The 65,118-nt window shown below is 46.9% G+C and overlaps 1 protein-coding gene across 1 annotated transcript; it reads left to right on the top strand.

Annotated features, from left to right (window-relative positions):
• Positions 1-20,557: 20,557 nt before the first annotated feature.
• On the top strand, positions 20,558-45,160 carry LOC149428379 (rab proteins geranylgeranyltransferase component A 2-like; the record flags this gene model as incomplete). Its single annotated transcript, XM_089667484.1, has 4 exons — positions 20,558-20,678; positions 21,894-21,957; positions 29,273-29,369; positions 44,949-45,160. Coding segments are annotated over 4 exons (494 nt in total), but the record flags the coding sequence as incomplete, so codon positions are not given.
• Positions 45,161-65,118: the final 19,958 nt, after the last annotated feature.

Below are 65,118 nucleotides of genomic sequence, written 5' to 3' on the forward strand. Positions count from 1 at the left end.
TTTAGAAGTGATGGGTTTTTTTCGTGGCTCGTTTTCATGTCCTTTTGGTGGCCGGTGCGTTTCGGGTGAGTTATGGCCGTAATGTTCGCCCAGAAGATAAAGAACAAAAACACACATTGTTCCCGTTTTTTGTTTTTTTTTTTCAAAAGGTATGTAATTTCTTCCAGGGTGTAAATCACCGGCCTCTTCCGGAGCGCGGGGCGGATAATCGGTGGGCGCCGGCTGACACAACTTTGTGATACATTGTCCCAATTCCAAACGGTTCTTTTTTTTTTTTTTTTTCCCTCAACAACTTATTAAGTCGGTTCTGAAAGCGCGAGAAAGGATATGAAAAGTTCTATCTGAGGCGATCGCTCTGAGACTTTGTGTCCCCGATAATGACACATCGTGCCGGAGAACGGTGCTGTGGATTCATTTCTTGGTTATTACCTCGTGTACAATACTGTAGAGTGTATCTGGAGCTCCTCTGGGGAGATTTATTCTGTCAGTTTGCTCTCTGGGGAGTCCAGTGCCAAGTCTCCGGTGCCAATCAGGAGACAGCTCTCCTGATTGGTGCTGCCTGAAATTGTGAGGTGGGCCGCCTGACTTCTCATGCCTTCTCACTTCTTCATTCCAGCCACTGGGCACCCCGTGGCTCCTAGTGTGCTCAGTGCTGCCTTGCACTCCGAAGCATCTAGAGTCGTCTAGTGACTTCCTTTGTACGCTTGTGTGCCCTGCGACTCCCTTGCAACCCTAGGCATCCAGTGTCCTTTAGAGTCTCTTATTCGTCTGTTTGCTCCAGTACTGAGCATCTAAAGGCTCCTATACACCCCATGGCTCCAGTGCACCCCATAGCTTCCAGTGCTCCCGGAACTTCCAGTGCCATCTAGTGACTGCAGTGCTCCCATAGCTTCCAGTGCCATCTAGTGACTCCAGTGCTCCCAGAGATCCAATGCCATCTAGTGACTCCAGTGACCAGAGCTTCCAGTGCCATCTAGTGGCTCCAGTGCTCCCAGAGATCCAATGCCATCTAGTGACTCCAGTGCTCCCAGAGCTTCCAGTGCCATCTAGTGGCTCCAGTGCTCCCAGAGATCCAATGCCATCTAGTGACTCCAGTGCTCCCAGAGCTTCCAGTGCCATCTAGTGGCTCCAGTGCTCCCAGAGATCCAATGCCATCTAGTGACTCCAGTGCTCCCATAGCTTCCAATGCCATCTAGTAAATCCAGTGCTCCCATAGCTTCCAGTGCCATCTAGTGACTCCAGTGCTCCCATAGCTTCCAGTGCCATCTAGTGACTCCAGTGCTCCCATAGCTTCCAGTGCCATCTAGTGACTCCAGTGCTCCCAGAGATCCAGTGCCATCTAGTGACTCCAGTGCTCCCAGAGCTTCCAGTGCCATCTAGTGACTCCAGTGCTCCCATAGCTTCCAATGCCATCTAGTGACTCCAGTGCTCCCTTAGCTTCCAATGCCATCTAGTGACTCCAGTGCTCCCAGAGATCCAATGCCATCTAGTGACTCCAGTGCTCCCGGAGCTTCCAGTGCCATCTAGTGACTCCAGTGCTCCCAGAGCTTCCAGTGCCATCTAGTGACTCCAGTGCTCCCGGAGCTTCCAGTGCCATCTAGTGACTCCAGTGCTCCCAGAGCTTCCAGTGCCATCTAGTGACTCCAGTGCTTCCATAGCTTCCAATGCCATCTAGTGACTCCAGTGCTTCCATAGCTTCCAGTGCCATCTAGTGACTCCAGTGCACCCCAGAGCTTCTAGGGTCATCTAGTGACTCCAGTGCCCCCCCCCAAGAGTATTCTGTCTCATCAAATGGCACCTATGTGCCCCAGACAATGGTGTATTGAGTTTCTGTGCTGCCCTAGGCAACACGAAAATCAAGACACCCCTGCACCAGCCCCCCAGAGCCCATCACCGGAATACCCCCCATTGAGAGATAAGTCCGTCTGCCACAGTGGCAAATGGGACTTGTAGTTCAGTCATTTACAGATTTATGAGTGAATGACATGGCTGTGTGTGTGTGGCGGGGGGAGGGGGGTAGGCTTACAATCATGTAAATTTGTATGTAACATGATGTGCTAGGTATAGTTGGCCTTTAAGACTATGGAGCAGGCTAGAACAGTACTGTACAGGAGGAAACTGGACCAAACCAGGCATACTACATCAAGGGAGACTAGAACACGGAACAACCCTACAGAAGGACCAGACCATGCAGACCTCATCAGAGGAGACTAGAACATGGAACAGGATGCTACAGAAGGACCATACCAGGCAGCCCTCATCAAAGGTGACTAGAACATGGAACAGGACCCTGCAGAGGGACCAGACCAGGCAGACCTCAGAGGAGACCAGAACATAGAACAGGACCCTACAGAAGGACAGGACCATACCAGGTAGCCCTCATCAGAGGAGACTAGAACATAAAACAGAACCCTACAGAAAGACCAGACCAGGTAGCCCTCATCAGAGGAGACTAGAACATGCAACAGGACCCAACAGAAGGACCAGACCAGGCAGACCTCATCAGAGGAGACTAGAACATGGAACAGGACCCTACAAAAGGGCAAGACTAGGCAGCCCTCAGAGGAGACTAGAACATGGAACAGGACCCTACAGAAGCACCAGACCAGGCAGCAGCACTGCATACCTCCTCAGAGGAGACTAGAACATGGAACAGGAGCATTCAGGATGACACAGTGGAACAGACCAGGCAGCAGGACTACAGACTTCATTGGAGCAGACTAGAACATGGAACAGAAGCGTATAGAAGGGCATAACCAACCAGACCAAGGAGAAGAACTGTAGACCTTACCGGAGTGGACTGCAGAATGGATCAGTAGCGTATAGAAAGGCACAGGGGACCAGACCAGGCAGCAGGACTGTAGACTTCATTGGTGCTGACAAACTCCTGATAAAAGACGCCTGTAATATGCTTGGAAAACAATTTCCAAACCACCAGGAATACTCTGCTCAGTGTGAATGCTAAAACATGAGTGTAAGTAATAAATTACGAGGGTTCTACTGAGAGTTACGCAGAATTGGGAATACGTTTTTTATCAAAGCGAAACTTCACCCAAAAGGGGAAGTTCTGCTTTTCTGCCCCCCTTCTTTACCACTTTTGGACACGTTTATTAGTTTTTGAGAGCAGGTATATGGTTCTGATCTGGTTTCGCTCGGATCGCCTAGGTGAAGTTGCTCCCCACCTTTTGCCCACAGCATTCTGTGATACGTCAGAAGGCTGCAGGACCATCCACATAGCTCGGCTCGCACACGAGCAGTGGGAAGCCAGCTATGAAGAGCCACATCCGGCTTCCCTTAGTAAATATATGGGCGCCAGGGGCACAGGCTGTCCGACTTCCACAAACGGCTACAGAATGTTTAAGCGGATGATACCATTGACAAGAGCAATGTGCCCAGATGGATGAAGAAGTTGGAAGAAGGGAAACCCAACATTGAAGACAAACCACGTGGTGGGAGACCATCAAGGTCGGACAGCCTGCATTCCTCCTTTGCTAGTAACTTACTGATGGAACGTTGCTTCTGCTTGGAATCCATTATTCACCTGAAATGAAAGAGAAGAAGGTGGCGGCAACTCCACTCACATCTAAGCGTCCTGCAAACGCACCCATTGCCAAAGCTTAATTGAACAAGTTAAAGTTAGAAGCTGATTGGCTACCATGCATAGCTGCACCAGATTCTGAGTACTCCCGTTTTAGTAGATCTCCCCCATGTCTTTTTGATGCTGATCCAGTACGTAGTCTGTCAGAGGCAGGTGGAGGTACCCATCACGATCAAGGATGTGGGCACGTGGCAAGCCAGGGTCAGCACGGATGGACAGCAAGGACGTAGTCGGTAGGCAAACCGGGGTCATACACGAGGAGAAAGATTAATGTTGTCTAGCAGCAGGCTAAGGTAGATACCAGAAAGATGGTAGACCGTAGTCAGAGGCAAGTCATGGTTGGTATCCAGAATCCCCAAAACAAGGTCAGGAGCAATCCGGATCACCAATGACAGTCAAATAACAAGAGCAAGAACACAGGTCATATGGGCACCGGGGCACAGACTGTCCAACTTCCACAAAAGGCTACAGAATGTTTAAGCGGATGACACCATTGACAAGAGCAATGTGCCCAGATGGGTGAAGAAGGGAAAACACAACATTGAAGAACAACCACGTAGTGGGAGACCATCAATGTCGGACAGCCTACATTCCTCCTTTTCTGGTAACTCAATGGTGGAACGTTGCTTCTGCTTGGAATCCATTATTCACCTGAAATGAAAGAGAAGAAGGTGGCAGCAGCTCCACTCAAATCTAAGCGTCCTGCAAACGCACCCATTGCCAAAGCTTAATTGAACAAGATGAAGTTAGAAGCTGATTGGCTACCATGCATAGCTGCACCAGATTCTGAGTACTCCCGTTTTAGTAGATCTCCCCCATGTCTTTTTGGTGCTGATCCAGTACGTAGTCTGTCAGAGGCAGGTGGAGGTACCCATCACGATCAAGGATGTGGGCACGTGGCAAGCCAGGGTCAGCACGGATGGACAGCAAGGATGTAGTCAGTAGGCAAGCCGGGGTCATACACGAGGAGAAAGATTAATGTTGTCTAGCAGCAGGCTAAGGTAGATACCAGAAAGATGGTAGACCGTAGTCAGAGGCAAGTCATGGTTGGTGTCCAGAATCCCCAAAACAAGGTCAGGAGCAATCCGGATCACTAACGGCAGGTCATATAACAAGAGCAAGAACACAGGTCATATGGGCACTGGGGGCACAGGCTGTCCGACTTCCACTAAAGGCTATAGAATGTTTAAGTGGATGACACCATTGACAAGAGCAATGTGCCCAGATGGATGAAAAAGTTTGAAGAAGAGAAAACCCAACATTGAAGACAAACCACATAGTGGGAGATCATCAATGTCTGGCAGCCAAGCCAGGGTCAGCACGGATAGACAGCAAGGACGTAGTCAGGAACCACGCCAGGGTCAGCACAGATGGACAGCAAGGACGTAGTCAGGAGCCAAGCCGGGGTCATACACGAGGAGAAAGATTAATGTAGTCTAGCAGCAGGCTAAGGTAGATACCAGGAAGACAGCAGACCATAGTCAGAGTCAAGCCATGGTTGGTGTCCAGAATCCTCAAAACAAGGAGCAAGCCGGATCACCAACAGCAGGTCAAATAACAAGAGAAAGAACTCAAGTCATGTGGAGCTGAAGAGCATTCAGAGATTCCCAACCATCAGAGCCTTCTTTAAATAGGCAGCTTGGCGCCATTCCTGGGATTGGGCGTACACAAGAACACAGATCATATGGGCACCGGGGGCACAGACTGTCCAACTTCCACAAAAAGCTGAAGAATGTTTAAGCAGATGACACCATTGACGAGCAATGTGCCCAGATGGATGAAGTTTGAAGAAGGGAAAAGCAATATTGAAGACAAACCACGTAGTGGGAGACCATCAATGTAAGACAACCTGCATTCCTCCTTTGCTGGTAACTCACTGATGGAACGTTGCTTCTGCTTGGAATCCATTATTTACCTTGATCTGATTAGATGTAGTCTAGCAGCCGGCTAAGGTAGATACCAGGAAGACAGCAGACCGTAGTCATGGTTGGTGTCCAGAATCCCCAAAACAAGGTCAGGAGCAAGCCGGATCACCAATGGCAGGTCAAATAACAAGCAAGAACACAAGTCATGGGGAGCTGAAGAACATCCAGAGATTCTCATCCATCAGAGCCTCCTTTATATACAGCTTGGCACCATTCTTGGGATTGGACGTGCATGGACATGTGCGGAGATGCACCAACGTGTCAGTGCACGCCGGTTACTAGCTGGAGTCCGTTCATTTGTTGGCACATGAGCATGGGCATTAGCTTCATGACACCTAAACTCCATCATTTCAAGGGAGGTCCACATACCTGGGCAATACCTAGGCGTGATGGTCAGATGTTGACTAACTTTTGGTCATGTTTATTTCTTGGAGAACCTGATGGTTAGCCCTCCAGCTTCCAGCTTTGCCTACTGACCAAGGAGGCCCCACCTCGTTGGATTTTTTTTTTCATTCGTGGTGCTATTAGAAGGTCTTGCAGAAGAAACAACTTTCCTCCTATAACAAGCGATTCGTCCCACCAAACTTCATCCATAAAAAGGTTTCGGATGGATTGCTCCTTGATATTCGTCTACGGCTGCCTAGACTCCCATGTTTCTCCAACGTACAATGCTCACCGTTCGTGTTCAACCTAAATTCAGATTTTAGATCTTAAAAGAAATTCTGCCTTGGCAGTCCTCGACACGGAAGGGCATCCAAGTTATAAAACCTTCAGTGCCCCATTTGCCCATAATTGCTTACACATTTAATAGTAATAAAAACTTCGGCAACACTTTTAAGCTGCTTAACTTTGCAGCCTAAATCACGGCGTAAAATATATCGATTTAATCAATTCGGACATCATTTTTCCTCTGCGCAAAAAAACAACTCCTCCTCCTCCTCATTTCTCACCCCTGAAAATTGTGTCCCTCAAACCGGGGGGTGGAAAAAAACGCAATAAATATCTATTTCCTTAATAAAAAAGAAGATGCGGACTCCGGGACATTTACATATTTACTTTGAAATATTGCCGCCAGGCTTTGTCAGTGTCGGGTAAGTCCATTTCAAGGATGTTGCCCTTAGCCCATTAGTTTGGGTAATGAGACCTATAAAGTAGGTTTATAACGGATGGCGCTCCTCGCAGATGGATTCTGCTTTTCATCCTTCTGTCTTCGACACATTGAAAGAAGGTCAATGGAGGTCTGCGCATGATTCATTGTCCCAACGCAGGATCAGATCACAACGACCTGCAAAAGTCAAGATGCCGCACTCTCCGCTGTTTTTTTTTTTCCCTTTTTAAATTCAAAGACAAAATAAAGCGCATGTTGTATATTAACACTATTTTAAAAATTAAATAGAATTGTAAATAATTTCAGATTTTATTTTTATGTCAAATACATTGAAAAATGAAATAAAATAATAAATAATATAACATTTAAGAAATACATATAAAATAATTTTAATATAATTTCATTTAAAAGTTAAAAAAAATTAAAATGGTAAATAATCTTTCCAAATATTCAGCTTATTTTTTTTTTGTCAAATCGAAAATGTATCATAAAACAATAATCCACGCTAACAGAAATAGTCTAAAATAAACAAAAAATATATAAATAATGAAATTTAATTTAAAAGTTAAAAAATTTAAATAAAATGGTCAATAATTTCAGTTTTAGTTTTTTGTCAAATAAATTGGTAATGAATGATAAAATAGCAAATAATAATAATAATAAAAAAGTGTGTGTGTGTGTATATATATATATATATATATATATATATTACACAGTTAGGTCCATATATATATATATATATATATATATATATATATATATATATATGGACACATTTTAGTTTTTTTTTTTCACGTATTTACCAAAATATATATATAATACACAGGTCCATATATATATATATATATATATATATATATATATATATATATATATATATATATATATATATATGGACACAATTTTAGGGGAAAAACTAAAGGCAGAAAGACCCACAAAAGAACAACTGAAGACGGCTGCAGTTAGAGCCTGGCAAAGGATCAGAAAGGAGGAAACCCAGTCTTTGGTCATGTCCATGGGTTCCAGACTTCAGGCAAAGGATCAGCAAGGAGGAAACCTAGTCTTTGGTCATGTCCATGGGTTCCAGACTTCAGGCAAAGCATCAGAAAGGAGGAAACCCAGTCTTTGGTCATGTCCATGGGTTCCAGACTTCAGGCAAAGGATCAGCAAGGAGGAAACCCAGTCTTTGGTCGTGTCCATGGGTTCCAGACTTCAGGCAAAGGATCAGCAAGGAGGAAACCCAGTCTTTGGTCGTGTCCATGGGTTCCAGACTTCAGGCAAAGCATCAGAAAGGAGGAAACCCAGTCTTTGGTCATGTCCATGGGTTCCAGACTTCAGGCAAAGGATCAGCAAGGAGGAAACCCAGTCTTTGGTCGTGTCTATGGGTTCCAGACTTCAGGCAAAGCATCAGAAAGGAGGAAACCCAGTCTTTGGTCGTGTCCATGGGTTCCAGACTTCAGGCAGTCATTGCCAGTAAAGGATTCTCAACAAAATATTACAAATTAACATTTTATTTATGATTATATTCATTTGCCCAATTACTTTTTGTCCCTTGAAAAAGGGGGGAGGGGTGGCTACAAGAGCTGTAATTCCTAAACCCTTCCTCCAATTTGGATGCACATTCCCTCAAATTACACCTGAGAGTGCGCCTTTCAGTCCATATCCATTATAGAACTATAGCTGAAATATGTTTTGGTAAATATCTGAAAAACTAAAATCGTATCCAAATATATATGGACCTAACTGTATATACAGTGTGTGTGTGTGTGTGTGTGTGTGTGTATATACAGTCATGGCCGAAATTGTTGGCACCCTTGATATTTCTCCAGGAAATCATGTATTTCTCACGAAACGTATTGCATTAACACATGTTTTGCTATACACATGTTTATTCCCTTTGTGTGTATTGGGACAAAACAAAAAAAGGGAGGAAAGAAAGCAAATTCGACATAATGTCACACAAACCTCCAAAAATGGGCTGGACAAAAGTATTGGCACCCTTTCACAACTGCGGATAAATAAGAATGTTACAAGCATGTGATGCTCCTGTAAACTCACCTGGGGCAAGTAACAGGTGTGGGCAATATAGAAATCACACCTGAAAGCAGATAAAAAGGAGAGACGTTCACTTAACCTTTGCATTGTGTGTCTGTCTGTGCCACACTAAGCATGGACAACAGAAAGAGGAGACGAGAACTGTCTGAGGACCTGAGAACCAAAATTGTGGCAAAATATCAACAATCTCAAGGTTACAAGTCCATCTCCAGAGAACTAGATTTGCCTTTGTCCACAGTGCGCAACATTATCAAGAAGTTTGCAACCCATGGCACTGTAGCTAATCTCCCTGGTCGTGGACGGATGAGGAAAATTGATGAAAGATTGCAACGCAGAATAGTCCGGATGGTGGATAAGCAGCCCCAAACATGTTCCAAAGACATTCAAGCTGTCCTGCAGGCTCAGGGAGCATCAGTGTCAGCGCGAACTATCCGTCGACATTTAAATGAAATGAAACGCTATGGCAGGAGACCCAGGAGGACCCCACTGCTGACACAGAGACATAAAAAAGCAAGACTACAGTTTGCCAAAATGTACTTGAGTAAGCCAAAAGCCTTCTGGGAAAACGTCTTGTGGACAGATGAGACCAAGATAGAGCTTTTCGGTAAAGCACATCATTCTACTGTTTACCGAAAACGGAATGAGGCCTACAAAGAACAAAACACAGTACCTACGGTAAAATATGGTGGAGGTTCAATGATGTTTTGGGGTTGTTTTGCTGCCTCTGGCACTGGGTGCCTTGACTGTGTGCAAGGCATCATGAAATCTGAGGATTACCAAAGGATTTTGGGTCGCACTGTAGGGCCCAGTGTCAGAAAGCTGGGTTTGCGTCCAAGATCCTGGGTCTTCCAGCAGGACAATGACCCCAAACATACGTCAAAAAGCACTCAGAAATGGATGGCAAAGAAGCGCTGGAGAGTTCTGAAGTGGCCAGCAATGAGCCCAGATCTAAATCCCATTGAACACCTGTGGAGAGATCTTAAAATTGCTGTTGGGAAAAGGTGTCCTTCCAATAAGAGAGACCTGGAGCTGTTTGCAAAGGAAGAGTGGTCCAAAATTCCGGGTGAGAGGTGTCAGAAGCTTATTGATGGTTATAGGAAGCGACTGATTTCAGTTATGTTTTCCAAAGGGTGTGCAACCAAATATTAAGTTAAGGGTGCCAATACTTTTGTCCAGCCCATTTTTGGGGTTTTGTGTGACATTATGTCATATTTGCTTTTCTGCCTCTGTTTTATATTTGTTCCAATACATACAAAGGGAATAAACATGTGTATAGCAAAACATGTGTTAATGCAATACCTTTTTTGTGTGAAATACTTGATTTTCAGGAAAAATATCAAGGGTGCCAACAATTTCGGCCATGACTGTATATATATAAAATGTATTTTTTACTATTATATCATTTATTTCCAATTTATCTGACAAAAGAATTAAAACTGAAATTGACCATTGTAATTGCATTTGTTAACTTTTAAATTATTTTATTTATTTATTTTATTTATTTTATTATAGATATGAATATTTGCAAATTATTTACAATTTAATATTTTTTTACTTTAAAATGAAATTATAGTAAAATTATTTTATATGTATTTTTTTTTTATTTTATATTTATTTTATTTTTTTTATTTATTTCATTTTTCAATGTCCAAATATACCTAACTGTGTATGGGCAGGCTGTGTGACCCAGCAGCTCCTGCCCACAGGGCAGATTTCCAGGAAGGAAATGTGTGGGATCTTCACAACAGAAATCTACAAACTGCCCGATGGTTCAGAGTGATAGGAGGAGGCGGCGGAATACATACAATACGATCTGGTAGAAATGTTTGTGATTGTAAAGTTTGATCATAGATACGCTTTATTATGTGCAATAGGGGCAGTGCAGCGGCAGCGCAGCAGCGGGGACAGTCCAGCAGAATCAGAGTGGCGGCAATATGACACAGCACAGGATTACTGCTCTAATCACACAGGAGGAGATTTGGCCTCATCAGTGGGGTCCTGGCAGTGCAGAGGAGGACAAAAGAAGTGCACACTTTTTTTCTGGGGTCCAGAGCGAAGGAAGGAAAAGTCAAGTGCAACTGGGCTGTAGCTTCAGGGCCACAAGGTTGACATACAGCAGAAAAAAAGGGGGCCACATGGAGGTATACACCTGTGTCCAAATCACATGATTGGGAGGGGATTGGAACACCTGAATCACATGATTGGGAGGGGAGTGGAACACCTGAATCACATGATTGGGAGGGGAGTGGTACACCTGAATCACATGATTGGGAGGGGAGTGGAACACCCGAATCACATGATTGGGAGGGGATTGGAACACCCGAATCACATGATTGGGAGGGGATTGGAACACCCGAATCACATGATTGGGAGGGGATTGGAACACCTGAATCACATGATTGGGAGGGGATTGGTACACCCGAATCACATGATTGGGAGGGGATTGGAACACCCAAATCACATGATTGGGAGGGGATTGGTACACCCGAATCACATGATTGGGAGGGGATTGGAACACCCGAATCACATGATTGGGAGGGGATTGGAACACCGGAATCACGATTGGGAGGGGATTGGAACACCGGAATCACATGATTGGGAGACCGGAATCACATGATTGGGAGGGGATTGGAACACCTGAATCACATGATTGGGAGGGGATTGGAACACCTGAATCACATGATTGGGAGGGGATTGGAACACCGGAATCACATGATATGGAGGGGCTTGGCACGCCGGGATCACATGATTGGGAGGGGATTGGAACGCCGGGGTCACATGATTGGAACATCTGAATCACATGATTGGGAGGGGATTGGAACATCGGAATCACATGATTGGGAGGGGATTGGAACACCGGAATCACATGATTGGGAGGGGGACTGGAACACCGGAATCACATGATTGGGAGTGGATTGGAACACCGGAATCACATGATTGGGAGGGGATTGGAACACCGGAATCACGATTGGGAGGGGATTGGAACACCGGAATCACATGATTGGGAGACCGGAATCACATGATTGGGAGCTGATTGGAACACCTGAATCACATGATTGGGAGGGGATTGGAACACCTGAATCACATGATTGGGAGGGGATTGGAACACCGGAATCACATGATATGGAGGGGCTTGGCACGCCGGGATCACATGATTGGGAGGGGATTGGAACACCGGGGTCACATGATTGGAACATCTGAATCACATGATTGGGAGGGGATTGGAACACCGGAATCACATGATTGGGAGGGGATTGGAACACCGGAATCACATGATTGGGAGGGGGACTGGAACACCGGAATCACATGATTGGGAGGGGGGGGGGACAATACTTTTGAAAATATATTATATAGAATTATTTACAAACCCCCCCGGGGCAGCCCCCCTCCTACACACCTTTTATCCTGGCCCTGTTTCTAATATTTCTGATCCTCAGAGCAGAGAGAAGAGTCTGTTTGTCGGCTCGTCTGGGGTTCTTCTTTAAGAACGGACCAATAAAGATCGCTTCTGTCATTCTCCATTTTTTTTTATTTCCCTAAGCAGAAACAATCGCTGAATGTCGATCGTCTTCCCTGAGGACGGGTCGGTGTTTGACACGTGGAGACATTAATGTAAAAATAATGTACAGACGGAGATTATTCCGTGTTTCCTTCTCCCGGGATGTTCGGAATCATTTACTCGTTCTGTAAAATACGTTCTTCCGAATAATCCTCCTAAAGGTCGGCGCCATTAATATCGGGGGAAGGTAACTTGATTGCGTTCCATTGGGAATAGATGGGAAAGGTGCACAGGACTGAAGGAAGCAGCTCATGTCAATGGAAATGCAAAGTGAAGTGACAGTTGTATGACACGCATTGTCTAATGGCAGTTTTCTGAAATGTAACACCAGATCTTGTGATCTGTGAAGGTGAGATATTCTGTCTGCAGCCACACGCAGTACACACAGGATGCCCGGAACTCTTCCCTGAGCGCTCGTAGGAGGACCTAACCGCACGCTTCAGGGTTCCCTTCAGTCCTGCACAGGTGTACCGGCTCCTCCCCTTCAGTCCTGCACAGGTGTACCGGCTCCTCCCCTTCAGTCTTGCACAGGTGTACCGGCTCCTCCCCTTCAGTCTTGCACAGGTGTACCGGCTCCTCCCCTACAGTTTTGCACAGGTGTACCGGCTCCTCCCCTTCAGTCTTGCACAGGTGTACCGGCTCCTCCCCTTCAGTCTTGCACAGGTGTACCGGCTCCTCCCCTCCAGGCTTGCACAGGTGTACCGGCTCCTCCCCTCCAGGCTTGCACAGGTGTACCGACTCCTCCCCTTCAGTCTTGCACAGGTGTTCCGGCTCCTCCCCTCCAGTCTTGCACAGGTGTACCGGCTCCTCCCCTTCAGTTTTGCACTGCTGTACTGGCTCCTCCCCTTCAGTCTTGCACTGTTGTATTGGCTCCTCCCCTTCAGTTTTGCACAGGAGTACCGGCTCCTCCCCTTCAGTTTTGCACAGGTGTTCCGGCTCCTCCCCTTCAGTCTTGCACAGGTGTACCGGCTCCTCCCCTTCAGTCTTGCACAGGTGTACCGGCTCCTCCCCTTCAGTTTTGCACAGGTGTTCCGGCTCCTCCCCTTCAGTCTTGCACAGGTGTACCGGCTCCTCCCCTTCAGTCTTGCACAGGTGTACCGGCTCCTCCCCTTCCGTCTTGCACAGGTGTACCGGCTCCTCCCCTTCAGTCTTGCACAGGTGTACCTGCTCCTCCCCTTCAGTCTTGCACAGGTGTACCGGCTCCTCCCCTTCAGTCTTGCACAGGTGTACCGGCTCCTCCCCTTCAGTCTTGCACAGGTGTACCGGCTCCTCCCCTTCAGTCTTGCACAGGTGTACCGGCTCCTCCCCTTCAGTCTTGCACAGGTGTACCGGCTCCTCCCCTTCAGTCTTGCACAGGTGTACCGGCTCCTTCCCTGGAATGAATGGCTTCCTCTGATTTCACTGCACACTGGGAGCTTCTCACAATGTGCATTAGAAGCTGCAGCCAGTCAGATAGAGCTCCGCCTCATTTCCTGGCTGGAGGACGCCTAACATCATCTAGCTTTCAGTTCTGCTTTTCACCCATGGAGGCGCGGCATCATATGGGATACTCTGTATGCAAATTAAGCCTGCCTAGTAATGGCCACGCCTCCAGACTTGCACAAGAGTTCATACATAAAGAACCAACGCATTTCGGGGGGATTAGGGCTCCCCTTCTTCAGGGTTTTCAATAATGTTAGCTGTGAGCCATGGGAGATGGGTTTGGGGGGGTTGGTCCACTCACTCTGGGGAGATTTTGTATTCCCTGTTTGTGTCTTTAGTGAAAGTTGCTATCCTGAATAAATAAAAAAAAAAAAAAAAAAAATTGGTTGGTCACTACCACCATTCTGCTTGGTACCCATACCTCCGGCTCTCATTGCTCCACCTAAGCACCCCTTCCTTGCTCCTACCCCTCTCACACCGACCCATCAGAACACCCCTTTCCTTGTAACCCCCCATCCTCAGCCCTCCAGTAGAGGTTCCACCATCCCCACTATCATCAACCCAACAGAGCGCCCCTTTCCTCATAACCCTCCTCCCATTCTCAGCACTCCAGTCGGGGGGGTCCACCATGCGCACTCACAATGGAGCAGGACCCCTTTCCTCTAAAACCTCCTCATTCTCAGCACTCCAGTAAAGGTTTTATCTTCCCCACTATCATTAACCCACCAGAGCGCTCCTTTCCTTTTAACCCTCCTCCCATTCTCAGCCCTTCATTATAGGTTCCAGCACCCCCACTCTCAACCCAGCAGAGCACCCCTTTCCTTTTAACCCCCCCCCTCCCCATTTCTCAGCACTCCAGTAGAGGTTCCACCACCCCCACTCACTTCAACCCAACAAAGTTCCCCTTTCCCTGTAACCCCTACTCCCATTCTCAGCCCTTCAGTCGCGGGGTCCATCATGTGCACTTGCAACGGAGCACCCCTTTCATCTTAGACCTTCCCATTCTCAGCACTCCGGTAAAGGTCCTACCACCCCCACTCTAATCAACCCAACAGGGCACCCCTTTCCCCATAACCCCTCCCCCCATTCTTAGCACTCCAGTAGAGGCTCCACCACCCCCGCAGAGCACACGTAACCCTCCTCTCGTTCTCAGCACTTCATTAGTGGGTCCACCACCCCCATTTTCACCAGTTCGCCACATGACCGCAAATTTCAAGACTTTGCAGGAAGTGCACTCTCATCGCGCCACCAGAGCACCCCTCAAGCTCTCACCCCCGCTCTCACCACCCCAACAGACAGTGCCCCTTTCCTTGTAACACCCCTTTCTCGGCACTACACCCGTAGAGATTCCACCACCCCACTCACAACAGAGCTCCTCTTTCTTCATACCCCCCCCCCCCCCATTATCAGTGCTCCACCAGCGTTTTCACCATAACCATTTATGCCGGTTTGCCACATGGCAGCAAACTCAAGTCATTGGCTGGAATTTTGGAAGTGTCCAGCCTCCTTCATTCCCCATGGCCAGCACAACTGCCACCCCCACTCTTGCCACCCTACTAGAGCCCCCCACTCTCTCATGGTTCCCCTTCCCTACCCTACCAGAGCCCCCCACTCTCTCGTGGCTCCCCTTCCCCACCCTGCCAGAGCCCCCCACTCTCTCGTGGCTCCCCTTCCCCACCCTACCAGAGCCCCCCCTCTCTCATGGCTCCCCTTTCCTACCCTGCCAGAGCCCCCCACTCTCTTATGGTGGCTCCCCTTCCCCACCCTGCCAGAGCCCCCCACTCTCTCGTGGCTCCCCTTCCCCACCCTACCAGAGCCCCCCCTCTCTCATGGCTCCCCTTCCCTACCCTGCCAGAGCCCCCCACTCTCTCATGGTGGCTCCCCTTCCCCACCCTGCCAGAGCCCCCCACTCTCTCATGGCTCCCCTTCCCCACCCTGCTAGAGCCCCCCACTCTCTCATGGTGGCTCCCCTTCCCCACCCTGCTAGAGCCCCCCCACTCTCTCATGGTGGCTCCCCTTCCCCACCCTGCTAGAGCCCCCCACTCTCTCATGGCTCCCCTTCCCTACCCTACCAGAGCCCCCCACTCTCTCATGGCTCCCCTTCCCTACCCTACCGGAACCCCCCCTCTCTCATGGCTCCCCTTCCCTACCCTGCCAGAGCCCCCCACTCTCTCATGGTGGCTCCCCTTCCCCACCCTGCCAGAGCCCCCCACTCTCTCATGGCTCCCCTTCCCCACCCTGCTAGAGCCCCCCCACTCTCTCATGGTGGCTCCCCTTCCCCACCCTGCTAGAGCCCCCTACTCTCTCATGGTGGCTCCCCTTCCCCACCCTGCTAGAGCCCCCCACTCTCTCATGGCTCCCCTTCCCTACCCTACCAGAGCCCCCCACTCTCTCATGGCTCCCCTTCCCTACCCTACCGGAGCCCCCCACTCTCTCATGGCTCCCCTTCCCTACCCTACCGGAGCCCCCCACTCTCTCATGGCTCCCCTTCCCCACCCTACCAGACCACACCATTGCTCTCTGCATCAGGCTACCCCCTGGACCGGATCAGGACCTCGTCCAATTTAAATCTTTTGCCTGAAGACCTCATTGAAAGAGTTCCTTGCGTCAGCCCAGCACAGGCGGCCCGAGTCGCGCCAAAGGCCGCGCTCCCCTCATTTGCGTGATTAACGTTGACGGTTCGCGTCCTGTGTAAGTACACGGCTATTATCCAATTACGGCGCCAGTCACTTAGGAAGGATGAGGCCTCCCCGCCACCTCTGACCCCTCCCGCACCGCGTATCGCTCGGCGCTGAAATCAGATGCCGTCTAATCGTGTCACATTAAGTGGAGTGCGTCTGATGTCATCGCCGCGCGGAACTTGATCTATACGTCTGCCGAGAGGGCCGAACACCCCGCCGCATCTCCCGAATTAATCTTTTCATTTTATGTCAGCGCAAAATGGCAGGGACGCGGCCCGCGCTGCCCCGTGTCACGGACGGCCAGGAATTATTTCACTCCGGCATCAGCTGCAACTTATTGTACAATATATTCTTCCCTTTTTGTACCGACGTCGGATCTCTTCTCCTTTTTATTTGCTTTGCGTAAATATTTCACTTTTTTTTTTATGTTTGTAGAAAATAAATAAAAAAAGTATTTTTATTAACTCCTTGTCTGCTGGCACATTGTTTTTATTATATGGGCGTTGTATTTCTTCTTTTTATTTGCTTTGAGTAAATATTTTACTTTTTTTTTTTTTCTTTTTTTTTTACGGTTGTTGAAAATAAGTAAAACAATTATTTTTATTAACTCTTTGTCTACTGGCACAATTTTTTTTAAATTAACTAGACATCAGATCTCTTCTCATTTTTATTTGCTTTAAATAAATATTTTACTTTTTTTTTCTTTTTTTTTCTTTTTTTTTTACGTTTGTAGAAAATAAGTAAAATAATTATTTTTATTAACTCCTTGTCTACTGGCACTTTTTTTTTTTATTATATGGATATCAGATCTCTTCTCCTTTTTATTTGCTTTAATTGAATATTTTACTTTTTTTTTCTTTTTTTTTACGTTTGTAGAAAATAAGTAAAACAATTATTTTTATTAACTGACTACTGGCACATTTTTTTAATTATATGGACTTCGAATCTCTTCTCCTTTTTATTTGCTTTAAATATATATATATATATATATATATATGTGTGTATATGTAAAGCGCTGAGCAAACCATTGGCGCTGTATAAATCCTGTATAATATTAATAATAATTTTATATATATATATATATATATATATATATATATATATATATATATATATATATAATTTTTTATTTAAATTAACTAGACATCAGATCTCTTCTCATTTTTATTTGCTTTAAATAAATATTTTACTTTTTTTTTTCTTTTTTTTTACGTTTGTAGAAAATAAGTAAAACAATTATTTTTATTAACTGACTACTGGCACATTTTTTTAATTACCGTATTTTTCGCTCCATAAGACGCACCTAGGTTTTAGAGGTGAAAAACAAGAAAAAAAAATATTCTGAACCAATGGACTGCAGACATAGTACAGGGGATGACCAGAGACTGCGGACATAGTACAGGAGATGACCAGAGACTGCAGACATAGTACAGGAGATGACCAGAGACTGCGGACAAAGTACAGGGGATGACCAAGAGACTGCGGACACAGTACAGGAGATGACCAGAGACTGCGGACACAGTACAGGAGATGACCAGGGACTGCGGACACAGTGCAGGAGATGACCAGAGACTGCGGACACAGTGCAGGATATGACCAGAGACTGCGGACACAGTGCAGGGAATGACCAGAGACTGCGGACAGTGCAGGGGATGACCAGAGACTGCGGACAGTGCAGGTAATGACCAGAGACTGCGGACAGTGCAGGGAATGACCAGAGACTGCGGACAGTACAGGGAATGACCAGAGACTGCAGACAGTACAGGGAATGACCAGAGACTGCGGACAGTACAGGGGATGACCAGAGACTGCGGACAGTACAGGGAATGACCAGAGACTGCAGACAGTACAGGGGATGACCAGAGACTGCGGACAGTGCAGGGAATGACCAGAGACTGCAGACAGTGAAGGGGATGACCAGAGACTGCTGACCTTTGGGGAGGGAGGGGGAGCGGGTACCTGAATTTGACAGGTACCCGCTCCCACTTCCGCGGAGTTGCCTTCCCTCTTCTTCCCGGGCCGGCTTCTGTGACAGCCGGGTGCCCACTGCGCAGGTGCAAGAAGCGCTTCGCTTTGTGAATGGCCCGGCGCCTTCTGTGACCTTTCATGTGTCCCAGAAGACACCGGATCATTCACAAAGCGCAGCACATGCGCAGTGGGCACCCGGCTGTCACAGAAGCCGGCCCGGGAAGACTGTGCAGCGCTGGAGCGAGGAACAGGTAAGGCCCTGCAGGGGAGAACAGCTGAGCGGCCGGCCCGGTATTCTGACATGGTGGCGGCAGAAATACCGGACCGGCCGCTTTACATTCGCTCCATAAGACGCACTGACATTTTCCCCCCTTTTTGGGGGGGAAAAAAGTGCGTCTTATGGTGCGAAAAATACGGTATATGGACTTCGAATCGCTTCTCCTTTTTATTTGCTTTAAATATATATATATGTGTGTGTATATGTAAAGCGCTGAGCAAACCGTTGGCGCTGTATAAATCCTGTATAATATTAATAATAATTTTATTTATATATATATATAATTTTTTTATTTATTTATTTTTTTATGTTTGTAGAAAATAAGTAAAACAATTATTTTTATTGACTCCTTGTCTACTGGCACATTTTTTTAATTATATGGACGTCGGATCTCTTCCCCTTTCTACTTGCTTTGAGTACATTTTTTACTTTTGTGTTTTTTTACATTTGTTGAAAATAAGTAAAAAAATTATTTTTATTAACTCCTTGTCTGCTGGCACAATTTTTTTTATTATATGGACGTCGTATCTCTTCTCCTTTTTATTTGCTTTGAGTAAATATTTAACTTTTTTTTTTATTTTTTATGTTTGTAGAAAATAAGTAAAACAATTATTTTTATTAACTCCTTGTCTACTGGCACAATTTTTTTTAAATTAACTAGACATCAGATCTCTTCTCATTTTTATTTCCTTTAAATAAATATTTTTCTTTTTTTTTCTTTTTTTTTACGTTTGTAGAAAAAAAGTAAAATAATTATTTTTATTAACTCCTTGTCTACTGGCACTTTTTTTTTTTATTATATGGATATCAGATCTCTTCTCCTTTTTATTTGCTTTAATTAAATATTTTACTTTTTTTTTCTTTTTTTTTACGTTTGTAGAAAATAAGTAAAACAATTATTTTTATTAACTGACTACTGGCACATTTTTTTAATTATATGGACTTCGAATCGCTTCTCCTTTTTATTTGCTTTAAATATATATATATATATGTGTGTATATGTAAAGCGCTGAGCAAACCGTTGGCGCTGTATAAATCCTGTATAATATTAATAATAATTATATATATATATATATATATATATATATATATAATTTTTTATTTATTTATTTATTTTTTTATGTTTGTAGAAAATAAGTAAAACAATTATTTTTATTGACTCCTTGTCTACTGGCACATTTTTTTAATTATATGGACGTCGGATCTCTTCCCCTTTCTACTTGCTTTGAGTACATTTTTTACTTTTGTGTTTTTTTACATTTGTTGAAAATAAGTAAAAAAATTATTTTTATTAACTCCTTGTCTGCTGGCACAATTTTTTTTATTATATGGACGTCGTATCTCTTCTCCTTTTTATTTGCTTTGAGTAAATATTTAACTTTTTTTTTTATTTTTTATGTTTGTAGAAAATAAGTAAAACAATTATTTTTATTAACTCCTTGTCTACTGGTACATTTTTTTAATTATATGGACATTGGATCTCTTCTAATTTTTTATTTTATTTGAGTAAATATTTTACTTATTTTCTACAAATGTAAAATAAAAAAAAAGTAAAAAAAATATTTTTATTAACTCCTTGTCTACTGGCACAATTTGTTTTAATTTTATGGATGTCGGATCACTTCTCCTTTTTATTTGCTTTGAGTTGGCACTGCATAGGCAGCAACCCCCTACCACCCTCCTCCCCGGAACCAATACAACCCCCACAGACCACTACTCTTACATAGTGGGGTCTTTTACAGGCAATATGGGGTCCCAATATGGGTGGAGGTGGAGGAGAGACACAGGACCGGGTCTGCCTGCTCAGTAAACACAAGTTTTGCTTTGGATATCCATGGAGAGGAAGGGAAACCTGATTGGTCGGTTTTGGATCCACCAGCACATCCTCTTTCAGAGCCGTCCACCCACCATGTCCATCTCCGAGCCGAATGCGAAGTGAATGATGTCCAGAATGTGACGTGCAGAATGTTGTCTCTACAGGTGTGCGGCCGTCATTGACAGCGACGGGAAACGCATCGGCTGCAACTATGTCCTCGTAGAGGACGGCTACCTGACGGAGGAGACCTGCACACAGGTACCATACAGGTGAGAAGTCCTGGGGAGGGGTTGGTTTACATTTTTTATCCATTTTTATTGCTGTCCGTTCCTTCCTGTATCAGTGACAACTACACGGCCATTCCTTGTATGGGGGACAGGAAGTGAGGGAAAATCTCCCCCAATGGGGTGACAGCCAAAAATCAAAACCTGACAGAAATGTTAATCCTTCCAACCCCTTTCAATTTTTTTAAAGCAATGTTTTTGATTTTATTTTTGCTGAAATTTTTAAAACTAATAAATGCACAGATTTTTGCAGGTAAAACAAAAGTGCAAAAATCCCCCCCCCCCCCCCCCCCCCCCGAACTAGCCGGTTTCTGGAGGAGGTTTTTTTTTTTTTTTAAGCTGTAAAAATGCTGGCAAAACGTGGCAAACTGATATTTTTGGTGGGTTTTTTTCTTGGGTTTTTTTGGGGTTTTTTTAGCTAAAATTTAAATTTTTTTTGTGTAAAAAAAAAAAAAATAAATAAACTGCAAATATTTCTAAATGCTAATGCAAAAATGCTAACAAATGCAGAAAATATGCGTTTTTAACGCTGCGGGCGTTTTTGAAACGCCCCGTGTGCATGAGGATTGAACATTACAAAGCAGGGAGAGCATGAAAGCAAGTAAGCAAGTAAAAAGCACTGAAAAAAGTAACCAACATTTTTTTTTTTTAACTATGCTATGTTCATGGGGACATGTAACCCTTAGTTCACATCTGTGCGGGTGGTGCTGCCCCGGGACCCGCACAAATACCTGCAGCCGCACAGAGCAATGCGGGACCTGCAGGTAGGTGCCATTCATTGTAATGGCACGCCGCACGCACTGTATATCGCAAACCGTACTGGGAAACTCAGTGCCCGTGTGGACTGCGATTTCCCAAGTAGTGCAGAGACTTCTTCCCTGCGTTTCCCGGGGCAAATGAATGGGCTCCTGTGCAAATCGCGGTCCCCACAGATGTGAACCCGCAGTAACAAATATATGGTAGGTGTTCAAATTCAGCTGCAAAAGTGGATATAAACTTAAAGGGAGAATAAAATCTTTCCTCGTAGCGGCACTCCTCCTGCGCCTCCTCCTTCTGCCTGTTAGTGGTTTTGTTGCTCTTCTCTGTACTTCATCCACTTTCCTGCTTTTCTTTTTGTGAACTGAAGACCAAAACTGAACTGTCATTTCATAGAAAAGTGAAGAATTACTAATTTTTTAAATTTTTGTTACTTTTATGCAGGCAAATCTCCCGCGCTGTTCTCATCACTGACCGTTCCGTGCTGAAATCCGAGTCTGACCAAGAGGTACGATGGCTCCCCAGACCCCGCATTCACTATATCCGCTCTCCCCGGACCCCGCATTCACTATATCCACTCTCCCCGGACCCCGCATTCACTATATCCGCTCTCCACGGACCCCGCATTCACTATATCCGCTCTCCCCGGACCCCGCATTCACTATATCCGCTCTCCCCGGACCCCGCATTCACTATATCCGCTCTCCCTGGACCTTGCATTCACTATATCCGCTCTCCCCGGACCCCGCATTCACTATATCCGCTCTCCCCGGACCCCGCATTCACTATATCCGCTCTCCCCGGACCCCGCATTCACTATATCCGCTCTCCCCGGACCCCGCATTCACTATATCCGCTCTCCCCGGACCCCGCATTCACTATATCCGCTCTCCCCGGACCCCGCATTCACTATATCCGCTCTCCCCGGACCCCGCATTCACTATATCCGCTCTCCCCGGACCCCGCATTCACTATATCCGCTCTCCCCGGACCCCGCATTCACTATATCAGCTCTCCCCGGACCCCGCATTCACTATATCCGCTCTCCCCGGACCCCGCATTCACTATATCCGCTCTCCCCGGACCCCGCATTCACTATATCCGCTCTCCCCGGACCCCGCATTCACTATATCCGCTCTCCCCGGACCCCGCATTCACTATATCCGCTCTCCTCGGACCCCGCATTCACTATATCCGCTCTCCCCGGACCCCGCATTCACTATATCCGCTCTCCCCGGACCCCGCATTCACTATATCCGCTCTCCCCGGACCCCGCATTCACTATATCCGCTCTCCCCGGACCCCGCATTCACTATATCCGCTCTCCCCGGACCCCGCATTCACTACATCCGCTCTCCCCGGACCCCGCATTCACTATATCCGCTCTCCCCGGACCCCGCATTCACTATATCCGCTCTCCCCGGACCCCGCATTCACTACATCCGCTCTCCCCGGACCCCGCATTCACTACATCAGCTCTTCCCGGACCCCGCATTCACTACATCAGCTCTCCCCGGACCCCGCATTCACTACATCAGCTCTCCCCGGACCCCGCATTCACTACATCAGCTCTTCCCGGACCCCGCATTCACTACATCCGCTCTCCCCGGACCCCGCATTCACTACATCCGCTCTCCCCGGACCCCGCATTCACTACATCCGCTCTCCCCGGACCCCGCATTCACTACATCCGCTCTCCCCGGACCCCGCATTCACTACATCCGCTCTCCCCGGACCCCGCATTCACTACATCCGCTCTCCGCGGACCCCGCATTCACTACATCCGCTCTTCCCGGACCCCGCATTCTCTACATCCGCTCTCCCCGGACCCCGCATTCACTACATCCGCTCTCCCCGGACCCCGCATTCACTATATCCGCTCTCCACGGACCCCGCATTCACTATATCCGCTCTCCCCGGACCCCGCATTCACTATATCCGCTCTCCCCGGACCCCGCATTCACTATATCCGCTCTCCCCGGACCCCGCAGTCACTACATCCGCTCTCCCCGGACCCCGCATTCACTATATCCGCTCTCCCCGGACCCCGCATTCACTATATCCGCTCTCCCCGGACCCCGCATTCACTATATCCGCTCTCCCCGGACCCCGCAGTCACTATATCCGCTCTCCCCGGACCCCGCAGTCACTATATCCGCTCTCCCCGGACCCCGCAGTCACTATATCCGCTCTCCCCGGACCCCGCATTCACTATATCCGCTCTCCCCGGACCCCGCAGTCACTATATCCGCTCTCCCCGGACCCCGCATTCACTATATCCGCTCTCCCCGGACCCAGCATTCACTGTATCCGCTCTCCCCGGACCCCGCATTCACTATATCCGCTCTCCCCGGACCCCGCATTCACTATATCCGCTCTCCCCGGACCCCGCATTCACTATATCCGCTCTCCCCGGACCCCTCATTCACTATATCCGCTCTCCCCGGACCCCGCATTCACTATATCCGCTCTCCCCGGACCCCGCAGTCACTACATCCGCTCTCCCCGGACCCCGCATTCACTATATCTGCTCTCCCCAGACCCTGCATTCACTATATCCGCCCTCCCCGGACCCCGCAGTCACTATATCACTATATTAGTTCATGTCAGTTTTTTACATCTTTTACCAATGAAAGAATGGACTGTATGTCCGTTTCACATCAGTTTTTTCGTCCGTTCTATTTTTTTTGATAGGGATGTGGACATTATTGGCTGTAAACAGCTGATCATCCGTTTACATCCGCTAGTCCATAGAAATACATGGGGGGGTCCGTTTTTCATCCATAAATGGGCAGATGAAGAAGGAACATACTGTGTGTGAAGGGGGCCGTAAAGGACAAGATGGTGAGGGATTGGTCTGGGAGTTCAGCTGTAGTCTGCTGTGGGCACTCCGTTGTTTCTGCCATAGAGGCCTCTGGTTCGATGACGTTCTCTAGGCTGGGGGTAGATACTTTCCATAGCAGAGGAGGGAGCTGTGTACATTCTGAGCTCTTATCTGAAAGTGGCTGCCGAGGAATCTAGCAGTGACACCACCACAGTATGTTCCACTATCAATAGATTTGTTTGAAATAGATCCTTAAAGTAAATGTAAACCCAAAAACTAAATCTGCAGCTTACCATAAAACAGAGGTGCCCAATGATGGGGCGCTATTCCTCCCACTGACACCGATGGGGCACTATTCCTCCCACTGACACCAATGATGGGGCACTATTCCTGCCACTGATACCAATGATGGGGCACTATTCCTCCCACTGACATCAATGATGGGGCACTATTCCTCCCACTGACACCAATGATGGGGCACCATTCCTCCCACTGATACCAATGATGGGGCACTATTCCTCCCACTGACACCAATGATGGGGCACTATTCCTCCCACTGACACCAATGATGGGGCACCATTCCTCCCACTGATACCAATGATGGGGCATTATTCCTCCCACTGATACCAATGATGGGGCACTATTCCTCCCACTGACACCAATGATGGGGCACTATTCCTCCCACTGACACCAATGATGGGGCACCATTCCTCCCACTGACACCAATGATGGGGCACTATTCCTTCCACTGATACCAATGATGGGGCACTATTCCTCCCACTGACACCAATGATGGGGCACTATTCCTCCCACTGACACCAATGATGGGGCACCATTCCTCCCACTGATACCAATGATGGGGCATTATTCCTCCCACTGATACCAATGATGGGGCACTATTCCTCCCACTGACACCAATGATGGGGCATTATTCCCCCCCACTGACACCAATGATGGGGCACTATTCCTCCCACTGACACCAATGATGGGGCACTATTCCTCCCACTGACACCAATGATGGGGCACTATTCCTCCCACTGACACCAATGATGGGGCACCATTCCTCCCACTGATACCAATGATGGGGCACTATTCCTTCCACTGACACCAATGATGGGGCACTATTCCTCCCACTGACACCAATGATGGGGCACTATTCCTCCCACTGACACCAATGATGGGGCACTATTCCTCCCACTGACACCAATGATGGGGCACCATTCCTCCCACTGATACCAATGATGGGGCACTATTCCTTCCACTGACACCAATGATGGGGCACTATTCCTCCCACTGACACCAATGATGGGGCACTATTCCTCCCACTGATACCAATGATGGGGCACTATTCCTTCCACGGACACCAATGATGGGGCACTATTCCTCCCACTGACACCAATGATGGGGCACTATTCCTTCCACCGATACCAATGATGGGGCACTATTCCCCCCCCCCACTGACACCAATGATAGGGCACTATTCCTCCCACTAACACCAATGATGGGGCACCATTCCTCCCACTGATACCAATGATGGGGCACTATTCCTTCCACTGACACCAATGATGGGGCACTATTCCTCCCACTGATACCAATGATGGGATACTATTCCTCCCACTGACACCAATGATGGGATACTATTCCTCCCACTGACACCAATGATGGGATACTATTCCTCCCACTGACACCAATGATGGGATACTATTCCTCCCACTGACACCAATGATGGTATACTATTCCTCCCACTGACACCAATGATGGGGCACTATTCCTTCCACTGACACCAATGATGGGGCACTATTCCCCTCACTAACACCAATGATGGGGCACTATTCCTGCCACTGATACCAATGATGGGGCACTATTCCTCCCACTGACACCAATGATGGGGCACCATTCCTCCCACTGACACCAATGATGGGGCACTATTCCTTCCACTGATACCAATGATGGGGCACTATTCCTCCCACTGACACCAATGATGGGGCACTATTCCTCCCACTGACACCAATGATGGGGCACCATTCCTCCCACTGATACCAATGATGGGGCATTATTCCTCCCACTGATACCAATGATGGGGCACTATTCCTCCCACTGACACCAATGATGGGGCATTATTCCCCCCCACTGACACCAATGATGGGGCACTATTCCTCCCACTGACACCAATGATGGGGCACTATTCCTCCCACTGACACCAATGATGGGGCACTATTCCTCCCACTGACACCAATGATGGGGCACCATTCCTCCCACTGATACCAATGATGGGGCACTATTCCTTCCACTGACACCAATGATGGGGCACTATTCCTCCCACTGACACCAATGATGGGGCACTATTCCTCCCACTGACACCAATGATGGGGCACTATTCCTCCCACTGACACCAATGATGGGGCACCATTCCTCCCACTGATACCAATGATGGGGCACTATTCCTTCCACTGACACCAATGATGGGGCACTATTCCTCCCACTGACACCAATGATGGGGCACTATTCCTCCCACTGATACCAATGATGGGGCACTATTCCTTCCACGGACACCAATGATGGGGCACTATTCCTCCCACTGACACCAATGATGGGGCACTATTCCTTCCACCGATACCAATGATGGGGCACTATTCCCCCCCCCCACTGACACCAATGATAGGGCACTATTCCTCCCACTAACACCAATGATGGGGCACCATTCCTCCCACTGATACCAATGATGGGGCACTATTCCTTCCACTGACACCAATGATGGGGCACTATTCCTCCCACTGATACCAATGATGGGATACTATTCCTCCCACTGACACCAATGATGGGATACTATTCCTCCCACTGACACCAATGATGGGATACTATTCCTCCCACTGACACCAATGATGGGATACTATTCCTCCCACTGACACCAATGATGGGGCACTATTCCTTCCACTGACACCAATGATGGGGCACTATTCCTTCCACTGACACCAATGATGGGGCACTATTCCCCTCACTAACACCAATGATGGGGCACTATTCCTCCCACTGATACCAATGATGGGGCACTATTCCTCCCACTGACACCGATGATGGGACACTATTCCTCCTACTGACACCGATGATGGGGCGCTATTCCTCCCACTGACACCAATGATGGGGCGCTATTCCTCCCACTGACACCAATGACGGGGCGCTATTCCTCCCACTGACACCGATGACGGGGCGCTATTCCTCCCACTGACACCGATGATGGGACACTATTCCTCCCACTGACACCGATGATGGGACACTATTCCTCCCACTGACACCGATGATGGGACACTATTCCTCTCACTGACACCGATAATGGGACACTATTCCTGCCACTGATACCAATGATGGGGCATTATTCCCCCCCACTGACACCAATGATGGGGCACTATTCCTCCCACTGACACCAATGATGGGGCACCATTCCTCCCACTGATACCAATGATGGGGCACTATTCCCCCCCACTGACACCAATGATGGGGCACTATTCCCCCCCACTGACACCAATGATGGGGCACTATTCCCCCCCACTGACACCAATGATGGGGCACCATTCCTCCCACTGACACCGATGATGGGGCACCATTCCTCCCACTGATACCAATGATGGGGCACTATTCCTCCCACTGACACCAATGACGGGGCACTATTCCTCCCACTGACACCAATGATGGGGCACTATTCCTCCCACTGACACCAATGATGGGGCACTATTCCTCCCACTGACACCAATGATGGGGCACTATTCCTCCCACTGACACCAATGATGGGGCACTATTCCTCCCACTGACACCAATGATGGGGCACTATTCCTCCCACTGACACCAATGATGGGACACTATTCCTCCCACTGACACCAACGATGGGGCACTATTCCTCCCACTGACACCAATGATGGGGCACTATTCCTCCCACTGACACCAATGATGGGGCACTATTCCTCCCACTGATACCAATGATGGGGCACTATTCCTCCCACTGACACCAATGATGGGGCACTATTCCTCCCACTGACACCAATGATGGGGCACTATTCCTCCCACTGACACCAATGATGGGGCACTATTCCTCCCACTGACACCAATGATGGGATACTATTCCTCCCACTGACACCAATGACGGGGCACTGTTCCTCCCACTGACACCAATGATGCGGCACTATTCCTCCCACTGATACCAATTATGGGGCACTATTCCTCCCACTGACACCAATGATGGGGCACTATTCCTCCCACTGACACCAATGATGGGGCACTATTCCTCCCACTGATACCAATGACGGGGCACTATTCCTCCCACTGACACCAATGATGGGGCACTATTCCTCCCACTGACACCAATGATGGGGCACTATTCCTCTTGTTGACCACAGGCACTAGGTAGTGGGAGAGATCAGCAGCGTGGAAGTGAGGGGGGGGGGAATGGCGGAAACAAGATTTTATTTCCAGAACGATTGTTTATGGCGCACCGAGAAAACTGAACGTCATTTAATTGGGTATAAAAATATTTTTATCCATCGATCGATTTTTCCATAATTCTGATGAACTCGGGACGAATGACAATCCTTATGCAGGCCATACATGGTTCGAATTCCGAACAATTTTCCGTCTGAAAATCGAAAACGCCGTTCACTCGCTAATCCGATGGCGCCATCATTGATTTAGAAAATCGGCCGAGTCATAAAGTTCCCCCCATATAACAGGCGAAACTTCCATTCCTTCCAGGTCGCGGCTCATGGCGCGTATTCTTTTTGAAAAAACGATCGTACGTTTTGACCATCATTGTGTCGAAAATCTGTCATTTTTCACTGATTTTCCAGCATGCCGATCACTGAAAAGAGGAGGAACCACGAAAATCGGCCGGTGCCATCGACCCCACTAACAGAGCGAAAATCAGCCGATTATTTTTAGGTCGAATTTCGATCCATGTATGGCCGATCTTATTCCTAAGTTGGATGACTGAAGAATTGTCTTTGTCCTGCAGATATCTGTACTGACGGCTCCCTCGGGGGATGGACATCAGAGTGCCGTGTACATGACGGAGCTGTGCTCCTCCACCAACACATGTATGAAGAACACATGTAAGTACCGCACACCAAGAATTCGTTCACCTCCCACCTGTATCGTGGTGCTTTGTTCACTCGTACGCCCTGCGGGGGTCGGTGTTTGCTCACAGTCGTCCCCGTGTGGGCAGTCCCATTTCTTTTCAAGCAGGGCACAGTAGCCGCACGGGCACAGCCATTGCTCCCAATTTGGGGGCCCCAAACACACACATTCTGTGCTCAGGGCCGCACACTCGTCAATCACAGCCAATGAGAAAAGAGAAGGGGCGGGGCTTAGGCACGCTTTGTGTGTGAATGGACAATGTCTATTCACAGAAGCTTAGCAAGAGGCTGAGGGGGAGGAGCCAGGACTGCCCACGAGGGACCTGAAAAGAAGAGGATCCAGGCTGCTCTGTGCAAAAGCATTCTGACATGTTTCAGGTTTTTGTTTTTTTTAAATGACATCTAAAATCATTTGAAGATACCAAAGATGCCTAACCTAACGGGTTTTCTGCACGTTCGGGATGTGACACCAACAAATAAAGCCATGGATGTGACACCAACAAAACAAAGCAGTCCACTATGGTGCCAAAAATGGGAGTCCAGTTCAAGTCGATAAATGGAGTGCGCTCAATTCTGCGGCAGCTTGGTCGCAAGAGCAACTCTCAAGCTGAGACTCAGGAGGGAGAAGAGACGAGCGGCAGCTAAGTGTAGCAGTAGAGGGAAGAGACGAGCGGCAGCTAAGTGTAGCAGTAAAGGGAAGAGGCGAGCGGCAGCTAAGTGTAGCAGTAGAGGGAAGAGACGAGCGGCAGCTAAGTGTAGCAGTAGAGGGAAGAGACGAGCGGCAGCTAAGTGTAGCAGTAAAGGGAAGAGGCGAGCGCCATCTAAGTGTAGCAGTAGTGGGAAGAGGCGAGCGGCAGCTAAGTGTAGCAGTAGTGGGAAGAGGCGAGCGGCAGCTAAGTGTAGCAGTAGAGGGAAGAGGCGAGCAGCGGCTAAGTGTAGCAGTAGAGGGAAGAGGCGAGCGGCAGCTAAGTGTAGCAGTAGAGGGAAGAGACGAGCGGCAGCTAAGTGTAGCAGTAGAGGGAAGAGACGAGCGCCAGCTAAGTGTAGCAGTAGAGGGAAGAGACGAGCGCCGGCTAAGTGTAGCAGTAGGGGGAGGAGGCGAGCGGCGGCGGTGGCTAAGTGTAGCAGTAGAGGGAAGAGACGAGCGGCGGCTAAGTGTAGCAGTAGAGGGAAGAGACGAGCGCCGGCTAAGTGTAGCAGTAGAGGGAAGAGACGAGCGGCGGCTAAGTGTAGCAGTAGAGGGAAGAGACGAGCGGCAGCTAAGTGTAGCAGTGGGGGGAAGATGCGAGCGGCAGCTAAGTGTAGCAGTAGAGGGAAGAGACGAACGGCGGCTAAGTGTAGCAGTAGAGGGAATAGGCGAGCGCCGGCTAAGTGTAGCAGTAGAGGGAAGAGACGAGCGGCGGCTAAGTGTAGCTGTAGAGGGAAGAGACGAGCGGCGGCTAAGTGTAGCTGTAGAGGGAAGAGACGAGCGGCTGCTAAGTGTAGCAGTAGAGGGAAGAGACGAGCGCCCGCTAAGTGTAGCAGTAGAGGGAAGAGACGAGCGCCAGCTAAGTGTAGCAGTAGAGGGAAGAGACGAACGGCGGCTAAGTGTAGCAGTAGAGGGAAGAGACTAGCGCCAGCTAAGTGTAGCAGTAGGGGGAAGAGACGAGCGCCAGCTAAGTGTAGCAGTAGGGGGAAGAGACGAGCGCCGGCTAAGTGTAGCAGTAGGGGGAAGAGACGAGCGGCGGCTAAGTGTAGCAGTAGAGGGAAGAGACGAGCGGCGGCTAAGTGTAGCAGTAGAGGGAAGAGACGAGCGCCAGCTAAGTGTAGCAGTAGAGGGAAGAGACGAGCCTGCTCCCCCTACTGCTACACTTAGCTGGCGCTCGTCTCTTCCCCCCACTGCTACACTTAGCTGGCGCTCGCCTCTTCCCCCCACTGCTACACTTAGCTGGCGCTCGCCTCTTCCCCCCACTGCTACACTTAGCTGGCGCTCGCCTCTTCCCCCTCCAGTCAAACAAGTGGCAGTGTTGACTTTGCAGTACAGAAACCGACAAACCACTAGAATTTGCGGGTCGCAGACAGATCCGTCCTCACCATTCTGTAGCAGCTGAAGAACAAGGAGAGAAACTCGTGAGGACATCCAGGACAGAGCAACAAAACCGTCCCGGATAGGAGGACCAATCCAAAGGCAGATAGTCCGGGGAATGAAGGAAGACAAAGGACAATAGAGAGGAGGAGGAGGGAAATGTCCGAGATGAGGAGCCTCAATGGGCAGACAATGTGAAGATGGCCGGAGAATTCGAGAGACAAGAGATCCTTTCATCGACATCATCCCAATCAAAGGAGCCTAAAAACCGAGAACGGCCGCCGGTGAAAGGTGAAGGTTCAACGATCGAACAAAACAGATAAGAGATCAAAGATAAAGAGCACCTGCCAAAGAGTTCAAAAAGAGCCCTTCAATCTCTGAAACATCATGTGGGGGGGGGGGGGGTGTACAAGTAAAAATGGCCGCCATGAAATACAGCCAATGCGTTTCAGGGGAAAGGCCTCCAACCTTCCTCCAGCCCTGTGCATCCGCCGTATGTGATCACCTGAGGCACTACTAGTCTCAGCAGACCTAGAGGGAGGATTGGTGATGTCACTTTTGCGATGGTGGGAACCCCTCATAATGGGCACAGCGGGGGTACAGACCCAGGAACTCAGCACAGGGATGGTGGGAACCCCTCATAATGGGCACAGCGGGTGTACAGACCCGAGAACTCAGCACAGGGATGGTGGGAACCCCTCATAATTTGCACAGCGGGTGTACAGACCCAGGAACTCAGCACAGGGATGGTGGGAACCCCTCATAATGGGCACAGCGGGTGTACAGACCCGGGAACTCAGCACAGGGATGGTGGGAACCCCTCATAATGGGCACAGTAGGTGTACAGACCTGGGAACTTGGCACAAGGATGGTGGGAACCCCTCATAATGGGCACAGGGATGGTGGGAACCCCTCATAATGGGCACAGTGGGCTTACAGACCCAGGAACTCAGCACAGGGATGGTGGGAACTCCTCAATGGGCACAGCGGGTGTATAGACCCGGGAACTCAGCAGAGGGATGGTGGGATCCCCTTATAATGGGCACAGGGATGGTGGGAACTCCTCATAATGAGCACAGGGATGGTGGGAACCCCTCATAATGGGCACAGCGGGTGTACAGTCCTGGGAACTCTGCACAGGGATGGTGGGAACCCCTCATAATGGGAACAGCGGGTGTACAGACCTGGGAACTCGGCACAGGGATGGTGGGAACCCCTCATAATGGGCACAGCGGGCGTACAGACCCGGGAGCTCAGCACAGGGATGGTGGGAACCCCTCATAATGGGCACTGGGATGGTGGGAACTCTCATAATGGGCACAGCGGGCGTACAGACCCAGGAACTCAGCACAGGGATAGTGGGAACCCCTCATAATGGGCACTGGGATGGTGGGAACCCCTCATGATGGGCACAGCGGGTGTACAGACCCGGGAACTCAGCACAGGGATGGTGGGAACCCCTCATAACGGGTACAGCGGGGGTACAGACCTGGGAAGCTCCTTCACCCCGCGCTCTTTCCATGTGACGAGCAGCGGTCGTAAACCAGCATTTTATTTTCTTCCCAATTGATCTCCGGCCGTCGGATCTGAAAAAAGCGATTTCCCGAAGTGTCATTATTGCTCCTTCACAGAGTCTTAGCACCCCGACTTTTATTATAAGTCCAAAACGCCGAACAAAAGGCGGGGGCGGGCTGCGGTGGGGGCGGGCTGCGGCGGGCTGCAGACAATAGCGCGGAGGGGTGTAAGCTGCTGTTACAAATGTGAAAAGAGGAGGGAGGGGGAGGGGAGGGGGATTTATCACGCCGAACATATTAGTGCCGGAGCTCCGCCTTTTACTAGGTACAGTTCAATATTCTCACACTGGCCAATGGCGAAGCTCGGTATATCTTCTCTGTGAGTGAAAATAATTCAGAAATTAATGGTTCCACTGCGGCCTGTAGGTGGCAGCAAGCCTCTGTTTAATACTGTAATTGTCTGATACATTTATAGAATGAAAAAAAAATTAAATATTAGGGAAAAAATATTTATACGGCATATAATAAAAAAGAGCAGTTTTTTAAATTTATTTTTTATTTTAAAATAATTTATTATTTATTTTAAAAACTGTGTACCAAATTAACTTCTTATATGTCTGTTTAATACTGTAATTGTCTGATTATACAATAAAAAAAAAATTAATTTTAGGGAAAAAATGTTTTATACGGCATGTAATAAAAAAATAGCAGTTTTTTTATTCATTAAAACTGTACCAAATTAATTTCTTATATGTCTGTTTAATGCTGTAATTGTCTGATACATTTACAGAATTTAAAAAAATAAGAAAAAAAATTTATACGGCATATAATAAAAAAGCAGTTTTTTTCAATGTATTTTTTATTTTAAAATAATTTATTTATTTTAAAAACTGTTCACCAAATTAATTTCTTATGTCTGTTTAATACTGTAATTGTCTGATACTTTTATAGAATGAAAAAAATTAAAATATTAGGGAAAAAAATGTATACGGCATATAATAAAAAAGAGCAGTTTTTTTATTTATTAAAACTGTGGACCAAATTAATTTCTTATATGTCTAATACTGTAATTGTTTGATACATTTACAGAATTAAAAAAAATAAAAAAATTAGGAAAAAATTATATACAGCATATAATAAAAAAGAGCAGTTTTTTTTATTAAAACTGTGTTCCAAATTCATTTGTCTATAGAAAATTAATTTTTTTTGTGTTTTTTTTTGTTGAGCAAACCAATCATAGATTTGAAGTCAACGTAAAGTGATATTAAAAGGTTTTTGTTGTTTTTTTTTTTTTTTTTTTTTAAGTAACAAACGTGGTTTTGCACAGAGCAGTCCCAATCCTTTTTTTTTTTTTTTTTTTTTGCTCTCCTGGCCCCTCTCACCTGCCGAGTGTCCCCAGAGCAAGCAGCTTGATATGGAGGCACCCAAGCAGGCTCGCTCCATCGTCTATTCAAACACACAGCTGTGGTTCAGCCCCCCCTCCCTCCTCATTGGCTCACTGTCTCAGCCAATGAGGGGGAAGAACCAAGGCTCTTGTCCATGTCGCTGGATTGCGATGCATCGGTGACCTCGGACGCTTTCTAGGCACGGGTGACCTCGGACGCTTTGTAGGCACGGGTGACCCCGGACGCTTTGTAGGCACGGGTGACCCCGGACGCTTTGTAGGCACGGGTGACCCCGGACGCTTTGTAGGCACGGGTGACCCCGGACGCTTTGTAGGCACGGGTGACCCCGGACGCTTTGTAGGCACGGGTGACCCCGGACGCTTTGTAGGCACGGGTGACCCCGGACGCTTTGTAGGCACGGGTGACCCCGGACGCTTTGTAGGCACGGGTGACCCCGGACGCTTTGTAGGCACGGGTGACCCCGGACGCTTTGTAGGCACGGGTGACCCCGGACGCTTTGTAGGCACGGGTGACCCCGGACGCTTTGTAGGCACGGGTGACCCCGGACGCTTTGTAGGCACGGGTGACCCCGGACGCTTTGTAGGCACGGGTGACCCCGGACGCTTTCTAGGCACGGGTGACCCCGGACGCTTTCTAGGCACGGGTGACCCCGGACGCTTTCTAGGCACGGGTGACCCCGGACGCTTTCTAGGCACGGGTGACCCCGGACGCTTTCTAGGCACGGGTGACCTCGGACGCTTTCTAGGCACGGGTGACCTCGGACTCTTTCTAGGCACTGGTGACCTCGGACGCTTTCTAGGCAGCGGCGACCTCGGACGCTTTCTAGGCAGCGGCGACCTCGGACTCTTTCTAGGCACCGGTGACCTCGGACGCTTTCTAGGCATCGGCGACCCCGGACGCTTTCTAGGCACGGGTGACCCCGGACGCTTTCTAGGCACGGGTGACCCCGGACGCTTTCTAGGCACTGGTGACCCCGGACGCTTTCTAGGCAGCGGCGACCTCGGACGCTTTCTAGGCAGCGGCGACCTCGGACGCTTTCTAGGCACGGGTGACCTCGGACTCTTTCTAGGCACCGGTGACCTCGGACGCTTTCTAGGCATCGGCGACCTCGGACGCTTTCTAGGCACCGGCGACCCCGGACGCTTTCTAGGCACGGGTGACCCCGGACGCTTTCTAGGCACGGGTGACCTCGGACGCTTTGCGTGGCTGCTATCTAATTGACTGCATCAATCTCCACTTTCCAGAGTGATTCCTGATCATGTGATCGCTATGCCAACTGTAACAAAGTGATCACATAAAAGTTGAAGGCTTCATTCAGAAGTCAATGGTTCCAGCTTGTAGATGCAGCTGCAGCCTGTAGGTGGCAGTGAGTCTGTTTAATACTGTAATTGCCTGATACATTTATAGAACTAATAAAAGTATATATTATAAAATCAGCGAAAACTCCCTCTCCCTCCCCCCTCTCCCTCCCTCTCCCTCTCCCTCCCCTCCCTCTCCCTCCCTCTCCCTCCCCTCCCTCTCCCTCTCCCCTCCCTCCCTCTCCCTCCCTCTCCCTCCCCTCCCTCTCCCTCTCCCTCCCCTCCCTCTCCCTCCCTCTCCCTCCCCTCCCTCTCCCTCCCCTCCCTCTCCCTCCCTCTCCCCTCCCTCCCTCTCCCTCCCCTCCCCCCTCCCTCTCCCTCCCCTCCCCCCTCCCTCTCCCTCCCCCCTCCCTCTCCCTCCCCTCCCCCCTCCCTCTCCCTCCCCTCCCCTCTCCCTCCCCTCCCCCCTCCCTCTCCCTCCCCTCCCCCCTCCCTCTCCCTCCCCTCCCCCCTCCCTCTCCCTCTCCCTCTCCCTCCCCTCCCTCTCCCTCTCCCTCCCCCTCCCCCTCCCCTCCCTCTCCCTCCCCCTCCCCTCCCCTCCCTCTCCCTCCCCCTCCCCTCCCCTCCCTCTCCCTCTCCCTCCCCTCCCTCTCCCTCCCCCTCCCCTCCCTCTCCCTCCCCCTCCCCTCCCTCTCCCTCCCCCTCCCCCTCCCCCTCCCTCCCCCTCCCCCTCCCTCTCCCTCCCTGCCGCTCCGCAAATGCCCCGGCCAGTGTTTGCAGTGCGGTTTCGGGGCGTTTGCGGAGCGGTAACACCATTCAAACATCATTATAGGCGTTTGTGGGGCGTTTTTAACGCTCGGCAAATGCCTAGCAACCTCCGCTGAGCCGCACATGCAACGTTTGCGGAGCGTTTGGCGAGCATTAAAAAACGCTCCGCAAACGCCGGACCAATGCTTGCCAAACGCTATAGGGGCGTTTGGCAAGAGTTGGTAAAACAGTCAAGTGTGAACGAGCCCTGACTGTCTGATACATTTATACAATAAAAAACAAAGTATCTGTTATACAATCAGCGGGTTTCTGCGAAATCCGTGTACCAAATGAGATTCGTACCGATGCGAAGTCCGGGTAATCCGCGCATTTACCACCCTACATGAAAAAGGATGAGAGATTCTCTCTGCATTTGTTTTTATTTTTTTATTATTTTCAATAACAAACGTGGTTTTGCACAGAGCAGCCCCAATCCTTCTTTTTTGGGGGGGCTACAAGCTCCTCTCTCCTGCCGAGTGTCTATGGGGGCGCCCAAGCAGGCTCGCTCCCGAGCCGCTGCTCTGCGTGTCCGTTCACACACAGCTACCATCAGGACGAACTAAAATCTTGGGCTCAGTTTGGTGAACGGCATCCACCTCCTCGCTTCCTAGTCATGGCCTCAGTCATAGAAGTCGCCTTCCATCTTCTTCGCTCACCGCCCCCCCCCCCCCCCTCCGTGTTTTCACAAAGAATCCATCCAAGACAATATCCCGCGACCCCCCCCCCCCCCCCCGCAGTCCCTCGCCCATAAATCCTCTCTTGTATTTTGACTTCATTAGCGGCAGATGAGATGCGTGAGCGATCGTCCCGTCACACAATTGCTGAGGATAAATATACAAATACATCTTAGTGATCAGCGGCGGGGAGATGACAGTCGCATCATCACCGGCTGACTGGAACCGAACTCCTTCACCGAGAAATTCTCCATGATGGAGTGACACAGCGTGCCGCTCATCGTTCTTCTCCCCCCCCCCCCAGGAGAGATGACCTGAAGACAAATGCCGTGTAACTAAGACGACTCCACCTAAGTAAATCACACCTAATCAGGATGGAGAGTGATGAGCTTTCCTCGGCTCTGTCAGCGGGAGGACGCAGAACCCATATTGAAATTAAATGGCCGCCATGATTTTATAACCGACTGGAGCAAAAAAAATCTATAAAACCCATTTTATATCAATTAGTCCGGCTTAACGATTCGCTCCTCGTTCACCCGGGGCTTTTATTAAAGGACGATCGTGTGAAGAAGCTGCCGGTGACCCCTCTAGTGATGTATATAGAGGAATCGGGACCTTCTTCCTCCTGCCGGTGACCCCTCTAGTGATAGATCAATATAGAGGAATCAGGACCTCCTTCCTCCTGCCGGTGACCCTTCTAGTGAAAGGATCTATATAGAGGGATCGGGACCTCCTTCCTCCTGCCATTGACCCCTCTAGTGATAGATCAATATAGAGGAATCAGGACCTCCCTCCTCCTGCCGGTGACCCCTCTAGTGACATAAAGATCTATATAGAGGAATCAGGACCTCCTTCCTCCTGCCGGTGACCCCTCTAGTGATAGGATTTGTATAGAGGAATCGGGACCTCCTTCCTCCCCCTGGTGACCCCTCTAGTGATAGGATCTATATAGAGGAATCAGGACCTCCTTCCTCCTGCCGGTGACCCCTCTAGTGATAGATATATATAGAGGAATCAGGACCTCCTTCCTCCCGCCGGTGACCCCTCTAGTGATCTATACGGAGGAATCGGGACCTCTCAGCAACGCCAAATCACATTACATGTTACAGACCCCTCCAGGGATATCAACCCTCTTACATGCAGAATGACACAAAATGATGAACAATGAAAAGTAGCAAAAAATTAACTCTATATATAAATATAATTACTTAATAATATAGTTAGGAAAATTAAATATAGTAAAATATAATTAGGAAAATGAATATGATTAAGAAAAATGTAATAAGAGTATGAATAAATAAATACAACATTATAAAATAAATAATATAATTAGAAAAATAAAATATAAATAAAATTTAAAAATTATTAAAATATAATTAGAGAAATGTATATAAAAGGAAAATCTAATTAGGAAAAAACTATGATTAGGAAAATACAATAGAAAAAAATATAATAAAATTTGAATAAATAAATACAATATAATATACCGGTAATTAGCGAAATAAAATATAAATAAAATTAAAAAAATAATAATATATCATTAGAAAAATGTATATAAAAGGAACATCTAATTAGAAATAAAGCTATGGTTAGGAAAATACAATAGAAAAAAATGTAATAAAATATAAATAAATACAATATAATACAATTAGTAAAATATAAATAAAATGTAAAAATTATTAAAATATAATTAGAGAAATCTATATAAAAGGAAAATATAATTAGGGAAAAACTATAGTTAGGAAAATACAATAGAAAAAAAATTAATAAAATTTGAATAAATACAATATAATATACACAATATAATTAGCTAAATTAAATATAAATACAATTTAAAAACATAAAATATAATTAGACAAATGTATATAAAAGGAAAATATAATTAGGCTAAAACTATGGTTAGGAAAATACAATAGAAAAAAATAATAAATTTGAATAAATAAATACAATATAATATAATTAGCGAAATAATATATAAACAAAATTAAAAAAATAAAATATCATTAGAAAAATGTATATAAAAGGAAAATATAATTAAGAAAAAACTATAGTTAGGAAAATACAAGAGAAAAAAATAATAAAATTTGAATAAATAAATACAATATAATATAATTAGCTAAATAAAATATAAACAAAATTTAAAAATAATAAAATATCATTAGAAAAATGTATATAAAAGGAAAATATAATTAGGAAAAAACAATAGAATAAAATTAATACAATTTAATTAGATTTATATATTTAGGAAAACGAAATCTATAATAAAATATAAATAAATTAAATAATAAATATAGGAAAATATGAATCCTATTTAGAGAAATAAAATAATTTATCATTAACTTTTTTTGGATTAAGTAAATAAAATTTAAATATAGCAAAATATAATTCTGAAAATTTAAAAAAAAATTAGAAAACTATCAAATATAATTAGGAAAATATATAATAAAGAAAAATTAGATTAAATATAGTAAAATATGAAATCTAATTAGAGAAATAAAATAAGAAATACAATTAACCTCTTCCCGTCCGGCCCATGGACATAAACGGTGGACTGGAGCAGTGCCGAAGCGGATCGGCGTTTATAAATGGCCCCCGAATTCCCTACCTGTGCGCGCTCCCTGAGGGGACACAGCACCGCGAACACCGATCGCTGTAGAGGACCTCTGTGTGAGGTCCCGGTCATGTGATCACTGATTGGCCAATCAGTGATCACATGCAGAGTAGTAAGCAAGATGTCACTTCTGACATCATTGCCTACTACGTGTGAAATCTGTGAATGATCACCAAGATCACATGGTACAGGGCCATTCGCAACAGCCTTGTACCATGTGACAAGTTGTGACCAATCACAGCTCACACGGTATTTCTCAATGGCTGCAAGAATGCAGACAGAGAGAAGGAGAAATGATTGCTTTACAGCCTTTATGGGTGTAAAAGCAATCAGTGTAAAGCACTGAAAGCTGAAAATTGGCCTGGACAGGAAGGGGGTGAAAGTGTCTGGACTTGAAGTGGTAAAAAGGTAAAAAAGAAGGTAAAATTTAGGAAATTGAGATGTATATAGATATATTGTAAAGTGCTGAGCAAACTGTTGGCGCTATATAAATCCTGAATAATAATAATCATATAGTAAAATAAAAATTAAAATATAGTAAAATTTGAAATCTAATTAGAAAAGTAAAATAAAAAAAAGAATGCAATAAAAAAATATATTTAGGAAAATAAAATGTCTGAAAAATTAAATAAATAATATAATGATATAGTAAAATAAAAATTTAATATAGTAAAATTTGAAATCGAATTAGAAAAATAAAATTAAAAAAAGAAATGCAATTTAAAAAATATTTAGGTAAACTAAATATTAAATATAATTATGAAAATTGAGAAAACCAATATTTAGAACAATAAACACAATTAGGAATATATATATATATATATATATATATATATATATATATATATATATATATATATTGCAAAGCGCTGGGCAAACTGTTGTTGCTATAATAATAATATAGTAAAATAAAAATAATATAGTAAAATAAAAATTAAATATAGTAAAATTTGAAATCTAATTAAAAAAATAAAAAGATGCAATGAAAAAAATAAATATTTAGGAAAATAAAATATATAAAAAAGTTAAAATTAAATAAATTATAGTAAAATATTAAATATAATTATGAAAATTGAGAAAACCAAATACTATTTAGAAAAATAAATTACAATTAGGAAAGTGTGTGTGTGTATGTATGTATGTATGTATGTGTGTGTGTATATATATATATATATATATATATATATATATATATATATTATATATATATATATATATATATATATATTTTGTAAAGCGCTGAGCAAACTGATGGTGTTATATAAATCCTGTATAATAATATAGTAAATAAAAATTAAATATAGTAAAATTTGAAATCTAATTAGAAAAAAAAGAAATGCAATTAAAAAATAAATATATTTAGGAAAATAAAATATATAAAAAATTAAAATTAAATAAAATATTAAATATAATTCTGAAAATTGAGAAAACCAAATAATATTTAGAAAAATAAATACAATTAGGAAAGTGTGTATGTATGTATATATATTATATTGTAAAGCGCTGAGCAAACTGTTGGTGCTATATAAATCCTGTATAACAGTATAGTAAAATAAAAATTAAATATAGTAAAATTTGAAATCTAATTAGAAAAAAAAGAAATGCAATTAAAAAATTAAATATATTTAGGAAAATAAAATGTATAAAAAATTAAAATTAAAGATTGAATATAATTCTGAAAATCGAGAAAACCAAATAATACCATTAGGAAAATATATATATATAGTAAAATAAAAATTAAATATTGTAAATTTTGAAATCTAATTAAAAAAAATAAAAAGATGCAATTAAAAAAATCTATTACGAAAATAAAATCTATAAAAATTAAAATTAAATAAAATATAGTAAAATATTAAATATAATTCTGAAAATTGAGAAAACCAAATGCTATTTAGAAAAATAAATACAATTAGGAAAGTGTGTATGTTTGTATATATATTATATTAATTTATATTGTAAAGCACTGAGCAAACTGTTGGTGCTATATAAATCCTGTATAATAATATAGTAAAATAAAAATTAAATATAGTAAAATTTGAAATTAATTAGAAAAAAAAGAAATGCAATTAAAAAAATAAATATATTTAGGAAAATAAAATATATAAAAAATTAAAATTAAATTAAATATTAAATATTCTAAAAATTGAGAGAACCAAATAATATTTAGAAAAATAAATACAATTAAGAAAGTGTGTATGTTTGTGTATGTATGTGTATATATATATATATATATATATATATATATATATATATATATATATTCTATTATATTGTAAAGCACTGAGCAAACTGTTGGTGCTATATAAATCCTGTATAATAATATAGTAAAATAAAAATTAAATATAGTAAAATTTGAAATTAATTAGAAAAAAAGAAATGCAATTAAAAAAATAAATATATTTAGAAAAATAGAATATATAAAAAATTAAAATTAAATATAATTCTGAAAATTGAGAAAACCAAATAATATTTAGAAAAATAAATACAATTCGGAAAATACAATATATAGTAAAATATAAATTAACTATAGTAAAATTTGATATTTAATCAAGAAAACAAAAAATGTGGAGTTTGCAGGCCACGACAAGAAAAGTATAAATTTGGACATACAATAGTTCATTTTCTACACTGGGGGGGAGGTAGAGGCAGAATTTATTTTTTACAAAAAAACAAGTATATATTTCCCCATTTTTGGGACTCCCAATAAAGCGTGTGATCTGGTGGGACGCGGCTCTGCCCCTCGCCGTGTGTCACTGGACGGGATAATTGTCGCAGTTGGCAGTACACAGGGCTCAGTGTGTTTTGTAGGACGCTCGTATTACGGCACCAAACCAGAAGAGACTAATTATTATTAAACATGAAAAGGAGATTGTACCTTGTTAGTTCTTTCATCTTCCGTGATAAAGGAAAAAAATCCGGTTCATTAAAAGTTTATGAAAGTTGTTTAGCGACGTCTTTAGAGACACGCCGCGTCCTTTGATTGCCATTGGCCGTTTCCGACGGTCTCTTTGTAGAAGTGAGACGATGTTTATATTTGTTGACTCGTCTCTTCTATTAATTATTTGTGTTGGGGGGGCGGCCGCTTTGTATTTCCTCCTTTCTCTCATTGTTGCTTTTTACGTCTCTTAATGAGGAAACATACTAAGAATTATACGGGAAAAGGACCCCAAAAATTGGCCCCCGATTGGATTGAATTTGTTTACGGCGTTTGTTCCTTGTTTTTGATGCGTCCGCCGTGTCCCGTCTCTTCTGATACGATCGCCATCTTTCTTTATGGAAAAAGGTTGCGGCAGGCTGCGTGGCTTGCTGAGACTTGTAGTTCTGCAACTTCTGCTTGCTAAACGTGAAAAAAAAAAATTAGGTGGTTAAAGGGGACCTGTCCTGGGAGGAATTCGGAGCTCGCCATCACTGACCCCCTTTCTGAATATTCAAATTTTATTTAGAAAAATAAATACAAACTATATAGTAAAATTTGCTATCTAATTAGAAAAAGAAAATAAAAAAAGAAATGCAATTAAAAAATATATATATATGTTTAGGAAAACAAATAAGTCATATAAATATAGTAAAATATTAAATCTAATTAGAAAAATGAAAAAAAATACAATTAAAAAAAATATAGATGTTTAGGAAAATAAAATATACAAAAAATGAAATAAAGTTTTAAATATAATTATGAAAATGGAGAAAACCAAATATTATTTAGAAAAATAAATACAAACTATATAGTAAAATTTGCTATCTAATTAGAAAAAGAAAATAAAAAAGAAATGCAATTTAAAAAAATATATATGTTTAGGAAAACAAATCATATAAATACAGTAAAATATGAAATCTAATTAGAAAAAAAGAAAAAAAAAGGAATACAATAAAAAAAATAAATATGTTTAGGAAAATAAATAAATCATATAAATATAGTAAAATATGAAATCTAATTAGAAAAATAAAATAAAAAAAAAGAAATACAATTAAAATAAATATGTTTAAGAAAATAAAATATACAAAAAATGAAATAAAATATTAAATATAATTATGAAAATGGAGAAAACCAAATATTATTTAGAAAAATAAATACAAACTATATAGTAAAATTTGCTATCTAATTAGAAAAAGAAAATAAAAAAACAAATGCAATTAAAAAAAAAAAAAAAAAAAATATATATATATATATGTTTAGGAAAGCAAATCATATAAACATAGTAAAATATGAAATCTAATTAGAAAAAAATAAAAAAATACAATTAAAAAAAATAAATATGTTTAGGAAAACAAATCAATCATATGAATATAGTAAAATATGAAATCTAATTAGAAAAAAAAAAGTAAAAGAAATACAATTATTTAAAAAAAAATGTGTAGGAAAATAAAATATACAAAAAATGAAATAAAATATTAAATATAATTATGAAAATTGAGAAAGCCAAATATTATTTAGAAAAATAAATAGCAAATTTTACTATATAGTTTGTATCTAATTAGAAAAAGAAAGTAAAAAAATGAGATGCAATTAAAAAATATATATTTAGGAAAACAAATCATACCTTCACGTGGCTCCCCCCCCCTCCACCGGCTTTTGAGTACAGGGGGGGGGGACCTTGGAGCCAATTGCAGGGTCCAGATGCTCTCACTTGTTTGGCTGGGTGATTCCATATAATAAAGAAAAATTAGATTAAATATAGTAAAATATGAAATCTAATTAGAAAAATAAAATAAAAGAAATAAAAAAAATATGTTTAGGAAAATAAAATATACAAAAAATTAAATAAAATATAGTAAAATATTAAATATAATTATGAAAACTGAGAAAACCAAATATTATTTAGAAAAATAGATACAAAGTAACATTGTTTATAAACATCGATCAGACGGGAGAGGGAGAGATACAAAGTAACATTTTGTATTTACTCTGTTTTACAAGTTCCAAAAAGTTCCAAAAATTTTAATCAATTTAGCCCTTTGTTTTTTTCTAATCAACATAATTTTATATCTCTAATTTTCAAATCCGTAATATTTACTTTTTTTTCCCTTTTTTAATTGTTTTTATTTAAAATTAATTTTAAAAAGACCTTAAATTAGTGCTTTTTACTAGAAACTAAATGTTAGTGTCCCTGTTTGTATTTCAGAAATATAATATATGTATTACATTGTACTTTGACTTGAATCTGATCCTCTGATTGCAGATCTGGTCCACCTTTCATGTTCCTCGGTGAGGGCCACAGCCAGAGAAGACCTGGAACCCGTGATAGAGAAGTTATTTGTCCTGGACGGGGAAGAAGGTAAGACTTGGGATTCGGTGTTCCTAAACCCCGGACCCCGCATTCACTATATCCGGGCTCCCCGGACCCCGCATTCACTATATCCGCTCTCCCCGGACCCCGCATTCACTATATCCGCTCTCCCCGGACCCCGCATTCACTATATCCGCTCTCCCCGGACCCCGCATTCACTATATCCGCTCTCCCCGGACCCCGCATTCACTATATCCGCTCTCCCCGGACCCCGCATTCACTATATCCACTCTCCCCGGACCCCGCATTCACTATATCCGGGCTCCCCGGACCCCGCATTCACTATATCCGCTCTCCCCGGACCCCGCATTCACTATATGCGCTCTCCCCGGACCCCGCATTTACTATATCCGCTCTCCCCGGACCCCGCATTCACTATATCCGGTCTCCCCGGACCCCGCATTCACTATATCCGCTCTCCCCGGACCCCGCATTCACTATATCCCCTCTCCCCGGACCCCGCATTCACTATATCCGCTCTCCCCGGACCCCGCATTCACTATATCCGGTCTCCCCGGACCCCGCATTCACTATATCCGGTCTCCCCGGACCCCGCATTCACTATATCCGCTCTCCCCGGACCCCGCATTCACTATATCCGCTCTCCCCGGACCCCGCATTCACTATATCCGCTCTCCCCGGACCCCGCATTCACTATATCCGCTCTCCCCGGACCCCGCATTCACTATATCCGGTCTCCCCGGACCCCGCATTCACTATATCCGGTCTCCCCGGACCCCGCATTCACTATATCCGGTCTCCCCGGACCCCGCATTCACTATATCCGGTCTCCCCGGACCCCGCATTCACTATATCCGCTCTCCACGGCCCCCGCATTCACTATATCCGCTCTCCCCGGCCCCCGCATTCACTATATCCGCTCTCCCCGGACCCCGCATTCACTATATCCGGTCTCCCCGGACCCCGCATTCACTATATCCGCTCTCCCCGGCCCCCGCATTCACTATATCCGCTCTCCCCGGCCCCCGCATTCACTATATCCGCTCTCCCCGGCCCCCGCATTCACTATATCCGCTCTCCCCGGCCCCCGCATTCACTATATCAGCTCTCCCCGGCCCCCGCATTCACTATATCAGCTCTCCCCGGCCCCCGCATTCACTATATCCGCTCTCCCGGCCCCCGCATTCACTATATCCGCTCTCCCCGGACCCCGCATTCACTATATCCGCTCTCCCCGGACCCCGCATTCACTATATCTGCTGTGTCGGGGAAGGATTCTGCTGGAGGCTGCAGGTCTTTTAGGGTCAGCTTTTTGGGCAGAGCTGAAAGAAACATATAAAGCTATCTATAACTCCGCCCCCAATGACATCACCAATCTTGACTCCAAAGATCACCCAAATCGTCCTCCCCACTCTTCCTACGACCTCCTGCTCTCTAGCTCCCTTGTCTCCTCCTCCCATGCTCGTCTCCAGGACTTCTCCAGAGCCTCCCCCATCCTCTGGAACTCTCTACCCCAATCTATCAGACTATCGCCTACTCTGCCCAATTTTAGGCGATCTCTGAAAACCGATCTCTTCAGGGAAGCCTATCCTGCCCTCAGCTAATAATGGAATCTTCTATTCCTCCTACCAGTCTATCCCCCACAGTTATTACCTTTTGTACCACTAGCCCCTCCCTCTTAGATTGTAAGCTCCCAGGATCCCTCTTGTATTGATCTGTATTGTTGCTGTATTGTCTCCCGTTATATTGTAAAGCGCTGAGCAAACTGCTGGCGCCATAAATCCTGTATAATAATAATAATGATGAAAAGATTCTTTTCAACTGCTTCCCGCCCACCATGTAAGGAAATAACGGGCGCAAGGCGGTTCTCTCGTTCTGGGATGACGTCGTATGACCTCCTCCCACTCTAACTGTGCGTGCCCCCGGGGGCCACGCAACGCAGCGATCGGTGTCCCTGGGACACAGCAGATCACCGATCAACAGAAAGAACCGATGACTTCGGCTCGGTCATGTGATCAGCTGTGTCCAATCACAGCGGATCGCATGTAAATATGGAAATGCCGGTTATCCACATTTCTCTCCTCACAAGTTGTCACGCTGACAGAGGAGAAGAGATTAGAGCCGGTAATTGGCATTCCTCAGAGGGGACATCTACACTGATGATCAGTGTAGCTCCATCAGTGCCACCTGTCAGTGCCACATGAATGCCACATATCAGTGCCTACCAGTGCACATCAAAGCCACATATCAGTGCCCATTTGAGTTGCCTTTCAGTGCCCATCAGTGATGTCTGTCAATGCCCATCATTGCCACCTACCAGTGCTTCCTCATCAGTGCCCATCAGTGATGTCTGTCAGTGCCCATCAGTGCCACCTATCGGTGCCCCCTCATCAGTGCCTATCAGTGCCCATCATCACTGCAGCCTCATTACCGCACATCAGTGAAGGCCAAAGATTACTCCTTTACAAAATTTTATAACATATATTTTATAAAACTAAGAAAAAAAATGTTTTTTTAATACAAAAGTTGTTGTTTTTGGTTTGTTTAGCAAAAAATAATCCCAGAGGTGAATAAATCTCACCAAAATAAAGCTCCATCTGTCTAAAAAAAAAAAAAGATAAAAATTCATATGGGTACAGTGTTGCACGACCGCGCAATTGTCATTCAAAGTGTGACAGCGCTGAAAGCTGAACATTGGCCTGGGCAGGAAGGGGGTAGAAGTGCCCAGTAGGCAGGAAGGGGGTAGAAGTGCCCTGTAGGCAGGAAGGGGGTAGAAGTGTCCTGTAGGCAGGAAGGGGGTAGAAGTGTCCTGTAGGCAGGAAGGGGGTAGAAGTGCCCTGTAGGCAGGAAGGGGGTAGAAGTGTCCTGTAGGCAGGAAGGGGGTAGAAGTGCCCTGTAGGCAGGAAGGGGGTAGAAGTGCCCGGTGGGCTGGAAGGGGGTAGAAGTGCCCGGTAGGCAGGAAGGGGGTAGAAGTGCCCTGTAGGCAGGAAGGGGGTAGAAGTTCCCTGTAGGCAGGAAGGGGGTAGAAGTGTCCGGGAGGCAGGAAGGGGGTAGAAGTGCCCTGTAGGCAGGAAGGGGGTAGAAGTGTCCTGTAGGCAGGAAGGGGGTAGAAGTGCCCAGTAGGCAGGAAGGGGGTAGAAGTGCCCTGTAGGCAGGAAGGGGGTAGAAGTATCCTGTAGGCAGGAAGGGGGTAGAAGTGTCCTGTAGGCAGGAAGGGGGTAGAAGTGCCCTGTAGGCAGGAAGGGGGTAGAAGTGCCCTGTAGGCAGGAAGGGGGTAGAAGTGCCCTGTAGGCAGGAAGGGGGTAGAAGTGCCCGGTGGGCTGGAAGGGGGTAGAAGTGCCTTGTAGGCAGGAAGGGGGTAGAAGTGCCCTGTAGGCAGGAAGGGGGTAGAAGTGCCCGGTGGGCTGGAAGGGGGTAGAAGTGCCCGGTAGGCAGGAAGGGGGTAGAAGTGCCCTGTAGGCAGGAAGGGGGTAGAAGTTCCCTGTAGGCAGGAAGGGGGTAGAAGTGCCCTGTAGGCAGGAAGGGGGTAGAAGTGCCCTGTAGGCAGGAAGGGGGTAGAAGTGCCCTGTAGGCAGGAAGGGGGTAGAAGTGCCCTGTAGGCAGGAAGGGGGTAGAAGTGCCCGGTGGGCTGGAAGGGGGTAGAAGTGCCCGGTGGGCAGGAAGGGGGTAGAAGTGTCCTGTGGGCAGGAAGAGGGTAGAAGTGTCCTGTGGGCAGGAAGGGGGTAGAAGTGTCCTGTGGGCAGGAAGGGGGTAGAAGTGTCCTGTAGGCAGGAAGGGGGTAGAAGTGCCCGGTAGGCAGGAAGGGGGTAGAAGTGCCCGGTAGGCAGGAAGGGGGTAGAAGTGCCCGGTAGGCAGGAAGGGGGTAGAAGTGTCCGGTGGGCAGGAAGGGGGTATAAGTGCCCGGTAGGCAGGAAGGGGGTAGAAGTGCCCTGTAGGCGAGGGGTTAAAGAGTCCGTCATTGTCCCTGGTTGTGTTGTGACAGAAGGCACACTGCTGTCTCTTCAGAATCCCTCCTCTGTATATCCGGGTGAAGGTCCCAAAACATGGGGGACACACTGCATGCAGACGTCGCCTGTCCTCCAAGCTGGACCCCCGCAGTCTGATCCACCTATGTTCTAGTGATGAGTGTTGCATGATGGGATGTAGAGAAGGCGATTCCTGAGCTTGGACCTGGTTGTCACTTGGTCAGGAATCGCCTTCTCTACATCCCATCATGCAACACTCATCACTAGAACATAGGTGGATCAGACTGCGGGGGTCCAGCTTGGAGGACAGGCGACGTCTGCATGGAGTGTGTCCCCCATGTTTTGGGACCTTCACCCGGACATACAGAAGACATTTCATTGGCCACTTGTAATGCCTTTTGTTGCCTCTATTCTATAATGCATTATCTTCTTGTTCTATAATCTGATTGGCAGATGGTTGCTGAACTGTCACTTCTCTGTGGAGTATATGAAGTTTTTTTTTTCTAGATTTGGATGGAGTGGAGAAAGATTTGAACTCCTGTGAGGTTTCCAGCGCTTTGTTAGGGAGATTTACGCTCACTTCCTGTCCTTCTGAGGTTTAACCAGACAGGAAGTGAGAGGGAAAAGACCAATCGGAGAGCTCTACCTGCCTCGGGGGTGGGGCGGGGTTCTTGTAACAATCACCTTTTCTATGTTCTCCCAGCTTTTCTCTCCGTTACTCCTCAGTTCTTCCTGTTTTATAGAACATTGTCGTGAAAAGCTGTAAAGTTTCTTCTCCTGATTTCCTCCCACAACCAGGATAGGGAGGAGGAACATTTCAGTAACGGTTGAACATTTCTACAAAGTGGTGACTTGTGTGTCCCGGATGGGGGTCCGTCTTCATTGTAAGGATCGTCCGGGTGAGTGCAGGAGCGTACCAGAGACTGTGGGGGGCGCGGGGAGTATGAAGGATCTCAGGAGTCACTAGATGCCACAGGAGACCCCAATGTACAGGAAGTACTGGGGTCAGAAGATGACACAGGATACGCAAATACTTTGGGGGGCACTGGAGTCATGGGGTGGACAGGTGACACAGGATGCTCAGGTGCTGTGAGGGACACAGGAGACACAATATGCTGTGGGGGGCACTAGAGTCACAGGGGGCACAGGTTGCTGTGGGGGGCACTAGAGTCACAGGGGGCACAGGATGCTGTGGGGGGCACTAGAGTCACAGGGGGCACAGGATGCTGTGGGGGGCACTAGAGTCACAGGGGGCACAGGATGCTGTGGGGGGCACTAGAGTCATGGGGGGGCACAGGATGCTGTGGGGGGCACTAGAGTCACGGGGGGCACAGGATGCTGTGGGGGGCACTAGAGTCATGGGGGGGCACAGGATGCTGTGGGGGGCACTAGAGTCATGGGGGGGCACAGGATGCTGTGGGGGGCACTAGAGTCACGGGGGGCACAGGATGCTGTGGGGGGCACTAGAGTCACGGGGGGCACAGATGATACATGATGCTGTTGGGGGTACTGGAGTCACAGACGGCACAGGATCACAGGATGCTGTTGGGGGGCACTGGAGTCTCAGGGTACATTGGTTACACAGGATCACAGAACACCGGATCATAGGTGACACAGGATACTCAGATGCTGTGGGGGGGGGGATGGCTTTGGAGTCACATGTGACACAGGATCACAGGATGCTGTTGGGGGCACTTGAGTCTCAGGGTGCATTGGTGACACAGGATCACAGAACACCGGATCATAAGTGACACAGGATATTCTGATGGTGTGGGGGGGCATTGGAGTCACAGGGGCACAGAGTGACACAGGATTATGTGGGGGGCACTAGAGTACAGGGGGTACAGATGACACGAGATCACAGGATGCCGTCTGGGGCACTGGAGTCTCCGGGTGCATGGGTGATACAGGATCACAGGACACCGGGTCACAGGTGACACAGGATGCTCTGGGGGGCAATGTAGTCACAGGGGACATGGGATACTCTGAGGGGCAATGTAGTCACAGGGGACATGGGATACTCTGAGGGGCAATGTAGTCACAGGGGACATGGGATACTCTGAGGGGCAATGTAGTCACAGGGGACATGGGATACTCTGAGGGGCAATGTAGTCACAGGGGACATGGGATACTCTGAGGGGCAATGTAGTCACAGGGGACACGGGATACTCTGGGGGGCAATGTAGTCACAGGTGAAAACGGGATACTCTGGGGGGCAATGTAGTCACAGGGGACACGGGATACTCTGGGGGGGGGGGCAATGTAGTCACAAGGGACACAGGATACTCTGGGGAGCAATGTAGTCACAGGGGACACGGGATACTCTGAGGGGCAATGTAGTCACAGGGGACACAGGATACTCTGGGGAGCAATGTAGTCACAGGTGACACGGGATACTCGGGGGGGCAATGTAGTCACAGGGGACACGGGATACTCTGGGGGGCAATGTAGTCACAGGGGACACGGGATACTCTTGGGGGGGGCAATGTAGTCACAGGGGACATGGGATACTCTGGGGGGCAATGTAGTCACAGGTGACACAGGATACTCTGGGGGGCATTGTAGTCACGGGAGACATAGGTGACAAAGGATGGGTGAATGCTTTTGGGGTGCACTGGAGTCATTGAGGCACAAGATGAGAAGCAGATCAAGCATTGGGATCTAAGGAAGCACAGAGGACTGTAGGCAGCCATGGAGGACAGCAGGGAGTGGGACTTAGGCCGACAGCAGGGAGTGGGACTTAGGCCGACAGCAGGGAGTGGGGACTTAGGCCGGGAGTGGGACTTAGGCCGGGAGTGGGACTTAGGCCGGGAGAGGGACTTAGGCCGGGAGAGGGACTTAGGCCGGGAGCGGGACTTAGGCCGGGAGCGGGACTTAGGCCGGGAGCGGGACTTAGGCCGGGAGCGGGACTTGGGCAGACGGCAGGGAGTGGGACTTGGGCAGGATATAATGACGTGTTGCCAGAACATGGAGCCTCAAGTTGTTTCCGAATGTAAAGCCGTGGCAGTCAGAAGTGTTTTTGTTGCGTTGCCAGCGCTCCGGATGGAACCCAGGAATGATTGGTGGCCATGTGCCAGAGAGAAGTCCCACCACGTTCCATCCCATAGGATGTGAGTGTGACCATCTAATACGATATTAGATCAGAATTCTGAGACGGCGAAGCTTTTCATTGAATCTCTTTTACAAAGAGGCCCTGTCATTCACCTGCGGACGGCCCGCTGTTGATCTCCTTCCGGAAAGGCCCTTCAGAATCCTTCACAGCGACTAATCAATAAGGTCCTCTCCTCCCCGACACTCGGAAGCCTTTTCATCATCGCGGCCAGGTAGTAGCCATGTTTTAATTAAAATGTCAGAACAAATACTGTCGGAGTTGTAGAGAATGAATCACCAGATAGAGAGAGGCAGCGGACCAAGGCAGGTCAGCCAGACAAAGTCACCTCCTGCCGCCACTCCATCCATTTTCCTGCTAAGTGAGTCGGGAGTTACTTCTGCACCATTATCAACTTTTGAGATTTTTTTTTTTTGCATTTTGCATTTTATCAAGAGACGATTTTTTCACAGGCTGTTGGATTTAATTAGCATTTTAAACGATTCCCTAACCTTACAAAATACGTGATAAAAGACTCGCTAACGATGTTCCCGTTAAAGCAGTTTTGACTTATTGGCCGCGTATATTTCCCCTCCCCCTCCTCCTCCTCCGCTCTTAATAAGCCGTTCTCCGAAATTAGGCAGAATTTAAAGAAGAATTTCATGTTTTTGTCTTGTTTCTGCCGCTTTGGAAGTAGACTTTTTAGTTTTTTTAATTTTTACATTGAAATGTTCCTTTTTTTTTTTTTTTAACCACCTTCCGTCCGGCTGTTGTATATAAACGGCCGGACGGTGGCAGTGCAGGGGTGGGTGTCCATTTATGAACGGCCTCCCCGCCCCCTGCTTGTGCGCGCTCCCTGGGAGCGCGCAGCAACGCGATCCGGTGCCCGCTGTGTCCTCCAGACACAGTGAAACACCGATCGTCGGACGGGACCTCTGTGCGAGGTGACCTCTGACCTCTTGGCCAATCAGTGATCACATGCAGAGTAGTAAGCAAGATGTCACTTCTGACATCATTGCTTACTACATGTGAAATCTGTGAATGATCACAGAGATCACATGGTACAGGGCCATTCACAACAGCATTGTACCATGTGACAAGCTGTGACCAATCACAGCTCACACAGTATTTCTCAATGGCTGCAAGAATGCAGCCAGAGAGAAGGAGAAATGATTGCTTTTACAGCCTTTATGGATGTAAAAGCAATCAGTGTAAAATTAAAAAAAAAATTCATCACCCCCCCACTAGTACAGTGTCACCAAAATAAAGTTTTATCTGTCTCAAAAAATGCTAAAAAATTCATGTGGGTACAGTGTTGCATGACCGCGCAATTGTCATTCAAAGTGTGATAGTGCTGAAAGCTGAAAATTGGCCCGGAGTGGAAGGGGGGGAAAGTGTCCGGACTGGAAGGGGGGGGAAAGTGTCCGGACTGGAAGGGGGGGAAGGTGTCCGGACTGGAAGGGGGGGAAAGTGTCCGGACTGGAAGGGGGGGGAAAGTGTCCGGACTGGAAGGGGGGGAAAGTGTCCGGACTGGAAGGGGGGAAAGTGTCCAGACTGGAAGGGGGGGGGAAGTGTCTGGACTGGAAGGGGGGGGGAAGTGTCCGGACTGGAAGAGGGTGTGAAAGTGTCCGGACTGGAAGGGGGTGAAAGTGTCCGAACTGGAAGGGGGGGGGGGGGAAGTGTCCGGACTGGAAGGGGGGGAAAGTGTCCGGACTGGAAGGGGGGGAAAGTGTCCGGACTGGAAGGGGGGGAAAGTGTCCGGACTGGAAGGGGGGGAAAGTGTCCGGACTGGAAGGGGGTGAAAGTGTCCGGACTGGAAGGGGGTGAAAGTGTCCGGACTGGAAGGGGGTGAAAGTGTCCGGACTGGAAGGGGGTGAAAGTGTCCGGACTGGAAGGGGGTGAAAGTGTCCGGACTGGAAGGGGGTGAAAGTGTCCGGACTGGAAGGGGGTGAAAGTGTCCGGACTGGAAGGGGGTGAAAGTGTCCGGACTGGAAGGGGGTGAAAGTGTCCGGACTGGAAGGGGGTGAAAGTGTCCGGACTGGAAGGGGGTGAAAGTGTCCGGACTGGAAGGGGGTGAAAGTGTCCGGACTGGAAGGGGGGAAAGTGTCCGGACTGGAAGGGGTGAAAGTGTCCGGACTGTAAGGGGGGGAAAGTGTCCGGACTGGAAGGGGGTGAAAGTGTCCGAACTGGAAGGGGGGGGGGGAAGTGTCCGGACTGGAAGGGGGGGAAGTGTCCGGACTGGAAGGGGGGGAAGTGTCCGGACTGGAAGGGGGTGAAAGTGTCCGGACTGGAAGGGGGTGAAAGTGTCCGGACTGGAAGGGGGTGAAAGTGTCCGGACTGGAAGGGGGGGAAAGTGTCCGGACTGGAAGGGGGTGAAAGTGTCCGAACTGGAAGGGGGGGGGGGGGGAAGTGTCCAGACTGGAAGGGGGGTGAAAGTGTCCGGACTGGAAGGGGGGTGAAAGTGTCCGGACTGGAAGGGGGGTGAAAGTGTCCGGACTGGAAGGGGGGTGAAAGTGTCCGGACTGGAAGGGGGTGAAAGTGTCTGGACTGGAAGGGGGTGAAAGTGTCCGGACTGGAAGGGGGGTGAAAGTGTCCGGACTGGAAGGGGGGTGAAAGTGTCCGGACTGGAAGGGGGTGAAAGTGTCCGGACTGGAAGGGGGTGAAAGTGTCCGGACTGGAAGGGGGGGAAAGTGTCCGGACTGGAAGGGGGTGAAAGTGTCCGAACTGGAAGGGGGGGGGGGGGAAGTGTCCAGACTGGAAGGGGGGTGAAAGTGTCCGGACTGGAAGGGGGGTGAAAGTGTCCGGACTGGAAGGGGGGTGAAAGTGTCCGGACTGGAAGGGGGGTGAAAGTGTCCGGACTGGAAGGGGGTGAAAGTGTCCGGACTGGAAGGGGGTGAAAGTGTCCGGACTGGAAGGGGGTGAAAGTGTCTGGACTGGAAGGGGGGGAAAGTGTCCGGACTGGAAGGGGGTGAAAGTGTCCGAACTGGAAGGGGGGGGGGGGGGAAGTGTCCAGACTGGAAGGGGGGTGAAAGTGTCCGGACTGGAAGGGGGGTGAAAGTGTCCGGACTGGAAGGGGGGTGAAAGTGTCCGGACTGGAAGGGGGGTGAAAGTGTCCGGACTGGAAGGGGGTGAAAGTGTCTGGACTGGAAGGGGGTGAAAGTGTCCGGACTGGAAGGGGGGTGAAAGTGTCCGGACTGGAAGGGGGGTGAAAGTGTCCGGACTGGAAGGGGGTGAAAGTGTCCGGACTGGAAGGGGGTGAAAGTGTCCGGACTGGAAGGGGGGGAAAGTGTCCGGACTGGAAGGGGGTGAAAGTGTCCGAACTGGAAGGGGGGGGGGGGGAAGTGTCCAGACTGGAAGGGGGGTGAAAGTGTCCGGACTGGAAGGGGGGTGAAAGTGTCCGGACTGGAAGGGGGGTGAAAGTGTCCGGACTGGAAGGGGGGTGAAAGTGTCCGGACTGGAAGGGGGTGAAAGTGTCCGGACTGGAAGGGGGTGAAAGTGTCCGGACTGGAAGGGGGTGAAAGTGTCTGGACTGGAAGGGGGGGAAAGTGTCCGGACTGGAAGGGGGTGAAAGTGTCCGAACTGGAAGGGGGGGGGGGAAAGCGTCCGGACTGGAAGGGGGGGAAAGTGTCCGGACTGGAAGGGGGGTGAAAGTGTCCGGACTGGAAGGGGGGGAAAGTGTCCGGACTGGAAGGGGGTGAAAGTGTCCGGACTGGAAGGGGGGGAAAGTGTGTGGACTGGAAGGGGTTAAGGGATCCAAGACAGATATGCTATACCCAAGGATTTGATCTCTATTCTATAATCTGATTGGCAGATGGTTGCTGAACTTTCACTTCTCTGTGGAGTATATGAAGTTTTTTTTTCTAGATTTGGATGGAGTAGAGAAAGATTCAAACTCCTGTGAGGTTTCCAGCGCTTTGTTAGGGAGATTTACACTCACTTCCTGTCCTTCGGAGGTTGAACCAGACAGGAAGTGAGAGGGAAAAGTCCAATCGGAGAGCTCTACCTGAGACTCGGGGGTGGGGTGGGGGGGGTTCTTGTAACGATCATCTTTCCTATGTTCTTCCACCAGTTTTTTTCTCTGTTACTCCTCAGTTCTTCTTGTTTTATAGAACGTTGTCGTGAAAAGTTGTAAAGTTTCTTCTCCTGATTTCCTCCCACAACCAGGATAGGGTGGAGGAACATTTCAGTAACAGTTGAACATTTCCACTTGTGTGTCCCGGATGGGGGTCCGTATTCATTGTAAGGATCGTCCGGGTGAGTGCAGGAGCGTACCAGAGACTGTGGGGGGCGCAGGGGGTATGAAGGCTCTCAGGAGTCACTAAATGCCACAGGAGACCCCAATGTACAGGAAGTACTGGGGTCACAGGATGACACAGGATACGCAAATACTTTGGGTGGCGCTGGAGTCATTGGGTGCAGAGGTGACACAGGATGCTTGCATGCTGTAAGGCACACTGGAGTCACAGAGGAATCAGATCAGAAAGTATGGAGTGGACAGGTGACACAGGATGCTCAGGTGCTATGGGGGGGGGGGGTCGGCACTGGATTCACAGGTGACACAGGATGCTCAGGTGCTGTGGGGGGGCACTGGATTCACAGGTGACACAGGATGCTCAGGTGCTGTGGGGGGGGCACTGGATTCACAGGTGACACAGGATGCTCAGGTGCTGTGGGGGGGGGGGCACTGGATTCACAGGTGACACAGGAAGCTCAGGTGCTGTGGGGGGGGGGGCACTGGATTCACAGGTGACACAGGAAGCTCAGGTGCTGTGGGGGGCACAGGAGACACAGTATGCTGTGGGGGCACTAGAGTCCCAGGGGACACAGTAGACACAGGATGTTCAGGTGCTGTGGGGGGCACTAGAGTCACAGGGGGCACAGTAGACACAGGATGCTGTAAAGGGGGGGGGGGGCACTAGAGTCACAGGGGCACAGGAGACACAGGATGCTGTAAGGAGGGGGGGCACTAGAGTCACAGGGGCACAGGTAAGACACGGTGCTACCCAAGAATTGATTTTGTTCCTCGTTGGCTTTATGCTTTGCTGTGATCTGCGCTGCGCATGCGCCTCCACCCTGAACACACAAATGCAGCTGGAAGTGGAATGCCACTTCTCCATACTTCTTTATATTTATCAGTTGTATGTGAAACGCGTCGGTCTACTTACTCTTGAGTGATATGAACTTTTGGACTCAGTGCGCCTCAATACCCACTCTAGAGCTTGTCATCTGCTAGGCATCCTTTTGGTCGCTATCAAATAGGTAGTAGCCCAGGACAAGAATAAGGTCCTATAGTGCATCTTCATTGTCTAGGAGCCCCCTTGAAGGAGGACTTATGTAATGGAACCGGACCCCAACTGCACTTGGGTACTTCCAAGGACAGAACCTTGAGGGACCCCTACAGAAAGAGGGAGTGGAGAGGAGGAGCCAGAGTTATAGGTAACACTGAAGGAGCGCTGAGATAGGTAGGAGGAGAACCAGGAGAGAGCAGAGTCTTGGAGGCCAAGAGAGTGGAGTCTTTTGAGGAGGAGGGGATGTTCAACAGTATCAAAGGCCACAGAGAGGTCAAGTAGTAAGAGTATGAAGTAGTGGCCATTGGTTGGGATGAGTACGGAGTAGTGGCCATTGCTTGGGATGAGTACGGAGTAGTGGCCATTGCTTGGGATGAGTACGGAGTAGTAGCCATTAGTTGGGATGAGTATGGAGTAGTGGCCATCGGTTGGGATGAGTGCGGAGTAGTGGCCATCGGTTGGGATGAGTACGGAGTAGTGACCATTGGTTGGGATAACTACGGAGTAGTGGCCATTGGTTGGGATGAGTACGGAGTAGTGGCCGTTGGTTGGGATGAGTACGGAGTAGTGGCCGTTGGTTGGGATAACTACGGAGTAGTGGCCATTGGTTGGGATGAGTACGGAGTAGTGGCTGTTGGTTGGGATGAGTACGGAGTAGTGGCCATTGGTTGGGATGAGTACGGAGTAGTGGCCGTTGGTTGGGATGAGTACGGAGTAGTTGCTGTTGGTTGGGATGAGTACGAATTAGTGGCCGTTGGTTGGGATGAGTACGGAGTAGTGGCCATTGGCTGGGATGAGTACGGAGTAGTGGCCATTGGTTGGGATGAGTACGGAGTAGTGGCCATTGGTTGGGATGAGTACGGAGTAGTGGCCATTGGTTGGGATGAGTATGGAGTAGTGGCCATCGGTGGGGATGAGTACGGAGTAGTGGCCATTGGTTGGGATGAGTACGGAGTAGTGGCCGTTGGTTGGGATGAGTACGGAGTAGTTGCTGTTGGTTGGGATGAGTACGAATTAGTGGCCGTTGGTTGGGATGAGTACGGAGTAGTGGCCATTGGCTGGGATGAGTACGGAGTAGTGGCCATTGGTTGGGATGAGTACGGAGTAGTGGCCATTGGTTGGGATGAGTACGGAGTAATGGCCATCGGTGGGGATGAGTACGGAGTAGTGGCCATCGGTGGGGATGAGTGCGGAGTAGTGGCCATTGGTTTTACCTTAGACATACAGTCATGGCCAAAAATATTGCCCCCCTGCATTTCTGCCAGATAACGCACCACTTCGCCTAGAAAATTGATGCAATTGGAAATGTTTCGGCATTCTCAAGTTTATTTCTTTTGTTTGTATTGGTATGACACAAAAAAGTGGAGAAACTAAAGTCAAACTGATGCATTTCATGCAAAACCCACAAATGTGGACCGGGCAGAATTGGCATCTTCTCAGAAATGTAAGAAATAATTGCATTCCATGTTTGTGATGCTCCTGTAATTTGCCATCAAACTCACCTGTATCAATGACCAGATCTTAATGTTCCTGTATCCACTGTGCACAACATTGTCAAGATATTTACAGCCCATGGCACTGTAGCTAGTCTCCCTGGACGTGAGCGAAAGAGAACAACTGATCAAAGATTGCAACGAAGGATTGCTGGAACAGTGGATAAAGAACCTCCATCAACTTCCAGACAAATCCAAGCTGATCTTCAGGCTCCGGGTACAACGGGGAAGCCTTCCCTCACCCCTACATGTCCGCTGTCTGTACGCCATATAAGCCAACCGCCTGGCAATCGAGGAGGGAACTCCTGCCAGGTGAACGGGTTGCAGGTGTAGCTGCCAGGCAACGCGTTTCAGACTGAGCCACCTTTGTCAAGCCTTTCCAAAAGGATCTCCTCCTAGCAGTACTCATGCACAGCGTGGACCCTGTCAGCCATTGGCTGCCATTTCTTTTAACCCTTTCACACTCCTCCTAGCCAGCTTTTGTCAGCAGTCCCCCTGGCTCTTCCAGGTTGCATGAAACCTTCAGATTGAACCTTCCCGAACGTTCGTTTGTTTTTTGGTAGTTGCGATGGGAGTGACTTTGGTTGGGGGGCCCATGGGGCACAGCCCCCTTTGGAGAGGTGGGGAGACCCCTGTCTCAGCTCCCCATATCCCCATTATGTGTGAGTCACCCTGTGCCTGTTAGGGGTACAGGGTGATCTCTCCTAGCATTGTGTGGATGTATAGGTGGGGTGTGGGGGTTGTTCATTGTTTACTGCTGTTTGTTCTATTGTGTCTTGCGTGCCAGCAAACTATTATGGGATGTACAGTTGTGTTCAAAATACTAGCAGTCAGACATCACTAACCGGATCAATCGCTGTTTTTGGTGGAAATGATATTTCTACATGGCAAATAATTTCCTAGCAGGTGTAGTAGAGTCATAGAAATCCAACAAACCCAACAGTCATGACATGCATGCTGCTGATTCTGTGTCATTGAATCACTCATTGAAAGGAGCGTGTTCAATATAATAGCCGTGTGGAGTTCTATTAGTGAGGTCATTCATTCTTTGAAAAACAGGCGGCAATTATTGCCCTTATTTAAGGAAGGAAGGCAGCAAATGTTGGACATGCTGGTTGCAGTGCATTTCTCTCTGAAATTCTGAGGAAAATGGGTCGTTCCAGACATTGTTCAGAAGAACAGGGTACCTTGATTAAAAAGTTGATTGGAGAGGGGAAAACATATAAAGAAGTGCAGAAAATGATCGGCTGCTCAGCTAAAATGATCGCAAATGCTTTAAAATGGCAACCAAAACCTGAAAGACGTGGAAGAAAGCGAAAAACTACCATTTGAATGGATAGAAGAATAGTCAAAATGGGGCGGACTCAGCCAACAATCAGCTCCAGGAAGATGAAAGAAGGTGTGACGTTCCCTGTGAGGACTCAGCCAACAATCAGCTCCAGGAAGATGAAAGAAGGTGTGACGTTCCCTTTGAGGACTGTTACAATTAGAAGACGCCGATGTGAAGCCAAGCTATCTGCAAGAAGTCCCCGCAAAGTCCCACTGTTGGAAAAAAGACGTGCTGAAGAGGTTACAATCTGCCAAAGAGCACATTGACCGGCCTAAAGAGAAATGGCGCAACATTTTGTGGACTGATGAAAGTAAGATTGTTCTTTTTGGGTCTAGTGGGCGGAGACAGTTTGTCAGACGACCCCCAAACACTGAATTCAAGCCACAGGACACTGTGAAGACCGTGAAGCATGGTGGTGCAAGCATCATGATATGGGGATGTTTCTCATACTACGGTGTTGGGCCTATTTATCGCATACCAGGGATCATGGATCAGTTTGAATCCATCAGAATACTTGAAGAGGTCATGCTGCCTTATGCTGAAGAGGAAATGCCCTTGAAATGGGTGTTCCAACAAGACAACGACCCCAAACACACCAGTAAACGTGCAACATCTTGGTTCCAGACCAACAAGACTGACGTTATGGAGTGGCCAGCCCAATCCCCGGATCTTCATCCAATAGAAAACTTGTGGGGTGACATCAAAAATGCCGTTTCTGAGGCAAAACCAAGAAATAGAGAAGAACTGTGGAATGTGGTCCAATCATCCTGGGCTGGAATACCTGATCACAGGGGCCAGAAGTTGGGGGACTCCATGCAACACAGATGTACAGCAGTTCTCAGAAACAGTGCGACTACAACCAAATATTCATGAAGTCATTCAAAGGAAAGCAAAATCTTCAAACATTTCTCAGTTTATATAGTGAATGTTGGAGTTTGTAAAGAAGAAGACAAACACGGCCATTTTTTTTGAACCGTCTAATATTCACTTTTCCTCCATTTTTTAGAGGAACAACACAAATTTGATGTATTTTTCTTCATGTTGTGATTTGGAATAGAATGTGTCGTGTTCCCAATGCATTTGTGTGGATGGAAATAAAAGGATTAGAAGGATTTTCAGCTTTAGTCACTTTTTTCATCACACGGCTATTATTCTGAACACAACTGTAGGTGTTCCTGTATTGTCTACTTCCACATGGCGTATCCCATTGTTCTATTGTGTGCCTTGCTGAGGAGCAGAGTATTCTGGGATATATGTGTTTGTACTGGCTTGGTGGAGGGGTGTTTCCGGCAGCCCTTCCCCCTGATGGGACGGCCTGCTGATGTGTTTCCTGTTTTTGGTTGTATTTCCCCGCCCTGTGTATATATCTTGTGTTTGTGTTAAAATAAAGCAGTCCACTTCCTGTTTTAAGACAAGTCTGTTGCTGTCTCGTCTTGTATGGTCAGCGGTGGGGTCCGGGGATCTGTGTTCGGACAGGGAAGCGGGAGGCTAACAGAAATACCCCAGTGCAGTCGGGGATCCGGTTCCATTACAGTAGTTTAAGGCATAGACCTTTATTACGCCGATCTGCCGTGCTGAGATTTTTGCTGCTTTTGAGTAGTGTGGGAGGAAACCCACCCAAGGACAGGAAGAATGTGCAAACTCCATGCAGAGAAAGTCCCTAGCTGGGACTGCGCACCAAGGACCCCAGTGCTAAAAAGGCAGAGACGCTCAACGCGACGCACGTGTTCTTGTGGAGGAATGGTGGAAGCTAGCTACAAGGCCAGGTTGATAAAAAAAAAAAGACCACACGTCCATGGAGTTCCACCCATCAGGGGCGGACTGACCATTTGGAAACTCGAGCACTGCCCGAGGGCCCGGGGTCAGTAGGGGGCCCCATGAGATGCCCCTGGTACCTTTTTCATAGGCTTTTTTGAGTTTGGGCAAGGACACAGGGGGCCCATGATCCCCTATTGCCCGGGGGCCCCATGAGTTGTCAGCCCCCCCCTGCCACCAATATACACAATTCAAATAAAAAATCTGTATAATGCGCAGACTCATTCGCAACATTGAGAATTCCGTTCAGATCCCAAAAGGCAATCGAATATTTCCCAGATCAACGATCTACATTTCATATGAAGACCAACAGCCAGCTATATTTTATACGTTTGGAAACACAGCCATCCCCTCTGAAGTCAGTCTACAACGGGGGGGTAGGCAACCTGAGGGGGGGGGGGAGATCTACCTGAACAACATGAAAGAGATGAACAGGGTCCTGACAAATAGCAAGGAAAACGTAGAAAAAAAAAAATGTCATTGAAAAAAAAAATTTAAACTTATGCAGGCCATAGATGGGTCGAAAATCGGCCGATTTGTCGGCCGAAAATAAAATCGGCCGATTTTCGGATCGTTAGTGGGCGATTTGGTCGGCCGTTTTTGGGATTTTGGCCGTTTTTTTTTTTTTGGTAAAGTTGGAAAAAAATCGGCCGATCGGCCGATTTTCGCGGCATTAATGGGCCAATCGGCCGATTTTTTACCGATAAAAAATCTGCGCATGAGCAGTGACCTGCAAGAGGAAGACAAAAAGAAGAAAAAGAAGAAGAGGAAGAGGATGAAGAAGAGGATGAAAGAGGATGAAGAGGAAGAAGAAGATGAGGATGAAGAAGATGAGGATGAAGAAGAAGAAGAAGAAGAGGATGAAGAAGAAGAAGAGGATGAGGATGATGAAGAAGAAGAGGATGAGGATGATGAAGAAGAGGATGAGGAAGAAGAAGAAGATGAGGATGAGGATGAAGAAGAGGATGAGGATGAAGAAGAGGATGAGGAAGAAGAAGAGGATGAGGAAGAAGAAGAGGATGATGAGGATGAAGAAGAGGAGGATGAGGATGAAGAAGAGGAGGATGAGGATGAAGAAGAGGAGGATGAGGATGAAGAAGAGGAGGATGAGGATGAAGAAGAGGAGGATGAAGAAGAAGAGGATGAGGAAGAAGAAGAAGAGGATGAGGATGAAGAAGAAGATGAAGAAGAGGATGAGGATGAAGAAGAAGAGGATGAGGATGAAGAAGAAGAAGAAGAAGTAGGATGAAAATAAGAAGAATTCCAGTCCAGCAAAAAGTGTATCTGCAGAGAGCTCCGCTATTTCTGACAGTTCTCTGACAGTTCCTTCACATTTACAGCGGTTGAAACATTGTATCTGTTTGTTTCCGAATAAAAACATCTGTATCCTAAATGGAAACAAATAGATACAATGTTTCAACCGCTGTAAATGTGAAGGAACTGTCAGAGAACTGTCAGAAATAGCGGAGCTCTCTGCAGGGACACTTTTTGCCGGCTGTAGAAGGGATGAAAATCGGCCGATTTTTTTTTTACCATTGATGGTAACGTCGGCCGCTTGAACGACCGAATTTTCATTTTTTAAAAGAAAAATCTGCCGTTTTTCTCCCCATCTATGGCCTGCATTAGCCTACCTTAAAAGTGGGCGGTATCAGTCAGTAGAGCAGTAAGCGGTGTTAGAAGGGCAGCGGTCCACTGCCAGTGGATGGTGTCGATAGTTTTTTATTTATTTATTTTTATTTATTTATTTTTAGATTTTTTTCTTTAATATATATAGTTTTTTAATTAATTTATTTTTTATTGTTTTTTTTTTACTTTTTTTTTTTTTATTATTATTATTTTTCACAATTTTTTAGCAGCCCTGTTGGGGCACTTTGGTAAAATATCAGGGGTCTAAACGGACCCCTGATGTCTCACTTTTGAGAGAGAGAAATGGCCTGAGGACACAGATTCATTAGTCCCTTTCCCGGACAGTGAATGAATGGGAAACTTTCCTGTTCATTCACAAACTGAAGCATAATAAACGCCGTCTATTATGCCTCAGTTATGAATGGACGCAGTGGGTGACCGACATCGATCACTCTCGGTTCATTCAGGAAAGGAAGGAGCCGGTGAATATGGCACGTTTTTCCTTCCTTTCCCCCGCTCTCAATCCTGAAAAGATCCCCAGAAGCAGCTCGTGGGGGAAGAGGGGGGAAAGCTGGCAGTGCTGCTGGAGGACGGAAGAAGGGAGGGGTCCGGGGGGGGGGGCGGTAACAAAGGATCACAATCTATTCGTCACTAGCCCTCGACCAATGGGGTGTCGATTCCCAGTCTAACCCAAGCTCATAAAGAGGACCTGTCACTAATTATGTCTCATTGTCCCCCCATATCTCTCCATAAAGAGGACCTGTCACTAATTATGTCTCATTGCCCCCCCCCCATATCTCTCCATAAAGAGGACCTGTCACTAATTATGTCTCACTGCCCCCCCCCATATCTCTCCATAAAGAGGACCTGTCACGAATTATTTCTCATTGTCCCACATATCTCTCCATAAAGAGGACCCGTCGCTAATTATGTCTCATTGACCCCCCCCCATATCTCTCCATAAAGAGGACCCGTCACTAATTATGTCTCATTGACCCCATATCTCTCTATAAAGAGGACCTGTCACTAATTATGTCTCATTGCCCCCCCCCCATATCTCTCCATAAAGAGGACCCGTCACTAATTATGTCTCATTGTCCCCCCCATATCTCTATAAAGAGGACCCGTCACTAATTATGTCTCATTGACCTCCCATATCTCTCTATAAAGAGGACCTGTCACTAATTATGTCTCATTGCCCCCCCCCCCCCCCCATATCTCTCCATAAAGAGGACCTGTCACTAATGATGTCACATTGTTCCCCATATCTCTCCATAAAGAGGACCTGTCACTAATTATATCTCATTGACCTTATATCTCTCCATAAAGAGGACCTGTCACTAATTATGTCTCATTGACCCCCCATATCTCTCCATAAAGAGGACCTGTCACTAATGATGTCACATTGTTCCCCCATATCTCTCCATAAAGAGGACCCGTCACTAATTGTCTCATTGACCCCATATCTCTCCATAAAGAGGACCTGTCACTAATTA

This window comes from Staurois parvus, unplaced genomic scaffold, assembly GCF_062004578.1.
Source record: "Staurois parvus isolate SC_StPar_1 unplaced genomic scaffold, SC_StPar_1.0 ptg003282l, whole genome shotgun sequence".
Taxonomy (NCBI): Eukaryota; Metazoa; Chordata; class Amphibia; order Anura; family Ranidae; genus Staurois; species Staurois parvus.